The sequence below is a fragment of the Chiloscyllium punctatum genome, chromosome 47 (genome assembly GCF_047496795.1).
Source record: "Chiloscyllium punctatum isolate Juve2018m chromosome 47, sChiPun1.3, whole genome shotgun sequence".
NCBI lineage: Eukaryota > Metazoa > Chordata > Chondrichthyes > Orectolobiformes > Hemiscylliidae > Chiloscyllium > Chiloscyllium punctatum.
The window spans coordinates 1,931,144-2,003,009 of record NC_092785.1 but is presented as its reverse complement, the minus strand read 5'-3'; the positions used below and the strand labels follow the sequence as shown (position 1 = coordinate 2,003,009).

General features: G+C 51.1%; 1 protein-coding gene across 1 annotated transcript; it reads right to left on the bottom strand.

Annotated features, from left to right (window-relative positions):
* Positions 1–15,339: 15,339 nt before the first annotated feature.
* On the bottom strand, positions 15,340–50,139 carry pold4 (DNA polymerase delta 4, accessory subunit). Its single transcript, XM_072564582.1, has 4 exons — positions 50,008–50,139; positions 49,679–49,774; positions 46,252–46,363; positions 15,340–15,456 (listed from the first exon to the last, which is right to left on the bottom strand). The coding sequence occupies exons 1-4, from the start codon at positions 50,093–50,095 to the stop codon at positions 15,432–15,434; spliced, it is 321 nt and encodes a 106-aa protein (XP_072420683.1). The 5' UTR covers positions 50,096–50,139; the 3' UTR covers positions 15,340–15,431.
* Between the last annotated feature and the right edge of the window lie 21,727 nt (positions 50,140–71,866).

The window sequence follows — 71,866 nt, the reverse complement described above, 5'->3', positions numbered from 1 at the left end:
GGAAATACCAACTCACAGCCTCATCCCAGAGACTCCCACTTGCAATCTGTCTATATCTCTCTCCCTGTATCTCTCCTCTCTCTCTATGTCTCTCTTGCACCCTCCCTCTCTCCTTGTATCTCTCTCTCTCTCTTACTCCCACCATTCCTCCCTTTGTCTCCCTGTGTCCCTCTTGCACCTTCCCTCCCTCCCCCCTGTATCTCTCCCCTCCACACCCACCAAGGCTCCCACACTCTCTCGCTCGGGCTCATTTGTCAGGGATGGGCAGAGTTTCTAATGTTCTCTCATAAAGTATAGATCTGTCCATTTCTGTCAAACTGCTGAGCTGGAGGAGGAGAAAGAAAAACAGTCATGAATCATTGCTGAGTTGACACACAGTAGGAGATGTATTCACCTCCCTCGATTCCAGGATGGCCCACATTAAACTCACATCAGGCTGCGACTGAACACCTCCAGCTTAGAGCACCAACTGGCTCACCGTAACCTGCACTGGACATCCCCTCACTGTGTCCCTCACCTCCCTCAGTCCCTCACTGTGTCCCTCACCTCCCTCAGTCCCTCACTGTGTCCGTCACCTCCCTCAGACCCTCACTGTGTCCGTCACCTCCCTCAGACCCTCACTGTGTCCGTCACCTCCCTCAGACCCTCACTGTGTCCCTCACCTCCCTCAGTCCCTCACTGTGTCCATCACCTCCCTCAGACCCTCACTGTGTCCCTCACCTCCCTCAGACCCTCACTACCTCCATCACCTCCCTCAGACCCTCACTGTGTCCATCACCTCCCTCAGACCCTCACTACCTCCATCACCTCCCTCAGACCCTCACTGTGTCCCTCACCTCCCTCAGACCCTCACTGTGTCCATCACCTCCCTCAGACCCTCACTGTGTCCGTCACCTCCCTCAGACCCTCACTGTGTCCGTCACCTCCCTCAGACCCTCACTGTGTCCATCACCTCCCTCAGACCCTCACTGTGTCCGTCACCTCCCTCAGACCCTCACTGTGTCCGTCACCTCCCTCAGACCCTCACTACCTCCATCACCTCCCTCAGACCCTCACTGTGTCCGTCACCTCCCTCAGACCCTCACTGTGTCCGTCACCTCCCTCAGACCCTCACTGTGTCCATCACCTCCCTCAGACCCTCACTACCTCCATCACCTCCCTCAGACCCTCACTGTGTCCATCACCTCCCTCAGACCCTCACTGTGTCCATCACCTCCCTCAGACCCTCACTACCTCCATCACCTCCCTCAGACCCTCACTACCTCCATCACCTCCCTCAGTCCCTCACTGTGTCCATCACCTCCCTCAGACCCTCACTGTGTCCATCACCTCCCTCAGACCCTCACTACCTCCATCACCTCCCTCAGACCCTCACTGTGTCCCTCACCTCCCTCAGTCCCTCACTGTGTCCGTCACCTCCCTCAGACCCTCACTGTGTCCATCAACTCCCTCAGACCCTCACTGTGTCCATCACCTCCCTCAGACCCTCACTGTGTCCATCACCTCCCTCAGACCCTCACTACCTCCATCACCTCCCTCAGACCCTCACTACCTCCATCACCTCCCTCAGACCCTCACTGTGTCCATCACCTCCCTCAGTCCCTCACTGTGTCCATCACCTCCCTCAGACCCTCACTGTGTCCATCACCTCCCTCAGACCCTCACTGTGTCCGTCACCTCCCTCAGACCCTCACTGTGTCCGTCACCTCCCTCAGACCCTCACTACGTCCATCACCTCCCTCAGACCCTCACTACCTCCATCACCTCCCTCAGATCCTCACTGTGTCCATCACCTCCCTCAGACCCTCACTGTGTCCATCACCTCCCTCAGACCCTCACTACCTCCATCACCTCCCTCAGACCCTCACTACCTCCATCACCTCCCTCAGACCCTCACTGTGTCCATCACCTCCCTCAGACACTCACTACCTCTATCACCTCCCTCAGACCCTCACTGTGTCCGTCACCTCCCTCAGACCCTCACTACCTCCATCACCTCCCACAGACCCTCACTGTGTCCATCACCTCCCTCAGACCCTCACTGTGTCCATCACCTCCCTCAGACCCTCACTACCTCCATCATCTCCCTCAGACCCTCACTGTGTCCATCACCTCCCTCAGCCCCTCACTGTGTCCATCACCTCCCTCAGACCCTCACTGTGTCCGTCACCTCCCTCAGACCCTCACTGTGTCCATCACCTCCCTCAGACCCTCACTGTGTCCATCACCTCCCTCAGACCCTCACTGTGTCCGTCACCTCCCTCAGACCCTCACTACCTCCATCACCTCCCTCAGACCCTCACTCCCTCCATCACCTCCCTCAGACCCTCACTACCTCCATCACCTCCCTCAGACCCTCACTGTGTCCATCACCTCCCTCAGACCCTCACTACCTCCATCACCTCCCTCAGACCCTCACTACCTCCATCACCTCCCTCAGACCCTCACTGTGTCCATCACCTCCCTCAGACCCTCACTACCTCCATCACCTCCCTCAGACCCTCACTACCTCCATCACCTCCCTCAGACCCTCACTGTGTCCATCACCTCCCTCAGACCCTCACTACCTCCATCACCTCCCTCAGACCCTCACTGTGTCCATCACCCCCCTCAGACCCTCACTACCTCCATCACCTCCCTCAGACCCTCACTGTGTCCATCACCTCCCTCAGACCCTCACTACCTCCATCACCTCCCTCAGACCCTCAGTGTCCATCACCTCCCTCAGACCCTCACTGTGTCCCTCACCTCCCTCAGACCCTCACTGTGTCCATCACTTCCCTCAGCCCCTCACTACCTCCATCACCTCCCTCAGACCCTCACTGTGTCCATCACCCCCCTCAGACCCTCACTACCTCCATCACCTCCCTCAGACCCTCACTGTGTCCATCACCTCCCTCAGACCCTCACTACCTCCATCACCTCCCTCAGACCCTCACTGTGTCCATCACCTCCCTCAGACCCTCACTGTGTCCATCACCTCCCTCAGACCCTCACTACCTCCATCACCTCCCTCAGACCCTCAGTGTCCATCACCTCCCTCAGACCCTCACTGTGTCCATCACCTCCCTCAGACCCTCACTACCTCCATCACCTCCCTCAGACCCTCACTACCTCCATCACCTCCCTCAGACCCTCACTGTGTCCATCACCTCCCTCAGACCCTCACTGTGTCCATCACCTCCCTCAGACCCTCACTGTGTCCATCACCTCCCTCAGACCCTCACTACCTCCATCACCTCCCTCAGACCCTCACTACCTCCATCACCTCCCTCAGACCCTCACTGTGTCCATCACCTCCCTCAGACCCTCACTGTGTCCATCACCTCCCTCAGACCCTCACTGTGTCCATCACCTCCCTTAGTCCCTCACTACCTCCATCACCTCCCTCAGCCCCTCAACACCCCCATCACCCCTCACTACCTCCATCACCTCCCTCAGCCCCTCAACACCCCCATCACCCCTCACTACCTCCATCACCGCCTTCAACCCCCCACTCCCTACATCACCTCCCTCAGCCCCACTGCTCTTCTCTTTCTCTGTAATCTCCTCCAGCACTGTACCCCGCTCCCTATCTTTGTAACCTCCCCAAGCCCTTACACCTTACATCTCTGTAACCCCACCATCCCTACACCCTCATCTCCATACCCTGCCTTATCTCTGTAACCCCCTCCAGCCCCTACACCCCCTCCCTATCTCTGTAATCCCCTCCAGCCCCTACACCCCCTCCCTCTCTCTGTAACCCCCTCCAGCCCCTACACCCCTTCCCTATCTCTGTAATCCCCTCCAGCCCCTACCCCCCCTCCCTATCTCTGTAATCCCCTCCAGCCCCTACACCCCCTCCCTATCTCTGTAACCCCCATACCCCCTTCCTATCTCTGTAACCCCCTCCAGCCCCTACACCCCCCTCCCTATCTCTGTAACCCCCACCTGCCCCTACACCCCCTCCCTATCTCTGTAATCCCCTCCAGCCCCTACACCCCCTCCCTATCTCTGTAACCCCCTCCAGCCCCTACACCCCTTCCCTATCTCTGTAATCCCCTCCAGCCCCTACACCCCCTCCCTATCTCTGTAACCCCCATACCCCCTTCCTATCTCTGTAACCCCCTCCAGCCCCTACACCCCCTCCCTATCTCTGTAACCCCCTCAAGCCCCTACACCCCCTCCCTATCTCTGTAACCCCCTCCAGCCCCTACACCCTCACTCTGTCTCTTTAACTTCCTCCTAGTCTCCCAGATCCCCACACTCCACTAATCCCAGTCTCTTCAGCATTCCTCTCGTTCCATCATTGGTGACCTTGTGTTCAGCTGGCTGGGAGTGAACTCTGGAACTCATTCTCTCACCCTGTCTCTCTCTCTCTCTCTCTCTTCTCTCACCCTCTATCCCCCACCAACCTGCCTGCCCCTGTCTGTATGTGTCCTTGACTCTGTCTCTCTCTCTCTGTCGTTGGAATAGGCACCACTGGTCTGAACGCGATGATGTTGGGAAGGGGTTAATATGGATCGGAAGCTGCCTTTCCTCGGCATTCCTCAGTGCGTTGGCACCCGCGCCCAGCTCTGTGCTTGACCACGGGATTGTATTCAGAGTGGCGTCAGAACTGTCTGCCAGAGGCTCTCTGTGGGTACAAATCGCTGTCCTCTGACTCATGATTCATCTGCTTCGAGAAACCCAGTTGCATAAAGAATGGCCTTTGTGCTGCCGACCCTCCACTCAGCCAATTGGCTGTGGGATCTTGCTGTGCAGCTCTGTGGTTGGCTTCTTTGACAAAACCACCACAGAGGCTGCCCTTCTCATGACCAGCTCACCTCGTTGTCTGGGCAATTTCCTGCACGGGCAGTTCTCTCTCCCTCTCTCTTCTTTGCCACTTTCAATCTCTCGCTCTCTTTTCCCTCCTTCATTTCTTTCTCACCCTCCTTCCCTCCTTCAGTCAACCTCATCTCTTTGCTTTCCCAACCACTGCACCTCACCCCACCAGCTTTATCCCTCAATGTTGACCTCTATGTCTCAAATTCACTTTTCCTGCTCCTGCTCTCCATTTGTATCTCTCCATCATTCTCTCTCTCACTCCCTGTCTCTATGGGGGCACTATGGTGACTCAGTGGTTAGCACTGCTGCCTCACAGCACCAGGGACCCAGGTTCGAATACAGTCTCGCGTGACTGTCTGTGTGGAGTTTGCACATTCTCCCCGTGTCTGCGTGGGTTTCCTCTGGGTGCTCCAGTTTCCTTCCACCATCCAAAGGTGTGCAGATCAGGTGAATTGGCCTTGCTAAATTACCCATAATATTCAGGGATATATAGGTTAGGTGCATTAGTCAGGGTAAATATACGATAGTTGGGGAATGGGACTGGATGGGTTACTCTCGGGAAGTTTCGGTGTGGACTTGTTGGACCAAAGAGCCTGTTTCCAAGTTTTATTCTATTATCCACTCTCCACCTGAGTCCCCTCTCCCTCTCTCTGCCCATCTCTTTCTCTTTTTTTGTATCCTTTATTCACCGCTTTCTGTATCTCACTGCATGTCTCTCCCTTTTTTGCTTCATCTCTCTCTCTGCCTTCTTTCCATCCTTGCTTCTCATTCTGTACCCACGTCCTCCATCACTTTCCTACCCGCCTCTTTTCCTAGTTTCTCTCTCTCTTCCTCTGTCTCTCTCCATCTGTCTCTCTTTGTTTTGTTTCTGTTTTTCTTTCTTTATCCCCTTCTGTCTTCCCATCTTTGTTTCTCTCTGTCCCTTTCTCTTTCTGTCTCTCTCTCCCCATCTCTTTCTTTCCCCATCCCTTTCTCTCTCCCTGTCTCCCTCCAACATTCTCCTTTGTTGCATTTCCCACTTTCTCTGTCTGTTCTTCTTTTTCTCTCTTACTCTGTCACACTTCACCTCTCTCTCTCTCTTTCTCTCCCCCCATCTCTTTCCCGGTCACCTTCTGACTATCTTTATTTCTCCATTCCTGTCTCCTTCCCCACCAACTCCCCTCTTTCTCTCCCTCTCCTCTCTGCCTTTTGCTCTTCCTCACTCTTTCGGTCTCTCCTGTTTACATTTTATCTGTTCTTCCATTACTGTCCCTCCTATCTCTCTCTATCCATCTCTCTCTCTCTCTCTCTCTCTCTCACCTGTCTCTTGTTTTTCTCTCTCTCTTGCTCCTTGATGGATGTATCACTGCCTGGGGCCACTTGCATGCAACATGTGTGTCTCGCAACCCACACTTTACAGGAGACAAACTAGTCTCACCTCTTGAAAAGTTTGACAATAACAAAGATTCCAACCGCTGTCTATCTGGACTATGCGAACACACTTCTCACTGTTCCTGAGGAACATCTATTCATACACAAAACACCATGAAATTCGAGAAATTGCTGATGTCTTCTTTCAATGCACGAACAGAGAATAGAGGGGTTTCAGGGAGATAGAACACAGAGAAAAACTCTCTGGACACTAATCCTGGGATCAAGGCAGAACCGGCGAGTAGAGCTACAAGATTAAACACCTTGACATGCCATCTGATTTCACACCCAAACTACAGAAACAGACAGCAGGAGACCATTCAGCCCCAGCGTGCACATGCTGTGTCTTTCTGTAAGAATATCTCGATGCTCCTTCAGTGCAACTGAAATCTTTACCCTTCAGATGCTGACCCAACTCTGTTTTCACAGCCTCAAATGACCCTACCTTGACACTCTCAGGCAGCACGTCCCACACCCTAACCCCTCGAATGACCCTCCCTCCCCCATACTCTCAGGCAGCACGTCCCACACCCTAACCCCCCAAATGACCCTCCCTCCCCCCACACTCTCAGGCAGCACGTCCCACACCCTAACCCCCCGAATGACCCTGTCTCTCCCACACTCTCAGGCAGCACGTCCCACACCCTAACCCCTCGAATGACCCTCCCTCCCCCATACTCTCAGGCAGCACGTCCCACACCCTAACCCCCCGAATGACCCTCCCTCCCCCACACTCTCAGGCAGCACGTCCCATACCCTAACCCCCCGAATGACCCTCCCTCCCCCACACCCTCAGGCAGCACGTCCCACACCCTAACCCCCCGAATGACCCTCCCTCTCCCACACTCTCAGGCAGCATGTCCCACACCCTAACCCCCCGAATGACCCTGTCTCCCCCACACCCTCAGGCAGCACGTCCCACACCCTAACCCCTCGAATGACCCTGCCTCCCTCACACTCTCAGGCAGCACGTCCCACACCCTAACCCCCCGAATGACCCTCCCTCCCCCACACTCTCAGGCAGCACGTCCCACACCCTAACCCCTCGAATGACCCTCCCTCCCCCACACTCTCAGGCAGCACGTCCCACACCCTAACCCCCCGAATGACCCTCCCTCCCCCACACTCTCAGGCAGCACGTCCCACACCCTAACCCCCCGAATGACCCTGTCTCCCCCACACCCTCAGGCAGCACGTCCCACACCCTAACCCCCCGAATGACCCTCCCTCCCCCACACTCTCAGGCAGCACGTCCCACACCCTAACCCCCCGAATGAGCCTGTCTCCCCCACACCCTCAGGCAGCACGTCCCACACCCTAACCCCTCGAATGACCCTGCCTCCCTCACACTCTCAGGCAGCACGTCCCACACCCTAACCCCCCGAATGACCCTCCCTCCCCCACACTCTCAGGCAGCACGTCCCACACCCTAACCCCCCGAATGACCCTCCCTCCCCCACACCCTCAGGCAGCACGTCCCACACCCTAACCCCCCGAATGACCCTCCCTCCCCCACACTCTCAGGCAGCACGTCCCACACCCTAACCCCCCGAATGACCCTCCCTCCCCCATACCCTCAGGCAGCACGTCCCACACCCTCACCCCTCGAATGACCCTGTCTTCCCCACACTCTCAGGCAGCACGTCCCACACCCTAACCCCCCGAATGACCCTCCCTCCCCCACACCCTCAGGCAGCACGTCCCACACCCTAACCCCCCGAATGACCCTGTCTTCCCCACACTCTCAGGCAGCACGTCCCACACCCTAACCCCCCGAATGACCCTGTCTCCCCCACACTCTCAGGCAGCACGTCCCACACCCTAACCCCTCTAATGACCCTGCCTCCCTCACACTCTCAGGCAGCACGTCCCACACCCTAACCCCCCGAATGACCCTCCCTCACCCACACCCTCAGGCAGCACGTCCCACACCCTAACCCCCCGAATGACCCTCCCTCCCCCACACCCTCAGGCAGCACGTCCCACACCCTAACCCCCCGAATGACCCTGTCTCCCCCACACTCTCAGGCAGCACGTCCCACACCCTAACCCCTCGAATGACCCTGCCTCCCTCACACTCTCAGGCAGCACGTCCCACACCCTAACCCCTCGAATGACCCTCCCTCCCCCACACTCTCAGGCAGCACGTCCCACACCCTAACCCCCCGAATGACCCTCCCTCCCCCACACTCTCAGGCAGCACGTCCCACACCCTAACCCCCCGAATGACCCTGTCTCCCCCACACCCTCAGGCAGCACGTCCCACACCCTAACCCCTCGAATGACACTCCCTCCCCCACACTCTCAGGCAGCACGTCCCACACCCTAACCCCTCGAATGACCCTGTCTCCCCCACACCCTCAGGCAGCACGTCCCACACCCTAACCCCTCGAATGACACTCCCTCCCCCACACCCTCAGGCAGCACGTTCCACACCCTAACCCCTCGCTGTGTGAGAAAGTTTGTCCTCCTGTCACCGTCGCTTGTTTTCCCAATCGTCTTCAATCTGTGTCCCTCTGGGTCTCGATCCCTCCCTCAATGGGAGCTGTTTCTCCCTCTTCACTCTGTCCAGACTCCTCCTGGGCTTGAAAACCTCAATCAAACCCCCTCTTGGCTGCTCCTCATACATTAGGCTTTTCATTCCTGGGATCATTCTTGTGAACCTCCTCTGAACATACTCCAGGGCCAGTGCATCTTTCCTGAGATATGGGACACAAAATTGCACACAATACACCACATGTGGTCTGACCAGAGACTTAAAAGCCCCCCTGCTTTTATCCCTGTTTTTATATCAAGTCCTCTCAAAATAAATGCCATCATTGCATTTGCCTAGAATCCAGAGACATGTGGTCCCAGTAATGGAAAATGAGCTACCAGCTGATGAGCTGATACTGAGGCAGTCTGTGATGGAGTGACTCTCGGGGACAAGATGGTCAAAAGCGAAGAGTCATAACCCCTTTTGAAGACTTAATGACTCACATTGTCACTAACATTCGAGGCAGGTGAAAGATCATCACTGAGGAATCTGTGCATTACGCTTAACATGTTCTGTGTGACTATAGATTAACTGGTACTCGTATTTGCCTCATGTTAAGTTCCAAATGTTAGAATATTCCAAAGTCTTATTTATCTTTGAAACAAACCAGCAAAGGTGATTGGCAAAAATGTACAATCTTATTTGTACAACGGCTCTAGATTTATTTTTGACTCAGGAAACTTGGCTGAATTGTCCTTAATTTTGGTGTCTGAGACTGAAATAAATTAGCCAGGATATCAATCTGAAGAAGTTTACGTTTGTTCTGGACCACCTTCTTTTCCAATGCCCCACTGCACTGATCTCCAAGGTTTGCGCACTGTAGTGGATTCTGTACAAAGCTGCCAACGCCTTGACAGATGGAATTATATCTCTCTGCAGTGGAAGAGATGTTTCCAAACAGTGAAGCAATGGATTCAAAAGTGTTTGGGTCCATTCTCCAAGCTTGGCTTCCAGGTCAGTCAGGGAGAGAGTGCTAAATGAGCGTCTCAAAGAAGGAAAGAGATAAAGAGATGGAGGGAAAGTGATGAAGACAGAAGACAGATAGAGAGATGGGCAGAGAGATAGTGTGAAAGAGACAAGAAGAGAACGAGAGACAAAGGGAGAGAAAGAGATAGATAGAAAGTGACAGAACGAGAGACAGAGATGGAGAGACAGTGGGACAGAGAGAGGGAAATGGAGAGAGGGTGAGATGGAGAAAGAATAAAAGGTAGAGGGTGACAGGGACAGCAAGAGAAAGACAGCGAGAGCGAGAGACAGAGAGAGAATGATTTAAGGAGGGAATTCCAGAACTGGCAGCAACTGATGGCACAGTAAACAACACTGGAGTGTTAGGAATCAGGGAATGTTTAAAAGGTTGGAATTGTAGGAGTATAGAGATCTCAGAGACTAGAAGGAGGCTATAGAGATATGAAGAGGTGTACGGGCTGGAGAGGGTTACAGAGATAGGAAGGGGATGTAGGGACTGGAGGGGGTTACAGAGATAGGGAGGGGGTGTAGGGGCTGGAGGGGGTGACAGAGATAGGGAGGGGGTGTAGGGGCTGGAGGGGGTTACAGAGATAGGGAGGGGGGTGTAGGGGCTGGAGTGGGTTACAGAGATAGGGAGGGGGTGTAGGGGCTGGAGGGGGTTACAGAGATAGGGAGGGGGTGTAGGGGCTGGAGGAGGTTACAGAGATAGGGAGGGGGTGTAGGGGCTGGAGGGGGTTACAGAGATAGGGAGGGGATGTAGGGGCTGGAGAGGGTTACAGAGATAGGGAGGGGGTGTAGGGGCTGGAGGGGGTTACAGAGATAGGGAGGGGGTGTAGGGGCTGGAGGAGGTTACAGAGATAGGGAGGGGGTGTAGGGGCTGGAGGGGGTTACAGAGATAGGGAGGGGATGCAGGGGCTGGAGGGGGTTACAGAGATAGGGAGGGGATGTAGGGGCTGGAGGGGGTTACAGAGATAGGGAGGGGGTGTAGGGGCTGGAGGGGATTACAGAGATAGGGAGGGGATGTAGGGGCTGGAGGGGGTTACAGAGATAGGGAGGGGATGTAGGGGCTGGAGGGGGTTACAGAGATAGGGAGGGGATGTAGGGGCTGGAGGGGGTTACAGAGATAGGGAGGGGATGTAGGGGCTGGAGGGGGTTACAGAGATAGGGAGGGGGGTGTAGGGGCTGGAGGGGGTTACAGAGATAGGGAGGGGGTGTACGGGCTGGAGGGGGTTACAGAGATAGGGTGGGGGTGTAGGGGCTGGAGGGGATTACAGAGATAGGGAGGGGGTGTAGGGGCTGGAGGGGGTTACAGAGATAGGGAGGGGGTGTAGGGGCTGGAGGGGGTTACAGAGATAGGGAGGGGATGTAGGGGCTGGAGGGGGTTATAGAGATAGGGAGGGGGTGTAGGGGCTGGAGGAGGTTACAGAGATAGGGAGGGGGTGTAGGGGCTGGAGGGGATTACAGAGATAGGGAGGGGGTGTAGGGGCTGGAGGGGGTTACAGAGATAGGGAGGGGGAGTAGGGGCTGGAGGGGGTTACAGAGATAGGGAGGGGGTTACAGAGATAGGGAGGGGATGTAGGGGCTGGAGGGGGTTACAGAGATAGGGAGGGGGGTGTAGGGGCTGGAGGGGGTTACAGAGATAGGGAGGGGGTGTACGGGCTGGAGGGGGTTACAGAGATAGGGAGGGGGTGTACGGGCTGGAGGGGGTTACAGAGATAGGGAGGGGATGTAGGGGCTGGAGGGGGTTACAGAGATAGGGAGGGGATGTAGGGGCTGGTGGGGGTTACAGAGATAGGGAGGGGATGTAGGGGCTGGTGGGGGTTACAGAAATAGGGAGGGGGTGTAGGGGCCAGAGGGGGTTACAGAGATAGGGAGGGGGGTGTAGGGGCTGGAGAGGGTTACAGAAATAGGGAGGGATTGTAGGGGCTAGAGGGAGTGACAGAGATAGGGAGGGGTGTAGGGGCTGTAGGGGGTTACAGAGATAGGGAGGGGGGTGTAGGGGGTTACAGAGATAATGAGGGGGGGTGTAGGGGCTGGAGGGGGTTTCAGAGATAGGGAGAGGGGTTGTAGGGGCTGGAGGGGGTTCCAGAGGTAGGGAGGGGGTGTAGGGGCTGGAGGGGGTGACAGAGATAGGGAGGGGGTGCAGGGGCTGGAGTAGGTGGGTGTCCTGTTTAAAGAAGGAGTCTCTTTCTCCATCTGTCCGGAACTCTGTTTACAGAGGTAGTCTCTGTTTTCAGAGGGAGCCGATTAAAGTATCTGACCCTTTGTGTCCTGAGTGTGGCATTTCTCTTGATCTGTGAGGCGTGGGCTCCAAGGAGCTGCCCTATAAAGAGCCTTGGGCTGGGGTCTGTTAGAGTGACAGGGGGCGTTGGGGGGAAGGGCGTCTCTCAGCCGCTCATTCTGCAGCTGTCTGGTCTCATCCCATGTCAGGCATTCAACACGGGCATATCCAAACATGCTGCTGTACACACTGAGTTCATATCTGGTGGGGCCAACCCTAGGAACCACACCCAACAGAGGGTGGGGGGGAAGAGATGGAGAGAGAGAGAGAGAGAGAGAGAGAGAGAGAAGAAAAGATGGAGAAAAACAGAGAGGGGGGAGAGAGAGAGAGAGAGATGAACAGCGAAAGAGACAGAAAAACAGAGAGAGAGAGAGGGGAGAAGAGAGAGAGAGAGAGAGAGAAGAAAAGATGGAGAAAAACAGAGAGGGGGAGAGAGAGAGAGAGATGAACAGCGAAAGAGACAGAAAAACAGAGAGAGAGAGAGAGAGGGGAGAAGAGAGAGAGAGAGAGAGAGAGAGAAGAAAAGATGGAGAAAAACAGAGAGGGGGAGAGAGAGAGAGAGATGAACAGCGAAAGAGACAGAAAAACAGAGAGAGAGAGGGGAGAAGAGAGAGAGAGATGAACAGAGAAAGAGGAGAAAGAAAACAGAGATGCAGAGAAATGGAGGGAGAAAGACACAGAGGGATGAAGAGAGAAAGAGACAGAGATGGAGAGAGAAAGAGAGAGGTGAACAGAGAAAGAGGCAGAAAAAGAGAGACGGAGAGATGAACAGAGAGACCGAGAAAGAAAAACGGAGAGAGAGAGAGAGAGAGACAGAGAAATGGAGGGAGGGAGAAAGAGACAAAGAGACAGAAAAACAGTGAGGCACAAAAACAGAGAGACGGAGTGAGAGAGAGAGATGAACAGAGAGAGAGAGAGACAGGGAGATGGAAAGAGACACAAAGAGGGAAAAACAGAGAGAGAGAGAGACGGACAGAATGAGACAGAGGAAAATAGAGAGAGAGAGAGAGAGACGGACAGATACAGAATGAGACAGAGGAAAATAGAGAGAGAGATTGAGAGATGCAGAGGGGGAGAGACAGGCACAGAGGAAAAGAGACAGAACGATAGAGATATAGTGATAGAGAGAGAGTGAGAGAGACATAGAAAAACAAGATGAGCAGAGGAGGGAGATAGAGAGGGAGAGGAAGACTGAGAAAGTGACAGTGAGAGAGAGAGAGAGAGAGGAAGATAGTGAGAGGACAGAGAGAGAGAGAGAGAGACAGAGAAGGAGGCAGACAGATGGAATGAGAAAGAGATGGAGATCATGAGAGAGAGAGAATGAGAAAGAGAGTGGGAAAGAGAGAGGGAGTGAGTGGGAAAGAAAGAGGGAGATGGGATTAGGAGAGAGGGGAAGAAGGAGAAAGTGAGGCAGGAGAGAGAGAGAGAGAGGGAGGGAGACAACAGGAATCTTATACACAGAGACTTTATTGCTTCAATTTAAATAAATCTTTGTAAACAAGACAGCCATTTGGAGAGATTGATTCAACAGCTGACTTATCTGTTCCAGTCTGAGCAATGGTTCCTCTCTCTCTCTCTCTCTCCATCTCTTGCTCTGCATCTCTCTCTCTCTCTCTCTCTCTCTCCCTCCAGCATCATACCCTCCCCCCCCTCCTTCGTCTAAAAAACACTTGGTCTGCCCCTTTCCTTCGCACCTCCGCCTCCCCCCCCCCAATCAATGGATGAACCCATAGTCGTCGCCCGGCAACCGTCTCCGTATAAGGGAAGGGACAGCGGTGATAGGTCGGGATGGCGGAAAGGGGCGGGGTTGATTGACAACGGAGCACGTGCCCGCCCCGCCCCGCGTGCACGTGGCACTTGGGAGCCCTCGCGCACACTTGGCGGCTCGCGGGGGGGCCCTCGCGACGAAGTGGCGGTTGGGAACCCTGGTGATGTGGTGACAGTTGAGGCCCTCAGGAGCACGTGGCGCGTGTTGGCGCCCTGGTGAACACGTGGCACATGTTGGGGCCCTGGTGAACACGTGGCATATGTTGGGGCCCTGGCGAACACGTGGTACGTGTTGGGGCCCTGGTGAACACGTGGTACGTGTTGGGGCCTTGGTGAGCACGTGGCACATGTTGAAGGCCCTGGCGAACACGTGGTATGTGTTGAGGCCCTGGCGAACACGTGGCACATGTTGGGGCCCTGGCGAACACGTGGCTCGTGTTGGGGCCCTGGCGAACACGTGGCTCGTGTTGGGGCCCTGGCGAACACGTGGCACATGTTGGGGCCCTGGCGAACACGTGGCACATGTTGGGGCCCTGGCGAGCACGTGGCACATGTTGGGGCCCTGGGGCGTGGAGGAGGAGGAGGAGGGTGAGAAGCTCTGAGCCTGGATCGAGAAGGTTCCCCTGTAAAAAGGGGCCCAGTCTTCGATGCTGCTGCTGGTCGCCATTGTCTTTGGGCAAGTTTCTTCATGGCAAGGTAAGGGAGAACATGGGCCACATGGAGTTCAAGTGCCCCCACCACCAGTTATTGGGCTGTTGTGACCCTGTTATGACTCAGACTCTCCCTCTAGCTGATTAGATTTTTAGATTAGATTACTTACTTACAGTGTGGAAACAGGCCCTTCGGCCCAACAAGTCCACACCGCCCCGCCGAAGCGTAACCCACCCATACCCCTACATCTACATCTACATTTACCCCTTACCTAACACTACGGGCAATTTAGCATGGCCAATTCACCTGACCCGCACATCTTTGGAGTGTGGGAGGAAACCGGAGCACCCGGTGGAAACCCACGCAGACACGGGGAGAATGTGCAAACTCCACACAGTCAGTCGCCTGAGGCGGGAATTGAACCCGGGTCTCTGACGCTGTGAGGCAGCAGTGCTAACCACTGTGCCACCGTGCTGCTGATCCTGTCTCCATTTTTCCCTCTCCATCTTTCTCTGTTATTCTCTCTCTCTCTCTCCCTATGTTTCTCTCTCTGTCTCCATCTGTTACTCTCTCTTTCCATCTCTCTTGCGTTGCATGCCTCTCTCTATCTCTGAATCTCAGTCTCAGTCTTTCTGTCTCGCCATCTGTCACTCACTCTGTTCTTTCTGTCTGTCTGTCTCTCCACTCCACCACCCCCATCTGTTTCTCTCTCTCTCTGTCTCTCCATCACATTGTATGTCTTTCTCTTCTGTCTCTCTCTCCTGTCTCAAAGGGCGAATTCTGATTGCAACAATTCGGACACAGTTAACCTGATGTCCAATCAAGATTGGTACAGTGAGATTCCAGATTATCACTCTCCCTCAATGATACTTATTGGCATCCACACAGGTCAATTCAGTTTTTACTGAGTTCGTTATGTTTCCGATCTTTCATTTCCCAGCCCAGTGCACTTCGACAAGCCAACTCCTGCCATATTCCTTCCCTGTTTGAATGAAGGCAATTGTTGAGGCTCTGTCAGAGTTTATATTCTCGCCACAAGCTGAAAATAAAAAAAAACACAGTCATTGCCGAATTCATCAAACTCTCCCTCACCCCTTCCCTATCTCAGTAACCCCCTCCAGCCCCTACACCGCCTCCCTATCTCTGTAACCCCCTCCAGCCCCTACACCCCCTCCCTATCTCTGTAACCCCCTCCAGTCCCTACACCCCCTCCCTATCTCTGTAACCCCCTCCAGCCCCTACACCCCCTCCCTATCTCTGTAACCCCCTCCCTATCTCTGTAACCCCCTCCAGCCCCTACACCACCTCCCTATCTCTGTAACCCCCTCCCTATCTCAGTAACCCCCTCCAGCCCCTACATCCCGTCCCTAGCTTTGTACCCCCCTCCAGCCCCTGCACCCTCCCTATTTCTGTAACACCTTCCAGCCCCTACACCCCCTCCCTATCTTTGTAACCCCCTACACCCCCTCCCTATTTCTGTAACACCCTCCAGCTCCTACACCACCAACCCCCAAAAGGCCAGAAACGTCCTTCAGCCCTTACACCACTCCCAATCTCTGTAACCCCCTCCAGCCCTTATACCCCTTCCCCATCTCTATAACCTCTCTGCACCCCCTACACCCCCTCCCTATCTCTGTACCCTCTACACCCCCTCCCTATCTCTGTACCCTCCTCCAGCCCCTACATCTCCTCCCTATCTCTGTCACCCACTCCAGCCCCTACATCCCCTCCCTATCTCTGTAACCCCCTCCAGCCCCTCCCTATCTCTGTAACCCCCTCCAGCCCCTACACCCCCTCCCTATCTCTGTAACCCCCTCCAGCCCCTACACCCCCTCCCTATCTCTGTAACCCCCTCCAGCCCCTACACCCCCTCCCTATCTCAGTAACCCCCTCCAGCCCCTACATCCCCTCCATCCCCTCCATTTCTCTGTCACCCCCTCCAGCCCCTCCCTATCGCTGTAACCCCCTCCAGCCCCTACATCCCCTCCATCCCCTCCATTTCTCTGTCACCCACTCCAGCCCCTCCCTATCTCTGTAACCCCCTCCAGCCCCTACACCCCCTCCCTATCTCTGTCACCCCCTCCAGCCCCTCCCTATCTCTGTAACCCCCTCCAGCCCCTACACCCCCTCCCTATCTCTGTCACCCCTTCCGGCCCCTCCCTATCTCTGTAACTCCCTCCAGCCCCTACACCCCCTCCCTATCTCTGTCACCCCTTCCGGCCCCTCCCTATCTCTGTAACCCCCTCCAGCCCCTACACCCCCTACACCCCCTCCCTATCTCTGTAACCCCCTCCAGCCCCTACACCCCCTCCCTATCTCTGTCACCCCCTCCAGCCCCTCCCTATCTCTGTAATCCCCTCCAGCCCCTACACCCCCTCCCTATCTCTGTAACCCCCTCCAGCCCCTCCAGCCCCTCCCTATCTCTGTCACCCACTCCAGCCCCTCCCTATCTCTGTAACCCCCTCCAGCCCCGACACCCCCTCCCTATCTCTGTAACCCCCTCCATCCCCTCCATCCCCTCCCTATCTCTGTCACCCACTCCAGCCCCTCCCTATCTCTGTAACCCCCTCCAGCCCCTACACCCCCTCCCTATCTCTGTAACTCCCTCCAGCCCCTCCCTATCTCTGTAACCCCCTCCAGCCCCTACACCCCCTCCCTATCTCTGTAACTCCCTCCAGCCCCTCCCTATCTCTGTAACCCCCTCCAGCCCCTACACCCCCTCCCTATCTCTGTAACTCCCTCCAGCCCCTCCCTATCTCTGTAACCCCCTCCAGTGTTTGAGTGTTGGTGTGTGTATATCTCTTTTTTTGTAATGAGACTGTTGCCAGGGAACCAACCCCCCCCTCCTTTCCCTCACACCTTACCCTGGGGACAGACTCTCGTGCCCTCCCTTCCTGCAGAGGCAGAATTGCTGAGGGAATGGTGTGGAATTCCCTGCCCAGGGCTCAGTGCGTGGGAGGCAGGGATGATGACAGTAAGCTGGCCCAGGGGCTGGGATTGTTGTGTATAACGGTCGGGCACGGTGCCTGTAGGCTGTGGTCTCACTCTCGGGACTGCGTCACTCTACTTTTCAAGGTGAGGAAATGAGCCAAAGATCAGGCCTCGCCTCTTGCCCCTGGCTGTTAGCTCTAGATTGTGTTTAAAAACTGGCACTTACTGCTCATCCCTGATTGAACTGAATTGCACAGACAGAGCAGCAGGAGGCCATTCAATCACATTGGAGTACAATGGGATCTTGATCAGATGGGCCAATGGGTAAGGAGTGGCAGATGGAGTTTAGTTTCAGTAAATGCGAGTGCTGCATTTTGGGAAAGGCAAATCAGATCAGGAGGTATACACTTAATGGTAAGGCCCTGGGAAGTGTTGCTGAACAAAGAGACCTTGGTGTGCAGGTTCATGGTTCCTTGAAAGTGGAGTCGTAGTGATAGTGAAGAAGGTGTTTGGTATGCTTGCTTTTGTTGGTCAGTGCATTGAGTATTGGAGTTGGGAGGTCCTGTTATGGCTGTACAGGACATTGGTTCGGCTATTTCTGGAATATTGTTTCAGTCCTGGTCTCCCTGCTATTGGAAGGATTTTGTGAAACTTTAAAGGGTTCAGAAAAGATTTACAAGGATGTTGCCAGGGTTGGAGGGTTTGAGCTACAGGGAGAGGATGAATAGGCTAAGACTGTTTTCCCCGGAGCACCGAAGGCTGAGGGGTGATCTTATACAGATTTATAAAATCATGAGGGGGCATGGATAGGGTGAATAGTGAAGGTCTTTTCCCCAGGATAGGTAAGTCCAAAACTAGAGGGCATAGGTTTAGGGTGAAAGGGGAAAGATATAAAAGAGACCTAAGGGGCAACTTTTTCACCCAGAGGGTGGTACGTGTATGGAATGAGCTGCCAGAGGATGTGGTGGAGGCTGGTACAACTGCAACATTTAAGAGGCATTTGGATGGGTATATGAATAGGAAGGGTTTGGAGGGATATGGGCCGGGTGCTGGCAGGTGGGACTAGATTGGGTTGGGATATCTGGGTCAGCATGGACGGGTTGGACCGAAGGGCCTGTTTCCATGCTGTGCATCTCTATGACTCTATATGATTCAGAGGAATATGGGCCAAATGCTGGCAGATGGGTCTAGATTAATTTAGGCTGTCTGGTTGGCATGGAAGAGTTGGACTGAACTGTTTCCTTTCTGCAATGCCTGAATTGAACCTGCCTTCCCCCACATTTCCAGCCCCTAATCACTTGCCGGGTATTTTACTGGGTTTTCCTCCGTCCCCCTTGCTTCATTAGTACATCCCTTTAAAGCTGAGACCCTCTCATTCTTGTTCCTTTCCCCATTGGGAACAGAATCTCCCTGTCTACTTTGTCTGGCCCCTGCAAATGATTTTGAAAAGGTCTGTCAGATCTCCATCTCAATCTCCTCCTCTCCCAAAGAGAACAGTCCCCAACGTCTTCAATCTGTCTCCGTCACTGATGTTTGGATCCAGTCTTGTAAATCGCTCCAGCACTCTCTCTCACATGCATTCCGAACATCCTTATGAAGTGGTGCCCACAACTGTACTCAATACTCCAGCATCGCCTCCTTGCTTTTGGACTCTTTGCTCCTATTAATAAATCGGAGGGAACTGTGTGCTTTATTTCCTGCTCTGTCCACCTGTCCTGTTACCTTCAGTGATTTGCGAATATACACACCCAGATCCCTCTGCTTGTGCAACACCTTTAAAATTGCTTCCCCCATTCTATATTGCTTTTCAATGTTGCTCTGATCAAACTGCAGTACCTCACAATTCTCTGCATTAAATTCTCTGCACTCCACCATTGTCCTTTTGGAGTTCCACACTATCCTCATCACAGGTACTGTTCTACCACGTTTAGTACCATCTGCTTAACTTTGAAATTGTCCCCTGCACGCCAATATCATACCATGTTGTCACTGTCCCTTGCATACTCTGACCTGTAACATCCTTCTCAAGTTTATTGTGTTTACTTTTGAATTACATAGAACATCAAACAATACAGCACAGAACAGGCCCTTTGGCCCACGATGTTGTGTCGAACATTTGTCCTAGCTTAAGCACCTATCCATGTACCTATCCAATTGCCGCTTAAAGGTCACCAATGATTCTGACTCTGCCACTCCCACGGGCAGCGCATTCCATGCCTCCACCACTCTCTGGGTAAAGAACCTACCCCTGACATCCCCCCCATACCTTCTACCCTTCACCTTAAATTTATGTCCCCTTGTAACACTCTGTTGTACCCGGGGAAAAAGTCTCTGACTGTCTACTCTATCTATTCCCCTGATCATCTTATTAACCTCTATCAAGTCACCCCTCATCCTTCGCCGTTCCAATGAGAAAAGGCCTAGCACTCTCAACCTGTCCTCATACGACCTATTCTCCATTCCAGGCAACATCCTGGTAAATCTCCTCTGCACCCTCTCCAAAGCTTCCACATCTTTCCTAAAATGAGGTGACCAGAACTGCATACAGTACTCCAACTGTGGCCTAACCAAAGTCCTGTACAGCTGCAACATCACCTCATGACTCTTGAATTCAATCCCTCTGCTAATGAACAATAATACACCATAGGCCTTCTTACAAGCTCTATCCACCTGAGTGGCAACTTTCAATGATCTATGAACATAGACCCCAAGAGCCCTCTGCTCCTCCACCTTACTAAGAACCCTACCGTTAACCCTGTATTCCGCATTCTTATTTGTCCTTCCAAAATGGACAACCTCACACTTGACAGGGTTGAACTCCATCTGCCACTCCTCAGCCCAGCTCTGCATCATATCGAAGCCCCTTCAGGGTGAAGTTTTTATACCTGAGGTTCTGGATTATGTACACTATTCTTTCTCTGATATTGATGTGGAGGAGGGTGGGTGCGATTCACAGACTCCAAAAACAGGTGTTTCTTACACTAAAGCTTCATAAAATAGTGGCTCAGCCTCCATTGGAAGAGTGCACCCAGTTTTGGACCCTGCAATTTAGGACGGACGTGAGAAGATTCCAGAGGCTGTGGGAAAGATTCAGAAGAATGCTTTCAGGGATGAGGAACCTTAGTGACATGGATATATCAGAAAAGCCGGGACTGTTCCCCTCTGAAGAGACAGCCGAGAGGGGATTTGATCAAGGTGTTCAAACTCACGAGGGGTCTGGTCAGAGTGGAGAGGGAGAAACAGCTCCCATTGAGGGAGGGATCGAGACCCAGAGGGACACAGTTTGAAGGCAATTAGTAAAAGAAGTGACAGTGACTGGAAGAGAAACATTCTCACACAGCGAGGGGTTAGGGTGTGGAAGAGGCAGGGTCAATGAAGGATGTCAAAAAAGAATTGGGTGAAGATCTGAAGGAGAGACATTACCAGAGATGAGGGATTAGATAGGGCAGAGGAGATTGGGAGCAGCTGAATTTATTGAGAGACAGCACTGACAGAACAGGCTGAATGGCCTCCTTCTGTTCTGCTATTTTATTATAAGTTTAGGAATGTTTGATACGGACTGTGTAGTTGGAGCATTACTCTGCATCTAAAACTGTGCGCTGCCTGTCCAGGGAGTGTTTGATGATTCTGTTAATCACTTTGGAAACCACGGATAAATATCATTTCCCCTCCCTAGTCACTAATGACACCAATCTATACAAAACCACAAAACCAGTGCTGCTTTGTACCCAATGATGAACTCATGAGAAAGGTTTTTGTGCGCACATCACGTGAAGTGCGTAGGTAGAACGGAATCTAAAGGAGCAGACAGCACCTGGTAAATTTAGGAAAACTACCAGTGTACAGCACTGCCAATCCCCTCACACACACTGAAATCACTATTAAAGGGGTGTTCCCTCACACCCGGCCCCTCACACACACTGAAATCACTATTAAAGGGGTGTTCCCTCACACCCGGCCCCTCACACACACTGAAATCACTATTAAAGAGGTGTTCCCTCACACCCGGCCCCTTGCACACACTGAAATCACTATTAAAGGGGTGTTCACTCACACCCGGCCCCTCACACACACTGAAATCACTATTAAAGGGGTGTTCCCTCACACCCGGCCCCTCACACACTGAAATCACTACTAAAGGGGTGTTCCCTCACACCCGGCCTCACACACACTGAAATCAGTAATAAAGGGGTGTTCTCTCACACCCGGCCCCTCACACACACTGAAATCACTATTAAAGGGATGTTCCCTCACACCCGGCCTCACACACACTGAAATCACTATTAAAGGGGTGTTCCCTCACACCCGGCCCCTCACACACACTGAAATCAGTAATAAATGGGTGTTCCCTCACACCCGGCCCCTCACACACACTGAAATCACTATTAAAGGGGTGTTCCCTCATACCCGGCCTCACACACTAAAATCACTATTAAAGAGGTGTTCCCTCACACCCGGCCTCACACACACTGAAATCACTATTAAAGGGATGTTCCCTCACACACACTGAAATCACTATTAAAGGGGTGTTCCCTCACACCCGGCCCCTCACACACACTGAAATCACTATTAAAGGGGTGTTCCCTCACACCCGGCCCCTCACACACACTGAAATCACTATTAAAGGGGTGTTCCCTCACACACACTGAAATCACTATTAAAGGGGTGTTCCCTCACACCCGGCCTCACACACACTGAAATTACTATTAAAGGGGTGTTCTCTCACACCCGGCCTCACACACACTGAAATCACTATTAAAGGGGTGTTCCCTCACACCCAGCCTCACACACACTGAAATCAGTAATAAATGGGTGTTCCCTCATACCCGGCCCCTCACACACACTGAAATCACTATTAAAGGGGTGTTCCCTCACACCCGGCCCCTCACACACACTGAAATCACTATTAAAGGGGTGTTCCCTCACACCCGGCCCCTCACACACACTGAAATCACTATTAAAGGGGTGTTCCCTCACACCCGGCCTCACACACACTGAAATCACTATTAAAGGGATGTTCCCTCACACACACTGAAATCACTATTAAAGGGGTGTTCCCTCACACCCGGCCTCACACACACTGAAATCACTATTAAAGGGGTGTTCCCTCACACCCGGCCTCACACACACTGAAATCAGTAATAAATGGGTGTTCCCTCACACCCGGCCCCTCACACACACTGAAATCACTATTAAAGGGATGTTCCCTCACACCCGGCCCCTCACACACACTGAAATCACTATTAAAGGGGTGTTCCCTCACACCCGGCCCCTCACACACACTGAAATCACTATTAAAGGGGTGTTCCCTCACACCCGGCACCTCAGACACACTGAAATCAGTAATAAATGGGTGTTCCCTCACACCCGGCCCCTCACACACACTGAAATCACTATTAAAGGGGTGTTCCCTCACACCCGGCACCTCACACACACTGAAATCAGTAATAAATGGGTGTTCCCTCACACCCGGCCCCTCACACACACTGAAATCACTATTAAAGGGGTGTTCCCTCACACCCGGCCTCACACACACTGAAATCACTATTAAAGGGGTGTTCCCTCACACCCGGCCCCTCACACACACTGAAATCACTATTAAAGGGGTGTTCCCTCACACCCGGCCCCTCACACACACTGAAATCACTATTAAAGGGGTGTTCCCTCACACCCGGCCCCTCACACACACTGAAATCACTATTAAAGGGGTGTTCCCTCACACCCGGCCCCTCACACACACTGAAATCACTATTAAAGAGGTGTTCCCTCACACCCGGCCCCTCGCACACACTGAAATCACTATTAAAGGGGTGTTCACTCACACCCGGCCCCTCACACACACTGAAATCACTATTAAAGGGGTGTTCCCTCACACCCGGCCCCTCACACACTAAAATCACTACTAAAGGGGTGTTCCCTCACACCCGGCCTCACACACACTGAAATCAGTAATAAAGGGGTGTTCTCTCACACCCGGCCCCTCACACACACTGAAATCACTATTAAAGGGATGTTCCCTCACACCCGGCCTCACACACACTGAAATCACTATTAAAGGGGTGTTCCCTCACACCCGGCCCCTCACACACACTGAAATCACTATTAAAGGGGTGTTCCCTCACACCCGGCCCCTCACACACACTGAAATCACTATTAAAGGGGTGTTCACTCACACAAACTGAAATCACTATTAAAGGGGTGTTCCCTCACACCCGTCCTCTCACACACTGAAATCACTATTAAAGGGGTGTTCCCTCACACCCGGCCCCTCACACACACTGAAATCACTATTAAAGGGGTGTTCCCTCACACCCGGCCCCTCTCACACACACTGAAATCACTATTAAAGGGGTGTTCCCTCACACCCGTCCTCTCACACACTGAAATCACTATTAAAGGGGTGTTCCCTCACACCCGGCCCCTCACACACACTGAAATCACTATTAAAGAGGTGTTCCCTCACACCCGGCCCCTCACACACACTGAAATCACTATTAAAGAGGTGTTCCCTCACACCCGGCCCCTCACACACACTGAAATCACTATTAAAGGGGTGTTCCCTCACACCCGGCCCCTCACACACACTGAAATCACTATTAAAGGGGTGTTCCCTCACACCCGTCCTCTCACACACTGAAATCACTATTAAAGGGGTGTTCCGTCACACCCGGCCTCACACACCCACTGAAATCATTATTAAAGGGGTGTTCCCTCACACCCTAACCCCTCACACACACTGAAATCACTATTAAAGGGGTGTTCCCTCACACCCTAACCCCTCACACACACTGAAATCACTATTAAAGGGGTGTTCCCTCACACCCGGCCCCTCACACACACTGAAATCATTATTAAAGGGGTGTTCCCTCACACCCTAACCCCTCACACACACTGAAATCACTATTAAAGGGGTGTTCCCTCACACCCTAACCCCTCACACACACTGAAATCACTATTAAAGGGGTGTTCCCTCACACCTGGTCCCTCTCACACACACTGAAATCACTATTAAAGGGGTGTTCCCTCACACCCTAACCCCTCACACACACTGAAATCACTATTAAAGGGGTGTTCCCTCACACCCTAACCCCTCACACACACTGAAATCACTATTAAAGGGGTGTTCCGTCACACCCGGCCTCTCACACACTGAAATCAGTAATAAAGGGGTGTTCTTTCACACCCGGCCCCTCACACACACTGAAATCACTATTAAAGGGATGTTCCCTCACACCCGGCCTCACACACACTGAAATCACTATTAAAGGGGTGTTCACTCACACCCGGCCCCTCACACACTGAAATCACTATTAAAGGGGTGTTCCCTCACACACATTGTAATCCCTATTAACAGAGTGTTCCTTCACAACCTTGCTCTCACAGATACCCAAATCATGATTAAAGGAGTATTCCTGACATGGTTTAGTTTTCATACTCTACTGATAGGTGCAATTAATTTTGGGAAGTTCAGACAGGGGAACAATGAGTTGCTTTGGGAGGTTGGGATTTTTTTGGAGTGATTCGGGGTGGGGTGAGATCATGTTGCTGGGGGCAGTGGTTGGCGTTTCATCGAAGGTCCCGAGTTTGGGGACGAGTTTCGTCTTTGAGCCTCTGACCTGGGGCCAGTGAGCCTGTGAATGATTCCTGAGAAAGATTACTTGGCGTGAAATCGTTTGTCTTCATGGTGTCTGAGTTCAGGTTTCTTGGGCAGGTTCTTCAAATCTGACTCAAAGCTGGGTGCTGATTCTGTCTGTGCTGCGCTGATTGTTTCGCGTTTAACCCTCTCCAGCCTGAGTCTTTCCTGCCTTCTAACTCCCTGCCTGCACTTTGAAATCAAATGAGGCGATAATAACTGAGACAAGGTGTTCGAGGAAAGACTGTTGGAGGGAGAGATAGGGGGAGAAAGAATAACAGAGACCGTTGGAGAGACAGAAATAGAGAATCAGAGAGAGGGATGCAAAGCAAGACAGGAGGTTGTGGCAGGGAATATGACTGGGAGAATTTGCTTGGATGGCATGGTGGCTCAGTGGTTAGCGCTGCTGTCTCACAGCGCCAGGGACCCGGGTTCAATTCCCACCTCGGGCAACTGTCTGTGTGGAGTTTGCACATTCTCCACATGTCTGCGTGGGTTTCTTCTGGGTGCTCCGGTTTCCTCCCACAATCCAAAAATGTGCAGATTAGGGTGAATTGGCCACGCTAAATTGCCCATAGTGTAAGGTGTAGGGGAATGGGTCTGGGTGGGTTGCTCTTTGGAGGGTCGGTGTGAACTTGTTGGGCCAAAGGGCCTGTTTCCACACTGTAGGGAATCTAATCTAATCTAAAAAAGAAGACAGACAGAGAGAGGGTGTGCAAGTGAAAGGCAGAGAGAGAGAGAATGAGAGAAAAGAAGAACAAAAGAGAGGGAGACAGAGACAGAGGCAGCAAGAAGTGGAGACAGAGAAAGAAAGTATGAGAGAAAGAGGCCAAGAGAATGAAAAACAGGGAAAGAAAGCGTGAGAGAGGCAGAGAGAGAGAAGGAACAACAGAGTGACAGAAGCAGAGGGAGAAAAGCAGAGAAAGCAAGAGACAGAGAAGAAATAGCAGAGAGAGTTTGAGAGAGACAGAAAAATGGTGACAGAGAATGGGGTGAGGAAAGAGAGAGAGAGTCAAAGAGGACTGAGCTGAGGAGAAATGTGTCTTTACCCAGAGAGTGAAAATCTGTGGAATTCACAGCACAGAAAGTGTTTGAGGACAAAACATAGTCGATTCTGCTATAATGTGTGTTTATTCAACGCAAATTGGCTTTAACACGATTGAAGAATTTAGGTTGTTATTTGCAGAACGCAAACTTTCCTTAAGTATTGGCTATAACATGTTTCTGGCTCCATTAGTTTATATGGCATGGCTATTGTGCAATGTGTGAGAGAGGAAATGACAGAAAGAAAGAGGGACAAAGGCAGACAACAAGGCAGACACAGAATGAGAGAGAGAGAAAGAGAGACACGGAATGAGGGAGAAAGAAAGAGAGAGAAAGAGTGTCGAGAGAGAGTGAGAGAGAACGAGAGAGAGGCAAGAAACTTTCTTTACCTGTCTCCACTTCTTTCTGTCTCTTTCTCTGTCTCCCTCTCTCTTATTCTTATTTTCTCTCTCCCTCTCTCTGTCTATTGCTGTCTCTGCCTTTCACTTGCGCGCTCTCTCTCTCTGTCTGTATTCTTTACCAAACTCTTCCAAGTCATATTCCCTGCCACATCCTCCTGTCTTGCTTCGCATCCCTCTCTCTGATTCTCTGTTTCTGTCTCTCCAACAGACACACGCACAGGATAGAAATGGTCTGTGGAGGATACGGCTAAGAGAATGAGAGAGGAGGAAAAATAGAAAGCAAGGACTTCGAATGGAGGCTGAAGGTGGTGAGAGGGTAAGGGAACAGGCATTTGGCAGAGGGTGATAACAGGTGGAAAGAGGGGTGTGGGAAATAAACTGGCATCATTTCACAGGATAGTTGGGTGTAGGAGGCAGAGTCTCTGTGTGGTCAACCCTAGCACTGAGAGAACCTGCCGGGGTTGGTATTGGTGGACAATGCTACCACATATTCAGTAAAAACTGAACATCGCTGGGTAAGTGGGACCCTAGATGCCTCTTGAACTAACAGAAATTGTCAATAAAATTAAATGCACCACAAAAGCGTTCAAAAGGATGACCGTGTACATCCACACCAATATTGAACATAGAACTTACAGCGTTACAGCACAGTACAGGCCCTTTGGCCCTCGATGTTGCAGTGACCTGTGAAATTAATCTGATGCCCATCTAACCTACACTGTTCCACTATTATCCAGATGTATGTCCAACGCCCATTTAAATGCCCTTAACGTCTGCGAGTCTACTACTTTTGCAGGCAGGCCGTTCCACACCCCTACTGCCAACTGAGTAAAGAAACTACCCCGATATCTGTCCTAAATCCATCACCCCTCAATTTAAAGCTATGCCCCCTTGTGTTAGCCTTCACCATCCGAGGAAAAAGGCTCTCACTGTCCACCCTGTCTAACCCTCTTTTACAATTCACAATATATTCACAATTTAAGTCAAGTACTGCCCTCCGTTTTTGTGGCAGGTGTTTTTTAAGGCTTCGTGTCAGTTTTGAGGTGTGTGGCAGTTCATAATGTACAGGATTTTCAGATGATATTACTGAAAATTGCACTATGTATTTTTTTGAATATGAGCAACCGGCACAATTAGAAACATGGCGATAGTTTGCGTAGGGAATATTGTGAATGGTTGTCATTTACAGGTGGCTTTACGATGCGATAGGTGTTTTCTTGTGCAACCCCACATTATTGAAAAATCATGCTTTAGAAACAGCGCTGAAATGCTGGCGGTGTAATAGCGATACAGCCAAAACACATTTTAAAAGTTCACGCTTTAGGAACAGTGTCCCCAATTGTCAATTGAAACACACATTATAGCCAAACGACCTGTATTCACAGTCTATATTCGTGACGTGGATGAGGAAAGTGAAAATACTATTACCAAGTTTGCAGGTGGCACAAAGATATTTGGGGTGACAAGTGGTGAGATTGTCAGAGTCCACAGATGGCTATAAACAGGTTCATTATACTGACAAAAACTTGGCAGGTGGACTATGATGTGAGGAAATGTGAGGTGATGCACTTTGGCTGGAAGAACAGAGGAGCTGAAGATTGTTTAATTGGAGAAAGAGTGCCAAAAGCTACAGAACAGAGGGATTGGAGAGTCCGCGTTCATAAATCACAAAACAATGCCAGCACCTGAGTTCATTCGGTAATTGGGAAAGCAAACAGAAGGTCAGTCTTTATTTCAAAGTTAAAAATCACAAAACACCAGGTTATGGTCTAACAGGTTTAATTGGGAGCAGGAGTGTTCAGAGCGTTGACAACCACCTGATGAAGGAGTAGTGCTCCAAAAGCAAGTGCTTCCAATTAAACCTGGTGGACCATAACCTGGTGTTGTGTGATTTTTAACTTTGTCCACCCCAGTCCAACACCGGCATCTCCAAATCATTTATTTCAAAGGGAATGGAGTATAAAAATGGGGAGGCTTTGCTAAAACGATAGAAGGCCCAAGTCAGAATACAAGTGGGATTCTTTCCTTATTATTGAAGGAAATCGAAGGGGCATTGGAGGCAGTTCAGAGGAGCTCACTCAGCTGATTCTGGGAATGGAGGGACTGTCTGATAAAGAGAGGTTGAGGAGATTGGGCCTGTACTCACTGGAATTTAGAACAATGAGAGGTGACCTTATTGAAACAGACAGGATTCTTGACGGGGAGAGTAATGGACCAGAGGCTATCATCCCAGAGTCAGGGTTGCTTACTGAAGACAGAGACGAGGTGGTATCCACTGATCTACACTCAGACCTGTTAAACAACAGTTCAATTTTAAAATTCTCAAAAATCTTCCGAACCACCGCCAGTCTCTACACCCCCCTCACATGTAACGGGTCACCTCCTCCAGCTCCTACGCCCCCTCCCTATCTCCATCACCTCCTCCAGCCCCTACACCCCTCCCTATCTCCATCACCCCCTCCAGCCCCTACACCCCCTCCCTATCTCCATCACCTCCTCCAGCTCCTACGCCCCCTCCCTATCTCCATCACCTCCTCCAGCTCCTACGCCCCCTCCCTATCTCCATCACCCCCTCCAGCCCCTACACCCCTCCCTATCTGCATCACCTCCTCCAGCCCCTACACCCCCTCCCTATCTCCATCACCCCCTCCAGCCCCTACACCCCCTCCCTATCTCCATCACCTCCTCCAGCTCCTACGCCCCTCCCTATCTCCATCACCTCCTCCAGCCCCTACACCCCCTCCCTATCTCCATCACCCCCTCCAGCCCCTACACCCCCTCCCTATCTCCATCACCTCCTCCAGCTCCTACGCCCCTCCCTATCTCCATCACCCCCTCCAGCCCCTACACCCCCTCCCTATCTCCATCACCTCCTCCAGCCCCTACACCCCCTCCCTATCTCCATCACCTCCTCCAGCTCCTACGCCCCTCCCTATCTCCATCACCTCCTCCAGCCCCTACACCCCCTCCCTATCTCCATCACCTCCTCCAGCCCCTACACCCCCTCCCTATCTCCATCACCTCCTCCAGCCCCTACACCCCTCCCTATCTCTGTAACCCCCTCCAGCCCCTACACCCCCTCCCTATCTCCATCACCTCCTCCAGCCCCTACACCCCCTCCCTATCTCCATCACCTCCTCCAGCCCCTACACCCCCTCCCTATCTCCATCACCTCCTCCAGCCCCTACACCCCTCCCTATCTCTGTAACCTCCTCCAGCCCCTACACCCCCTCCCTATCTCCATCACCTCCTCCAGCCCCTACACCCCTCCCTGTCTCCATCACCTCCTCCAGCCCCTACACCCCCTCCCTATCTCTGTCACCCCCTCCAGCCCCTCCCTATCTCTGTAATCCCCTCCAGCCCCTACACCCCCTCCCTATCTCTGTAACCCCCTCCAGCCCCTCCAGCCCCTCCCTATCTCTGTCACCCACTCCAGCCCCTCCCTATCTCTGTAACCCCCTCCAGTCCCTACACCCCCTCCCTATCTCTGTAACCCCCTCCAGCCCCTACACCCCCTCCCTATCTCTGTAACCCCCTCCAGCCCCTACACCCCCTCCCTATCTCTGTAACCCCCTCCAGCCCCTACACCCCCTCCCTATCTCCATCACCTCCTCCAGCCCCTACACCCCTCCCTATCTCCATCACCTCCTCCAGCCCCTACACCCCCTCCCTATCTCTGTAACCCCCTCCAGCCCCTACACCCCCTCCCTATCTCTGTAACCCCCTCCAGCCCCTACACCCCTCCCTATCTCCATCACCTCCTCCAGCCCCTGCACCCCCTCCCTATCTCCATCACCTCCTCCAGCCCCTACACCCCCTCACTATCTCCATCACCTCCTCCAGCCCCTACACCCCCTCCCTATCTCCATCACCTCCTCCAGCCCCTACACCCCTCCCTATCTTCATCACCTCCTCCAGCCCCTACACCCCCTCCCTATCTTCATCACCTCCTCCAGCCCCTACACCCCCTCCCTATCTCCATCACCTCCTCCAGCCCCTACACCCCCTCCCTATCTCTGTAACCTCCTCCAGCCCCTACACCCCTCCCTATCTCCATCACCTCCTCCAGCCCCTACACCCCCTCCCTATCTCCATCACCTCCTCCAGCCCCTACACCCCCTCCCTATCTCTGTAACCTCCTCCAGCCCCTACACCCCTCCCTATCTCTGTAACCCCCTCCAGTCCCTACACCCCCTCCCTATCTCTGTAACCTCCTCCAGCCCCTACACCCCCTCCCTATCTTCATCACCTCCTCCAGCCCCTACACCCCCTCCCTATCTCCATCACCTCCTCCAGCCCCTACACCCCCTCCCTATCTCCATCACCTCCTCCAGCCCCTACACCCCCTCCCTATCTTCATCACCTCCTCCAGCCCCTACACCCCCTCCCTATCTCCATCACCTCCTCCAGCCCCTACACCCCCTCCCTATCTCCATCACCTCCTCCAGCCCCTACACCCCCTCCCTATCTCCATCACCTCCTCCAGCCCCTACACCCCCTCCCTATCTCTGTCACCCCCTCCAGCCCCTACACCCCCTCCCTATCTCCATCACCTCCTCCAGCCCCTACACCCCTCCCTATCTCCATCACTTCCTCCAGCCCCTACACCCCCTCCCTATCTGCATCATCTCCTGTAGCTCCTGCATCCCCTCCCTGTCTCTGAAACCTCCACCAATCCTTACACCCTCCTACTTTCCAAGATCTCTGCTCTTGAACAACTTCCAATTCATTTCGCTCCATCATTGGAGGCAATTGCTTCTGCTGCCTGTGCTCTGAGCTCTGGACTTGTGTCCCTAACCCTCTCCTTCCCTCCCTTCCCTTAAGTCACTAATCCGCCCTTTCTGTCCTCTGCTTGAATATTTCATTATGTTCCCTTTTGTTTTGTTTAGTTGCTGTGGAGTATTTGGAGAGTTGATTCTGTGAAACACAGTTTCCATCGGCCTACACCTGAGGAGACCCATGCCCCCACTCAGATTCCCCACAAAATCATTCATTGTCTCTGCTATCCTTAACCTCTAGCTTCAGAGCATTTAATTACAGATAAGCCGAGAGAGAGCGAGAGAAAGAGAGAGAGAGAGTGCATGAGACAGAGAAAGACACTGAGAGACAGAGAGAGAAAAACAGAGAGAGAGAGAGACACACACGTACACACAGAAAAAGACACAGAGAGAGGCAGATACAGAGAGAGAGCGAGACACACACACACACACAGACATAGAGGGACAGAGGGTGAGAAAGATAGTGAGAGAGACAGACAGAAGATGAGAGAGAGAGAGGCAGAGTGAGAAAGAGAGAGACATAGAGAGTGGGACAGCATGATGGAGTGAGAGAAACTGAGTGAGATATACAAAGAGAAGGAAAGAGTGTGATTGGGGTAGAGAGACAGAGGGTGCATGTGAGAGAGATAGAGAGGACAGAAAAGAGAGAAAGACAGAGGGAGGAAGTGAGAGACAATGTGTGTGTGAGAGAGAGAGACAGACAGAGAGAAAAAGATAGAACAAAAGTAATAGAGAGAGAGGAAAACAAAGATAAGTGAGTCAAAAAGAGAGACTGAAAAGGAGAGAAAAACATAGAGAGACAGTGAAGTGTATAGTTAAGGGAGAGAGTGAGAGACAGAAAGTCATGCTGTAAAAGAGGACATGATTTGGAGATGCCGGTGAAGGACTGGGGTGTATAAAGTTAAAAATCACACAACACCATGTTATAGTCCAACAGGTTTAATTGGAAGCACACTAGCTTTCGGAGCGACGCTTCTGCATCTGGTGATTCAATCACCTGATGAAGGAGCGTCGCTCTGAAAGCTAGTGCTTCCAATTAAACCTGTTGGACTATAACCTGGTGTTGTGTGATTTTTAACTTTGTAAAAGAGGAGACAGAGTTGGAGACACTGAGTGAGCGGAATCAGAAATGGGAGAGAAAGAGACAGAGAGAGAAGGAGAGAGTCTGAGGGGAAAAAAATAGAGGCAGTGAGAGTGAATAGGAGGTGAGAGAAAGGGAAAGAAAAAAAGCAGAGTGACAGAAAGGGCCTGAATTGGCAAGAAACTGTGAGAGTTATGGCATGCAGGGAGCATGGGTGGAGATTGGGTAAGTCAGGTCTCTGCGAACTGGGTGTTTGGGTGGGGGGGGGTCACTTCATGCCCTGCTCCCTCTCCCCACTGCCCTCTTCCCCCGTTTGAAGAAAAGAGAGACCCATCAAGATGGCCAACACCAGAGGCACCGGAGAGAAAATGGTTAAAGGTGGTGGGCTAGAGGTGGGGTTATTACAGAGCTATCTGTTTTCAAGGACCCTTTGTCAAACCTCAAAGGTGCTTTGAGGTGATTAAGATGTTATCGGGTGTCTGGGTGGCTCCACTCACTTATCTTCCAACTTGCCATCAAAGACTTTCTGACAAAGTTTAAGTGCACTTAAGAATACATTAGTAGAACAGAGGGTAATTATCCCTTTGCAAGGGAAAGGTGTAGCTCAGTGTGGATCTGTGGATAATGGACCTTTACATAGTTTCACCTCTCTCTGCAATTCTCTCTTTTGGTATTATGCAGCCAATATTGAGTGAGAGACGTGATTGAAATAATAAAAAAGGGGAGCTTAGAGTCACACCTCATTCTCAATGTGCACTCTCACAGACAGTAAATCTCCCCCATAGGCAAGCAGCTCTGCCAGACATCAACAACAGGAGCAGAGTGACAGGAGAGAGGGGGTTAGAGAGGCCTCCCAGATACAGGGGTGTCAGAGAGAGAGGGGTTTAGAGAGAGATACCCAGATGCAGGAGTGTGAGTGAGAGAGAGAGAGAGAGAGTTAGATAGAACTCCCCAGATACAGGGGTGTCAGAGAGAGAGGGGATTAGAGAGAACTCCCCAGATATAGGGGTGTCAGAGAGAGAGAGGGTTAGATAGAACTCCCCAGATACAGGGGTGTGAGTGAGAGAGAGAGAGAGGGTTAGATAGAACTCCCCAGATACAGGGGTGTCAGAGAGAGAGAGGGTTAGATAGAACTCTCCAGATACAGGAGTGTGAGTGTGTGTGTGAGAGAGAGAGAGGGTTAGATAGAACTCTCCAGATACAGGAGTGTGAGTGTGTGAGAGAGAGAGAGAGAGGGTTAGATAGAACTCTCCAGATACAGGAGTGTGAGTGTGTGTGAGAGAGAGAGAGGGTTAGATAGAACTCTCCAGATACAGGAGTGTGAGTGTGTGTGTGAGAGAGAGAGAGGGTTAGATAGAACTCTCCAGATACAGGAGTGTGTGTGTGAGAGAGAGAGAGGGTTAGATAGAACTCTCCAGATACAGGAGTGTGAGTGTGTGTGAGAGAGAGAGAGGGTTAGATAGAACTCTCCAGATACAGGAGTGTGAGTGTGTGAGAGAGAGAGAGAGAGAGAGAGGGTTAGAGAGACCTCTCCAGAAACATGAGTGAGAGAAAAGGAGGGTTGGAGAGACTTCCCAGATACAGGGGTGTCAGAGAGAGAGAGGGTTAGATAGAACTCTCCAGATACAGGGGTGTGAGCGAGAGAGAGAGGGGGTTAGATAGAACTCTCCAGATACAGGGGTGTCAGAGAGAGAGAGGGTTAGATAGAACTCTCCAGATACAGGAGTGTGAGCGAGTGAGAGAGGGGGTTAGATAGAACTCTCCAGATACAGGGGTGTCAGAGAGAGAGAGGGGGTTAGATAGAAGTCTCCAGATACAGGGGTGTGAGCGAGTGAGAGAGGGGGTTAGATAGAACTCTCCAGATATAGGAGTGTGAGTGAGAGAGAGAGAGGGTTAGATAGAACTCTCCAGATACAGGAGAGTGAGTGAGAGAGAGAGAGGGTTAGATAGAACTCCCCAGATACAGGAGTGTCAGAGAGAGAGAGGGTTAGATAGAACTCTCCAGATACAGGGGTGTGAGTGAGAGAGAGAGAGGGTTAGATAGAACTCTCCAGATACAGGGGTGTGAGCGAGTGAGAGAGGGGGTTAGATAGAACTCTCCAGATACAGGGGTGTGAGTGAGAGAGAGAGAGGGTTAGATAGAACTCTCCAGATACAGGAGTGTGAGCGAGAGAGAGAGGGGGTTAGATAGAACTCTCCAGATACAGGAGTGTGAGTGTGTGAGAGAGAGAGAGAGAGAGAGGGTTAGATAGAACTCCCCAGATACAGGGGTGTGAGTGAGAGAGAGAGAGAGGGTTAGATAGAACTCTCCAGATACAGGAGTGTGAGTGTGTGTGAGAGAGAGAGAGGGTTAGATAGAACTCTCCAGATACAGGAGTGTGAGTGTGTGTGTGAGAGAGAGAGAGGGTTAGATAGAACTCTCCAGATACAGGAGTGTGTGTGTGAGAGAGAGAGAGGGTTAGATAGAACTCTCCAGATACAGGAGTGTGAGTGTGTGAGAGAGAGAGAGAGAGGGTTAGATAGAACTCTCCAGATACAGGAGTGTGAGTGTGTGAGAGAGAGAGAGAGAGAGAGAGGGTTAGAGAGACCTCTCCAGAAACATGAGTGAGAGAAAAGGAGGGTTGGAGAGACTTCCCAGATACAGGGGTGTCAGAGAGAGAGAGGGTTAGATAGAACTCTCCAGATACAGGGGTGTGAGCGAGAGAGAGAGGGGGTTAGATAGAACTCTCCAGATACAGGGGTGTGAGTGAGAGAGAGAGAGGGTTAGATAGAACTCTCCAGATACAGGAGTGTGAGCGAGAGAGAGAGGGGGTTAGATAGAACTCTCCAGATACAGGAGTGTGAGTGTGTGAGAGAGAGAGAGAGAGAGAGGGTTAGATAGAACTCCCCAGATACAGGGGTGTGAGTGAGAGAGAGAGAGAGGGTTAGATAGAACTCTCCAGATACAGGGGTGTGAGCGAGTGAGAGAGGGGGTTAGATAGAACTCTCCAGATACAGGGGTGTCAGAGAGAGAGAGGGTTAGATAGAACTCTCCAGATACAGGGGTGTGAGCGAGTGAGAGAGGGGGTTAGATAGAACTCCCCAGATACAGGAGTGTCAGAGAGAGAGAGGGTTAGATAGAACTCCCCAGATACAGGGGTGTGAGCGAGTGAGAGAGGGGGTTAGATAGAACTCTCCAGATACAGGGGTGTCAGAGAGAGAGAGGGTTAGATAGAACTCTCCAGATACAGGGGTGTGAGCGAGTGAGAGAGGGGGTTAGATAGAACTCCCCAGATACAGGAGTGTCAGAGAGAGAGAGGGTTAGATAGAACTCCCCAGATACAGGGGTGTGAGCGAGTGAGAGAGGGGGTTAGATAGAACTCTCCAGATACAGGGGTGTCAGAGAGAGAGAGAGGGTTAGATAGAACTCTCCAGATACAGGGGTGTGAGCGAGTGAGAGAGGGGGTTAGATAGAACTCTCCAGATACAGGAGTGTGAGCGAGTGAGAGGGGGTTAGATAGAACTCTCCAGATACAGGGGTGTCAGAGAGAGAGAGGGTTAGATAGAACTCTCCAGATACAGGAGTGTGAGTGTGTGAGAGAGGGTTAGATAGAACTCCCCAGATACAGGGGTGTCAGAGAGAGAGAGGGTTAGATAGAACTCTCCAGATACAGGAGTGTGAGTGTGTGAGAGAGAGAGAGAGAGAGAGGGTTAGATAGAACTCTCCAGATACAGGAGTGTGAGTGAGAGAGAGAGAGAGGGTTAGATAGAACTCTCCAGATACAGGAGTGTGAGTGTGTGTGTGAGAGAGAGAGAGGGTTAGATAGAACTCTCCAGATACAGGAGTGTGAGTGTGTGAGAGAGAGAGAGAGAGAGAGAGAGGGTTAGAGAGACCTCTCCAGAAACATGAGTGAGAAAAGGAGGGTTGGAGAGACTTCCCAGATACAGGGGTGTCAGAGAGAGAGAGAGGGTTAGATAGAACTCTCCAGATACAGGGGTGTGAGCGAGAGAGAGAGGGGGTTAGATAGAACTCTCCAGATACAGGGGTGTCAGAGAGAGAGAGGGTTAGATAGAACTCCCCAGATACAGGAGTATGAGTGTGTGAGAGAGAGAGAGAGGGTTAGAGAGACCTCTCCAGAAACATGAGTGAGAGAAAAGGAGGGTTAGAGAGACTTCCCAGATACAGGAGTGTCAGAGAGAGAGAGGGGGGGTTAGATAGAACTCCCCAGATACAGGGGTGTGAGCGAGAGAGAGAGAGAGAGAGGGTTAGAGAGAACTCCCCAGATACAGGAGTGTGTGTATGTGTGTGAGAGAGAGAGAGAGGGTTAGAGAGAACTCCCCAGATACAGGAGTGTGTGAGTGAGAGAGAGAGGGTTAGAGAGACATACTCAGATGCAGGAGTGAGTGCGAGAGAGAGAGTTAGAGAGACCTCTCCAGATACAGACGGAGAGAACGAGAGAGAGTATTAAATAGACTCCCCTGCCCTGCCCCCAAGGTACAGAAGAGGGTGAGAGCATAACTGTTTGAGAGACTTCCCCAGATACAGGACAATGTGTGAGAGAGAGAGGTTAAGAAAGAACTCCTCAGACACAGATGTGGGAGAGAAAGGGGATTAGAGAGACCTTCCCAGATATAGAAGAGAAGGACAGGGGATTAGAGAGACCTTCTGAGATGCAAGGGAATTTGTGTGAGAGAGAAAGGGTTAGAAAGACCTCCCCAGATACAGAAGTCTGGAAAAGAGGAGTGGGAGGTAGGGATGTTAGAGAGACCTCCCCATTGAAGCAGTAAGCGAGAGAGAGAGAGAGAGAGAGAACGAGAGAGGATTGGAGAGACCTCCATAGATATAGAAATAAGTGAGAGAGAGAGGGGTGGGGTTAGAGAGACCACCCCAGAGACAGTAATGTGTGAGAGAGAGGGTTAGAGAGACCACCCAAGATACAAGAGTATATGAGAGAGGGACAGAGTTAGACAGACCTCCCCAGGTACACGAGTGTGATTAGGGAGAACTCCCAAGATACAGGAGTGTGAGGGAGAGAGAGAGAGAGAGAGAGAGACTGTTCAAGAGGCCACTTAAGATACAGGAGAGTGAGGAACAGAGGGTTAGAGAGACCTCCCCAGATACAGGATTGTGTGAGAGAAAGGGGATTAGAGAAACTTCCCGGATACAAAAGAATGTGTGAGAGAGGGAGAATTAGAGAGACCTCTGTAGATACAGGAGTGAGAAAGTGGGGGGGGGGGGGGGGGGGGGATTAGAGAGACCTCCCTAGATGCAAGAGAATGTGAGAGAGAAAGGATTAGAAAGACCTCTTCAGATAAAGGAGTGTAGGACAGAGGGGGTTAGAGAGACCTCCCCATGTGTGTGTGAGAGAGAGGGATTAGAGAGACCACCCTAGATACAGTAGTGTACGTGAGAGAGAAAAGCTGAGAGAGACTACTCCTAATACAGGAGAGTGTGAGAGAGAGGGTAACAGAGACCTCCTAAGATGCAGGAGTGTATGTGTGTGTGTGTGAGAGAGAAAGGGGGAGGGGATGAAGAGATCTCCCCAGATACAGGAGTCCATGAGATAGGGGAGAGTGTGTGTGTGTATGTGTGTATGTGTGTGTGTGGCATAGAGAGATCTCCCCAGTCACAGGAGTCCATGAGATAGATAGGGGAGAGTGTGTGTGTGTGTATGTATGCATGCATGTATGTATGTATGTAAGGGTTCGACAGACCTCCCCAGATACAGGAGTGTGTCAGATAGGGTGAGAGACTTCCTCACATACAGGAGCGTCTGACAGAGAGGGCTACAGAGATCTTCCCAGATACAAGATTGTGAGACAGAGTGTGTTGGAAAGACTTCCCAGATACGTGAGTGTGTGAGATAGAGTGTTAGAGAGACCTCCTGAGATTCAAGAGGTTTGCAGAGACCCCTTCCCAGATCAAGGAATGAGAGAGAAAGGAAGGGGTTACAGAAACCACTGCAGATGCAGGAAAGTGTGAGAAAGAGAGAAGATTAGAGATACCTCCCCAGACACAGGAGTGTGTGTGTGTATATGTGAGCGAGAGAGGGTTTAGAGTGACATCCCAAGGTATAGTAGTTCATCTTAAAGATAGGGTTAGAGAGAGCTCTCCACATAAGGTAGTGAGACTCTGCTACCTCACACATAATCAGACTGAATGTCTGACTCACTGCCTCCTCAAAACTGTTTGGATTCCATAGTCCAATACCTGGTTTAGAGGAGATCTGGTTTCATATCAGGTAATACAGCTTTGAGTCCCACAAAGGTCACCTTTCCCCTTCTCCTAATCCTATCCCTCCATACCAACGATATATTGGCACTGAGGATTAGGACTGGGTGTATGCTGTTCAGTCCCTTAAACCTGTTTTGTCATTCGAGACCATGGCTGATGTAACCTGAACCCCACTTTCCAGTGGCTCTCCCCTCCCTTCCCAATCAAAACTCGGTCTAACTCATAAATATGTTCACTGTCACTGCCACCGCCACCCAGCCCCTCCGATAAAAAAAGCACTGCTGTCTGAAGGAGAGAGAATTCCAAACACTTCCCACTAGAGAGTGAGGTGGAAACTGGAGACTGTAAGGATCATGAAGTTAGCATTACCAAGGGGGGAAGAGTAGGCAGAGAGCAGATGAATGCAAACGAACTGGCGGCCTGAAGTGCATATGATTTAATTCAAGGAGTATAGTGGGTAAGGCAGATGAACTTAGGGCTTGGATTGGTGCCTGCGAGTATGCGATCACAAAGATTTGGTTGAAGGAAGAGCATGATTGGCAACTAAATGTTCCAGGATATAGACGCTTCAGGAACAGGGAGGGAAGTAAAAGTGGGGGAGGAGTTGCATTGCTGGTCAGGGATGCTATTACGGCTGTGCTAAAGGAGGGCACTATGGGGGGGCTTCAGCAGTGAGGCATTATGGATGGAGCTGAGAAATAGGAAAGGTGCAGTTACATTGTTGGGGCTGTATTACAGGCCTCCCAACAGTGAGCGTGAGGTAGAAGAACAAATAGGTAAACAGATTATGGAAAGCTGTAGAGGCAACAGGATGGTGGTGATGGGAGATTTTAATTTTCCCAACATTGACTGGGATACACTTAGCGTCAGATGTCTAGATGGGGCAGAATTTGTAAGAATTTGTAAGAAGCGTCCAGGTGAGTTTTCTAGAGCAGTATGTCAATAGTCTAACAAGGGAAGGAGCCATATTGGACCTGGTGCTGGGGAACGAGCCAGGACAGGTGGGAGAAGTTGCAGTGGGGGATTTCTTTGGGAATAGTGACCACAATTCTGTAAGTTTAAGAATACTCGTAGATAAAGATGAAAGTGGTCCTAAGGAAAGAGTACTAAACTGGGCCAAGGCCAATTATATGTCAGAATTAGGCAGGAGCTGGGAAATGTGGATTGGACACAGCTATTTGAAGGGAAGTCCATATTTGATATGTCAGAGGTTTGCAAAGATAGGGTAAAGATAGTGCAGGATAGGCATGTCCCTTTGAAAGCAAAGGATAGGAAAGGCAAGATTCGTGAACCGTGGATGACAGGATAAATCATACGACTAGCCAAGAGGAAAAGGGAAGCGTACATAAAGTCCAGGCAGCTAAGAACAGAACGGGCCCTGGAGGAATATTAGGAGAGTAGGACCATTCTTAAACGAGGAATGAAGTGGGCTAAAAGGGGTCATGAAATAACTTTAGCGAGCAGAATTAAGGAGAATCCAAGGCCTTAAATTCTTATATAAGAAGCAAGAGGGTAACCAGAGAAAGGGTTAGTCCGCTAAAGGATAAGGAAGGAAGGCTGTGTGTCGAACCTGAGAAAATAGGTGAGATTCTCAATGATTACTTTGTATCAGTGTTCACTGAGGAATGGGAGGTGATAAATACTGAGATTAGAGTTGGTTTACTCAGCATCACGTTGACATAAGAAGGGAAGATGTGTTGGGTAGGCTAAAGAATATTAAGGTGGACAAATCCCCAGGACTGGCTGGGATCTGTCCCAGGTTGCTGAGGGAGGCGAGAGAGGAAATAGCTGGGGCCTTGACAAATATATTTGTAGCATCCTTAAACACAAGTGAGGTGTCGGAGGAGTGAAAGGTTGCTCATGTTGTCCCCCTGTACAAGAAGGGTAGTAGCGATGTTCCTGGTAACTACAGACCAGTGAGCCTGACATCAATGGGGGGAAAGTTGTTGGAGAAAGTACTGAGGGATAAAATCTATATTTGGAAAAGAATGGGCTTATCAGTGATAGGCAACATGGTTTTGTGGGGGGGGGGAGGGGGGGGGGGGAAGATCGTGCCTTACCAACTTAGTAGAGTTCTTTGAGGAAGTGACCAAGTTGATAGATGAAGATATCATTTACATGCACTTTAGTAAGGCGTTTGATAAGGTTCCCAATGTTAAACTAATGGAGAAGGTGAAGCCACATGGTGTGCAGGGTGTTCTAGTGAGGTGGATAAAGAACTGGTTGAGCAACAGGAGACAGAGAGGAGTAGTTAAAGGGAGTTTCTCAAAGTGGAGAAAGGTGACCAGTGGTGTTCCACAGGGGTCAGTGCTGGGGCCACTGCTGTTTGTAAGAGGGCATTGGTGGTATGATCAGCAAGTTTGCAGATGACATGGAGACTGGTGGAGTAGCAGAAAGCATAGGGGACTGTTAAAGAATACAGGAGAATATAGATAGACTGGAAAGTTGGGCGGAGAAGTGTAGATGGAGTTCAATCCAGGCAAATGTGAGGTGATGCATTTTGGGAAGTCTAATTCTAGAGCGAACTATACTGTGAACGGAAGAGCCTTGGGAAAAGTTGATGGGTAGAGAGATCTGGGAGTTCAGGTCCATTGTACCCTGAAGGTTACTGCACAGGTGGATAGAGTAGTCAAGAAGGCATATAGTAAGCTTGCCTTCATCGGACGGGGCATTGAGTATAAGAGCTGGCAAGTCATGTTAAAATTGTACAAGACTTTGATTCAGCCGCATTTAGAATACTGTGTACAGTTCTGGTCGCCACATTACCAAAAGGATGTGGACGCCTTGGAGAGGGTGCAGAGAAGGTGTACGAGGATGTTGCCTGGTATAGAAGGTGCTGGCTATGAAGAGAGGTTGAGTAGGTTAGGATTATTTTCATTAGGATAAAGGAGATTGAGGGGGGACCTGATTGAGGCTTACAAAATCATGAAGGGTATAGACAGGGTGGATAGAGAGAAGCTTTTTCCCAGGGTGAGGGATTCAATAACGAGAGGTCATGCACTCAAGGTGAGAGTTGAAAAGTTTAAGGGGGATACACGTGGTAAGTACTTCACACACAGAGGGTGGTGGGCATCTGGAACGCGTTGCCAGCAGAGGTGGTAGAGGCAGGCATGGTGGATTCATTTAAAGTGCATCTGGTCAGATCATGAGGTGGTGGGGACCAGAGGGATACAGACGCTTAGGAACTGGGTGATAGGTTTAGACAGTGGATTTGGATCAGCTCAGGCTTGGGGGGCCGAAGGGCCTGTTCCCGGGCTGTACGTTTTCCTTGTTCTTTGTTCTCTGTGAGAAGAAATTCCACCTCTTCTCCATCTAAAACAGGAAACCCTTGACCTTTAAGCTATGCCTCCTTGTTCTAGACTCTCCCACAAGGGTAACCCCTCTTAGCATTCATCCTTTCTGTCCTCCTCCTCAGAATCTTACCTGTTCAATAAGGTCACCTCTCATTTCTCTGAAACTCCATTGAGGCCTGGCCCAACCTACTCCAACCTCTCCCCATTAGACAGAACCCCCTTCATGACAGACATCAGCTGAGTGAACCTTCCTCTGACCTGCTTCCCACATTGGTGTGTGTCTCGTTCAGTAAGGAGACCGGATTTGTGCACGTGTGGAGTCTCTCCAACACCCTGTACTGTTGGAGCAAGACATCCTGACTTGGATCCTCCATCACCTGTTTTGGTATGCCTACCAAGTTTCCCAAACTAAACTCATCACATTTACCTGCATTTGCCCCATATCCCTCTGAACCTTTCCTCTTCATGTACATGCCCAAATGTCTTTTAAATATTGTATTGCCTCTACCACTTCCACTGGCAGTTCATTCCACATATGAACCACCCTCTGTGTAGAAAAATTGCCCCTCAGATCCCTTTAAACCTTTATCCTCTCACTGTAAAAATACGCTCCCTAGTTTTGAACTCCCCTACCTGAGGGAAAAGACTTTTGCCAGTCACATTATCTGGGCCATTAATGATTTTAAAAATCTTTGTAAGGTCACCCCTCAACCCAATGTGATGAGGTTTTCTGCCGCTATCATTCTTGCAGTGAGTTCTAGGTTTGCACCATCCTCACATTTCCTCTAAGCCTCCAGGCCCTGACTTTCAATCACTACCCACAGTTATTGATCTCTCCTTCAAAACAAAATGATTCTTCCTGTATCTCTATCTATGCCCCTCATAATTTTATAATTTGGAGGTGCCAGTATTGGACTGGGATGGACAAAATTAAAAATCACATACCACCAGGGTTATAGTCCAAAAGTTTATTTGGAAGCACTAGCTTTTGGAGCACTGCTCCTTCATCAGGTGGTTGTGGTGATAAGGCAGAATTTACAGCAAAAGTTTACAGTGTGATGCAGCTGAAATTCTGTACTCATGTGACTTGGCCAACATTGTCTACCTCATACGCTGCAGGTAAGGATGCTCTGAGGCATGGTATGTTAGCAAGATCAAGCAGAGGCTACGGCAACAGGTGAATGGACACCGCACAACAATCACCAGGCAGGAGTATTCCCTCCCAGTCGGAGAACACTTCAGCAGTTCAGGACATTCGACCTTAGACCTTCTGATGACCATCCTCCAAGGTGGACTTCGGGACAGGTAACAAACCAAAGTGGTTGAGCAGAGGCTGATAGTCAAGTTTGATACCAATGGGGATGGAACCCCCGGGACCTTGGGTTCATGTCACACCAGAGGTGACCCAACTGCACACACACTCACACACACAGAGCCATACACTCACAGAGACCCTCTCTCATACACAAGCTGTCTCTCATACAGTCACACACTCACAACCGCGCACACACCCTCTCACAGACTTAGACCCCTTTACACTCACACTCACACACATAGACATATACACACTCTCTCACGGACACTCATACCCCCCCTCCACACACACACGCACACACACATGCACATATAAGTTTGTGGGGTGAATTTGTACTTGTAGAATTATATTTTATTTTGCTCAAAAACTGCATGAATCTATGTAAGATCCCTTTATTAGAAATGGAATCAGTCTGACCATTGGGGCACAGACAGCCTCACACAGGGAACCTCACACCTTCAATACATTATCTGAGGTGAGGTGGCACCTATTGTTAAAGTTCACTTGAGAATGTAACTTTTAAAAAAATGTGGGATTACATATGAAAGAACTTTAACCAACATGGTCATTCTAAAAGATGATTTGGTGGTGCCGGTGTTGGACTGGGATGGACAAAGTTAAAAACCAGAGCTGAAAATGTGTTGCTGGAAAAGCGCAGCAGGTCAGGCAGGATCCAAGGAGCAGGAGAATCGACGTTTCGGGCATGAGCCCTCCCTCAGGAGTCTATAAACGTCGATTCTCCTGCTCTTTGGATGCTGCCTGACCTGCTGTGCTTTTCCAGCAGCACATTTTCAGCTCTGATCTCCAGCATCTGCAGTCCTCACTTTTTCCTAGAAAGTTAAAAACCACATAATACCAGTGGATGGCACAGTGGCTCAGTGGTTAGCACGGCTGCCTCACACTGCCAGAGGCCCAGGTTCAATTCCCGCCTCTGGTGACTATCTGTGTGGCGTTTGCACATTCTCCCTGTGTCTGTGTGGGTTTCCTCTGGGTGCTCTGGTTTCCTCCCACTGTCCAAAAATGTGCAGGTTAGGGTGGACTGGCCATGTTAAATTGCCCTTAGTGTCAGGTGTAGGGGAATGGGTCTGGGTGGGTTGCGCTTCGGAGGGTTGGTGTGGATTTGTTGCACCGAAGGGCCTGTTTCCACACTGTAATCAATCTAATCTATATATTGAAAAAGATTGTTTTTTAAGTCTTTCATCTTTTAGAAAGTTAAAAGTCACACAATACCAGGTTATAGTCCAACAGGTTTACTTGGAAGCACTAGCTTTTGGAGCGCTGCTCCTGATGAAGCTAGTGTGCTTCTAAGTAAACCTGTTGGACTATAACCTGGTATTGTGTGACTTTTAACTTTCTAAAAGCTGGGAGACTTAACAAACAATCCAGGTCTTTTTCAATATATAATTTCAGCTGCATCACACTGTAAACTTTTGCTATAAATTCTGTGTCTTATACTCCACAACCACCTGACTTTATATACACCAAACATGGCCTTCTTTAATCTCTTCTGCTCCAAGGAAAATAACCCCAGTCAGACCAATCTCTTTTCATAACTGAAACTGTCCACCTCAGGCAACATCCTGATAAATCTCTCCATCCTCTCCAGTTTCATCACCTTGCTCCGAGATTCCAGAACAAAAAGCAAAGAACAATACAACATAGGAACAGGTTCTTAAGCCCTCCCAGCCTGCACTGCCACATTTTGCACATTGTCTTTACTTACAGGATCTATATCCCTCTGTCCTCTTCCTATTCATGTACTTGTCCAGCTGCGTCTTGAATGCTGCTATTGTGTCCACTTCCACCAACACTTCTGACAGCGCTTTCCAGGCATTCACCACCCTTTGTGTGGAAAACTTACCTTGCACATCTCTGTTAAACTTCCCCTCCCCTCACACCTTGAACCTGTCTCCCCTAGTAATGACCCCTCCACCCTTGGTAAAAGCATACTTTCCGCTGTATTCACAATTTTATAAATGTCTATTGGGGTCGCCCTCAAACTCTTGTGTTCTAGACAAAACAACCCCAGTCTATCCAACCTTTCTTCATAGCTAAAAGTCCCCCATACCAGGCAACACCCTGGTAAATGTTTTCTATACCATCTACAAAGCATCCATATCCTTCTGGTAGTATGGTGATCAGAACTGTAGGAGGAAGTGAGGACTGCAGATGTTGGAGATCAGAGTCAAAGATTGTGATGCTGGAAAAGCACTGCTGGTTAGGCAGCATCTGCGGAGCAGGGGATTCGATGTTTTGAGCATAACCTCTTCATCAGGAATTCCTGATGACCAGAACTGTACACAATATTCCAAGTGTAGCTGAACTAAAGCTGCATGATAATTTGGCTATCCTTATATTCAATGTCCCTTCCAAAAGCCTTTTTTTACTACCTTATCTACTTGTGCTGCCACCTTCAGTGATCTGTGCACCTGCACACCCAGATCCCTCTGCATATCAGCACTCCTAAGGGGTTTGCCATTCACTGTATAATTTCCACCTGTACTTGACCTTCCAAAACGCAGCACCTCACATTTGTTTGGATTACACTCCATCTGCCATCTTTCTGACCATGCCTCCAACTGATTTTGTTTCCTCCTGTATCCTCTGACAATCCTACTCACTATCCACAACTCCACCAGTGTTTGTATCGTCTGCAAACTTACTAATTAGAGCAGCTACGTTTTCCTCCAAATCATTTATGTACATCATGAACAGCAGAGGTCCCAGCTTTGATCTCCATGGGACACCCCTAGTCACAATCCTCCATTTCAAAAAGCACCCTTCAACTGCGACCTTCTCTCACCTATGACTAAGCCAGTTCTGTATCCATCTTGCCAGCTCACCCCTGCAAATAAAACTCTAACTTGTTGCGGTTCATGTCCCAGATACCCGGATCTGTCTGTATCGCAGTGTCCTGCCCTCACCTTTCAGTTTAAGAATACTCTGTTCTTGTTTGCATTCCACGTGCTAAACTGTAGCTGCCTCCTGGCTGCCCACTTCAGTCATTACCAGTTTTTATGTGTGGCTCAGCCACCAATGACTATGGTTGGTGTCGAAATATTTTACACTCCCCTCCCTCCCTCCCTCTGTGCTCCCACCACAGAAAGCCCGTTGGACGCACAGTTATGAATTGAAGCAACTAACCTCTCTTGATATTTGACATCCGTCTTATGATGATGGAGTAGTTCCCTGATGTTCTGTGGAGGCCGGAGACCCATCCGGTTGGCTCGTTCCCACCTCTCGATCCGAGTGATACCTGTGCAGGTGGGGATGATGGTAGAGTGGAAACGGGCAAAGTGTTGGACAGTCGTTCACAAGGCTTGACCATGTGGAATGTGCAACATTTTCGTGTACTGGTGTCCAGTGAAAAGGAGACGCCATTGAGAGAAACATCGGGCTAAATTTCAATAAAGTGATTGGAAGTGGTTAGAAGGTGTTTCAAAGAGACATAGATTGGTTGAAGGGCAGAGTGATGCTCTTTGCTCTGAATGTCTGAGCTGGCCCTCTAAGGGAGCAATTTATTGGGTGACTGTTGATTTCTGTTCCATCCAATCCCCTTTTCAGATCATGACCTAATTCTATTTACAGCCTCGATTGACCCTCCCTCCCCCACATTCTCAGGTAGCACCTTCCAAACCCTAACCCCCTGAATGACCCTGTCACCCCCACACCCTCAGGCAGCACGTCCCACACCCTAACCCCCTCGAATGACCCTCCCTCCCCCACATTCTCAGGTAGCACCTTCCAAACCCTAACCCCCTGAATGACCCTGTCACCCCCACACCCTCAGGCAGCACGTCCCACACCCTAACCCCCCGAATGACCCTCCCTCCCCCACACCCTCAGGCAGCACGTCCCACACCCTAACCCCTTGAATGACCCTCCCTCCCCCACACCCTCAGGCAGCACGTCCCACACCCTAACCCCCCGAATGACCCTGTCACCCCCACACCCTCAGGCAGCACGTCCCACACCCTAACCCCTTGAATGACCCTCCCTCCCCCACACCCTCAGGCAGCACGTCCCACACCCTAACCCCCCGAATGACCCTCCCTCCCCCACACCCTCAGGCAGCACGTCCCACACCCTAACCCCCCGAATGACCCTGTCTCCCCCACACTCTCAGGCAGCACGTCCCACACCCTAACCCCTCGAATGACCCTGTCACCCCCACACCCTCAGGCAGCACGTCCCACACCCTAACCCCTTGAATGACCCTCCCTCCCCCACACCCTCAGGCAGCACGTTCCACACCCTAACCCCTCGAATGACCCTGTCACCCCCACACCCTCAGGCAGCACGTCCCACACCCTAACCCCTTGAATGACCCTCCCTCCCCCACACCCTCAGGCAGCACATCCCACACCCTAACCCCTCGAATGACCCTCCCTCCCCCACACCCTCAGGCAGCACGTCCCACACCCTAACCCCTCGAATGACCCTGTCTCCGCCACACCCTCAGGCAGCACGTCCCACACCCTAAACCCCCGAATGACCCTCCCTCCCTCACACTCTCAGGCAGCACGTTCCACACCCTAACCCCTGGAACGACCGTCCCTCCCCCACACCCTCAGGCAGCACGTTCCACACCCTAACCCCTCGAATGACCCTGACTCCCCACACTCTCAGGCAGCACGTCCCACACCCTAACCCCTTGAATGACCCTGTCTCCCTCAGACTCTCAGGCAGCAAGTTCGAGATCCTAATCAGTCACAGTGAATAGTTAGCGAGTTTTGGGAAGATTGTGAATATTGATGGAGCTGGAAGAGGTTACAGAGATAGAGGTGAAGAGTTTAGAAGTTCTGAATAATATCTGTTGATTATTTTGCACTTGAATTCAGTGTCATCGTGAACTCCTTCTGCTCTCAGTCTAGCGTTCCCTCACATCTGACAGTTACTGGGGATGTGAGACACCTGAGAATGTGTGGCATTTGGCAATTATTGGGATCTATGTGCATATGGGTTGGCCAAAAGCATGGAACAAAATATTGTTCTGCATTCAGAGGCAAGTGATTGAGATGGGACTGAAGCGAGAGGGAATTCTTCAAGAGAGACTCCAGAGGGACCATGCTGCTGGCTCTGTCTTGAACCTTGTGTTGAGTTGCCTGAACACCAAGTGAGTCATACAGAGCTTGGGGAAGAGCAGGCCATGGTGGTGGTGGTAGTGGTGGTAGATGGTGGGGAGTTGATTGGGACTGATCAGAAGGCTCTTTCCACGTGGTTCCAAGGGGCAGAATGGCCTTGGCCAACTGCGATTGCTGAAAGAGATCAGGTCAAAACAATGACTGCAGATCCTGGAAACCAAAACGTAGATTCGAGTGCTGCTGGAAAAGCACAGCAGGTCAGGCAACATCCAAGGAGCAGGAAAATCGACGTTTCAGGCAAAAGCCCTTCGTCAGGAATAGAGACAGGGTGCCTGCAGGGTGGAGAGATAAATGACAGGGGGGTGGGGGTGGGGAGAAAGTAGCAAAGAGTACAGTGGATGAATGGGGTGGGGATGGAGGTGATAGGTCAGGGGGGAGGGTGGGGGAAGGCAGCAATGAGTACAATGGGTGAGTGGGGGTGGGGATGGAGGTGATAGGTCAGAGGGGAGGGTGGGGGAAGGTAGCAAAGAGTACAGTGGGTGAATGGGGGTGAGGATGGAGGTGATAGGTCAGAGGGGAGGGTGGGGGAAGGTAGCAAAGAGTACAGTGGGTGAATGGGGGTGAGGATGGAGGTGATAGGTCAGAGGGGAGGGTGGGGGAAGGTAGCAAAGAGTACAGTGGGTGAGTGGGGGTGAGGATGGAGGTGATAGGTCAGGGGGGAGGGTGGGGGAAGGTAGCAAAGAGTACAGTGGGTGAATGGGGGTAGGGATGGAGGTGATAGGTCAGAGGGGAGGGTGGGGGAAGGTAGCAAAGAGTACAGTGGGTGAGTGGGGGTGGGGATGGAGGTGATAGGTCAGAGGGGAGGGTGGGGGAAGGTAGCAATGAGTACAATGGGTGAGTGGGGGTGGGGATGGAGGTGATAGGTCAGAGGGGAGGGTGGGGGAAGGTAGTAAAGAGTACAGTGGGTGAGTGGGGGTGGGGATGGAGGTGATAGGTCAGAGGGGAGGGTGGGGGAAGGTAGTAAAGAGTACAGTGGGTGAGTGGGGGTGGGGATGGAGGTGATAGGTCAGAGGGGAGGGTGGGGGAAGGTAGCAATGAGTACAGTGGGTGAGTGGGGGTGGGGATGGAGGTGATAGGTCAGAGGGGAGGGTGGGGGAAGGTAGCAAAGAGTACAGTGGGTGAATGGGGGTGGGGATGGAGGTGATAGGTCAGAGGGGAGGGTGGGGGAAGGTAGCAATGAGTACAATGGGTGAATGGGGGTGGGGATGGAGGTGATAGGTCAGAGGGGAGGGTGGAGTGGATAGATGGAAAGGAAGATAGGCAGGTAGGACAGGTCACGAGGGTGGTGCTGAGCTGTAAGGCTGGAGCTGGGTGAGGTGGGGGGGGGGGGGGGGGGAAATGAGGAACCTGGTGAAATCCACATTGATGCCCTGGGGTTGGAGTGTTCCGAGGCGGAAGCTAAAAGAGATTGTCAGGCTGTAACTTACCACAACATGGACCGTACTCCCAATGTAAATCAAAGGCCTTAAGTATCTCGAGGTGGTCCCCGTTCGGGCACAGAGTTGCTGCTCTGTCTGTGAGGCCTGTGAAGGAGGAGGAGGAGGAGGGGGAGGTTAGTGGCAGGGTAGGAATGCAGCAAGAGTGAATGGTCAGGCCAAGGAGCCGGTCACCGACTTAATCCGTCCACAGTTCACATTCCAGCTTCCTGCTCCACACCCAATGCCACCCCCTTTCCCCCCATTGCCCTGATGTTTTCCACTGTCTCTCTCACACCCCTCGACCTTCCACCCTGTGAGCCTCTCCTTCTCCTACTCACCCGTGTTACTTGTCTCTGTCTTTTGTGTTGGGGCCGCCCTCTGCCCCCCCTTGACCACAGGGTACGTGCGTGTGACCTGTGACTGCATTCTGTCGTCCCTACTCCAAACAGAGTGTCCGGGGGGGGGGGGGGGGGGGGGGTGGGGAGGGAACAGGTGAGAGAGGGATCGCTGTGAGAAGGTCAGGGGTGGGGGGAGCGGTGTGGCAGAGGGAGAGGGGCACAGGAAGAGAGTTTAGAGGGATGGAAAGAGATCTGGACAGAGGGAACGCCAGGTACAGAGAGAGATACAGGATGTTGTGATGGATGGAGGGGCAGTCAGACAGAGAGAGGAGAGCGGTGAGGAGCAGTTTCTGGTGATCTGAGCACAGCTGGACTTCCTGCTTCCTGAATCTGCTGTCAAAATACGGAAGTAATCTCCTCTACAGAGAGGGGAGGAGCTCGGCAAAGAGTGAGTGAGTGAGAGAGAGAGAGACAGACAGACACATAGAGAGAAAGGAAAGGAGAGACAGACAAAGAGAGATAGACTGAGAGACATAGTCTGCCTCACACTCTCTGTCACTGTGTCTGTCTGTATTACCCTCTCTGTCACTGTGTGCCTGTCTCACACTCTCTGTCACTCTGTGTGTCACTATTGCAGTCTCTGTCACTGTGTGTGTCTGTATTACCCTCTCTGTCACTGTGTGTGTCTGTCTCACACTCTCTGTCACTGCGTGTGTCTGTCATACACTCTCTGTCACTGTGTGTGTCTGCATTATCCTCTCTGTCACTGCGTATGTCTGTATTACCCTCTCTGTCACTGCGTATGTCTGTATTACCCTCTCTGTCACTCTGTGTGTCTGTATTACACTCTCTGTCACTCTGTGTGTCACTATTGCAGTCTCTGTCACTGTGTGTGTCTGTCTTACACTATCTGTCACTGTGTGTGTCTGTATTACCCTCTCTGTCACTGTGTGTGTCTGTCTCACACTCTCTGTCACTGTGTGTGTCACTATTGCAGTCCCTGTCACTGCATGCGTCTGTCTCTCTCTCTCTCTGTCACTGTGTGTGTCTGTCTCACACTCTGTCACTGCGTGTGTCTGTCTCACACTCTCTGTCTCTGTGTGTGCCACTATTGCAGTCTCTGTCACTGTGTGTGTCTGTCTTACACTATCTGTCACTGCGTGTGTCTGTATTACCCTCTCTGTCACTGTGTGTGTCTGTCTCACACTCTCTGTCACTGTGTGTGTCACTATTGCAGTCCCTGTCACTGCGTGCGTCTGTCTCTCTCTCTCTCTCTGTCACTGTGTGTGTCTGTCTCACACTCTCACTGTGTGTGTCTGTCTCACACTCTGTCACTGCGTGTGTCTGTCTCACACTCTCTGTCACTGTGTGTGTCACTATTGCAGTCCCTGTCACTGCGTGCGTCTGTCTCTCTCTCTCTCTGTCACTGTGTGTGTCTGTCTCACACTCTCACTGTGTGTGTCTGTCTCACACTCTGTCACTGCGTGTGTCTGTCTCACACTCTCTGTCTCTGTGTGTGCCACTATTGCAGTCTCTGTCACTGTGTGTGTCTGTCTCACAATCTCTGTCAGTGTGTGTGTCTGTATTACCCTCTCTGTCACTGTGTGTGCCTGTCTCACACTCTCTGACACTGTGTGTGCCTGTCTCACACTCTCTGTCACTGTGTGTCTGTCTCACACTCTCTGTCTCTGTGTGTGCCACTATTGCAGTCTCTGTCACTGTGTGTGTCTGTCTCACAATCTCTGTCACTGTGTGTGTCTGTATTACCCTCTCTGTCACTGTGTGTGCCTGTCTCACACTCTCTGTCACTGTGTGTGTCACTATTGCAGTCCCTGTCACTGCGTGCATCTGTCTCACTCTCTCTGTCACTGCGTGCGTCTGTCTCACTCTTTCTGTCACTGTGTGTGTCTGTCTCACACTCTCACTGTGTGTGTCTGTCTCACACTCTATCACTGTGTGTGTCTGTCTCACACTCTCTGGCTCTGTGTGTGTCTGTATTACACTCTCTGTCACTGTGTGTGTCACTATTACAGTCTCTGTCACTGTGTGTGTCTTTCTCTCACTCTCACTGTGTGTGTCTGTCTCGCACTCTCACTGTGTGTGTCTGTATTACCCTCTCTGTCACTGTGTGTGTCTGTATTACCCTCTCTGTCACTGTGTGTGTCTGTCTTACACTCTCTGTCACTCTGTGTCTGTCTCACACTCTGTCACTGCGTGTGTCTGTCTCACACTCTGTCGCTATGTGTGTCTGTATTACACTCTCACTGTGTGTGTCTGTCTCACTATCTCTGTCACTGTGTGTGTCTGTATTACACTCTCTGTCACTGTGTGTGTCTGTCTCACACTCTGTCACTGTGTGTGTTTGTATTACACTCTCTGTCACTGTGTGTGTCTGTCTCACACACTCTGTCACTGTATGTGTCTGTCTCACACACTCTGTCACTGTGTGTGTCTGTCTCACACTCTCTATCACTGCGTGTGTCTGTATTACACTCTCTGTCACTGTGTGTGTCTGTCTCACACACTCTGTCACTGTATGTGTCTGTCTCACACACTCTGTCACTGTGTGTGTCTGTCTCACACTCTCTATCACTGCGTGTGTCTGTATTACACTCTCTGTCACTGTGTGTGTCTGTCTCACACTCTCTATCACTGCGTGTGTCTGTATTACACTCTCTGTCACTGTGTGTGTCTGTATTACACTCTCTGTCACTGCGTGTGTCTGTATTACCCTCTCTGTCACTGTGTGTGTCTGTCACACTCTCTGTCACTGTGTGTGTCTGTCTTACACTCTCTGTCACTCTGTGTCTGTCTCACACTCTGTCACTGTGTGTGTCTGTATTACACTCTCTGTCACTGTGTGTGTCTGTCTCACACTCTCTGTCACTGTGTGTGTGTCTGTCTTACACTCTCTGTCACTGTGTGTGTCTGTCTTGCACTCTCTGTCACTGTGTGTGTCTGTATTACACACTCTGTCACTGTGTGTGTCTGTATTACACTCTCTGTCACTGTGTGTGTCTGTCTCACACTCTCTGTCACTGTGTGTGTCTGTATTACACTCTCTGTCACTGTGTGTGTCTGTCTTGCACTCTCTGTCACTCTGTGTCTGTCTCACACTCTGTCACTGTGTGTGTCTGTATTACACTCTCTGTCACTGTGTGTGTCTGTCTCACACTCTCTGTCACTGTGTGTGTCTGTATTACACTCTCTGTCACTGTGTGTTTCTGTCTCACACTCTCTGTCACTGTGTGTGTCTGTATTACACTGTCTGTCACTGTGTGTGTCTGTCTCACACTCTCTGTCACTGTGTGTGTCTGTATTACATTCTCTGTCACTGTGTGTGTCTGTCTCACACTCTCTGTCACTGTGTGTGTCTGTATTACACTCTCTGTCACTGCGTGTGTCTGTCTCACACTCTCTCTCACTGTGTGTGTCTGTATTACCCTCTCTGTCACTGTGTGTGTCTGTTTTACACTCTCTGTCACTCTGTGTCTGTATTACACTCTCTGTCACTGTGTGTGTCTGTCTCACACTCTCTGTCACTGTGTGTGTCTGTATCACACTGTCTGTCACTGTGTGTGTCTGTATCACACTCTCTGTCACTGTTTGTGTCTGTCTCACACTCTCTGTCACCGTGTGTGTCTGTCTTACACTCTGTCACTGTGTGTGTCTGTATTACACTCTGTCACTGTGTGTGTCTGCATTACACTCTCTGTCACTGTGTGTGTCTGTCTCACACTCTCTGTCACTGTGTGTGTCTGTCTTACACTCTCTGTCACTGTGTGTGTCTGTCTCACACTATCTGTCACTGTGTGTGTCTGTATTACACACTCTGTCACTGTGTGTGTCTGTCTCACATTCTCTGTCACTGTGTGTGTCTGTCTTACACTCTCTGTCACTGCGTGTGTCTGTCACACTCTCTGTCACTGCGTGTGTCTGTGTTACACTCTCTGTCACTGTGTGTGTCTGTCTCACACTCTCTGTCACTGTGTGTGTCTGTATCACACTCTGTCACTGTTTGTGTCTGTCTCACACTCTCTGTCACTGTGTGTGTCAGTCTTACACTCTCTATCACTGTGTGTGTCTGTATTACCCTCACTGTCACTGCGTGTGTCTGTCTTACACTCTCTATCACTGTGTGTGTCTGGCTCACACTCTCTGTCACTGTGTGTGTCTGTCTCACACTCTCTATCACTGTGTGTGTCTGTATTACACACTCTGTCACTGTGTGTGTCTGTATTACACACTCTATCACTGTGTGTGTCTGTCTCACATTCTCTGTCACTGTGTGTGTCTGTCTCACACTCTCTGTCACTGTGTGTGTCTGTCTTACACTCTCTGTCACTGTGTGTGTCTGTATTACACTCTCTGTCTGTCTCACACTCTCTGTCACTGTGTGTGTCTGTCTCACACTCTCTCTCACTGTGTGTGTCTGTATTACACACTCTGTCACTGTGTGTGTCTGTATTACACACTCTGTCACTGTGTGTGTCTGTCTCACACTCTCTGTCACTGTGTGTGTCTGTCTTACACTCTCTGTCACTGTGTGTGTCTGTATTACCCTCTCTATCACTGTGTGTGTCTGTCTCACACTCTCTGTCACTGTGTGTGTCTGTCTTACACTCTCTGTCACTCTGTGTCTGTCTTACACTCTCTGTCACTGTGTGTGTCTGTATTACACACTCTGTCACTGTGTATATCTGTATTACACACTCTGTCCCTGTGTGTGTCTGTATTACACACTCTCTCACTGTGTGTGTCTATCTCATACTCTCTGTCACTGCGTGTGTCTGTCACACTCTCTGTCACTGCGTGTGTCTGTATTACACTCTCTGTCACTGTGTGTGTCTGTCACACTCTCTGTCACTGTGTGTGTCTGTATTACACTCTCTGTCACTGTGTGTGTCTGTCTCACACTCTCTGTCACTGTGTGTGTCTGTCTTACACTCTCTGTCACTGCGTGCGTCTGTCTCTCTCTCTGTCACTGTGTGTGTCTGTCTCACACTCTCAGTGTGTGTCTGTCTCACACTCTGTCACTGCGTGTGTCTGTCTCACACTCTGTCGCTATGTGTGTCTGTATTACACTCTCATTGTGTGTGTCTGTCTCACTATCTCTGTCACTGTGTGTGTCTGTCTCGCACTCTCACTGTGTGTGTCTGTATTACCCTCTCTGTCACTGTGTGTGTCTGTATTACACAGTCTGTCACTGTGTGTGTCTGTCTTACACTCTCTGTCACTGTGTGTGTCTGTATCACACTCTGTCACTGTGTGTGTCTGTCTTACACTCTCTGTCACTGCGTGTGTCTGTCTTACACTCTCTGTCACTGTGTGTCTGTCTCACACTCTCTGTCACTGCGTGTGTCTGTCTTACACTCTCTGTCACTGTGTGTGTCTGTCTTACACTCTCTGTCACTGCGTGCGTCTGTCTCTCTCTCTGTCACTGTGTGTGTCTGTCTCACACCCTCACTGTGTGTGTCTGACTCACACTCACTGTGTGTGTCTGACTCACACTCTCACTGTGTGTGTCTGACTCACACTCTCACTGTGTGTGTCTGTCTCACACTCTCAGTGTGTGTCTGTCTCACACTCTGTCACTGTGTGTGTCTGTCTCACACTCTCACTGTGTGTGTCTGTCTCACACTCTCTGTCACTGTGTGTGTCTGTATTACACTCTCTGTCACTGTGTGTGTCTGTCTTACACTCTCTGTCACTGCGTGTGTCTGTATTACCCTCTCTGTCACTGTGTGTGTCTGTATTACACTCTCTGTCACTGTGAGTGTCTGTCTCACACTCTCTGTCACTGTGTGTGTCTGTATTACACTGTCTGTCACTGTGTGTCTGTCTCACACTCTCTGTCACTGTGTGTGTCTGTCACACTCTCTGTCACTGTGTGTCTGTCTCATACTCTCTGTCACTGTGTGTGTCTGTATTACACTCTCTGTCACTGTGTGTGTCTGTCTCACACTCTCTGTCACTGTGTGTGTCTGTATTACCCTCTCTGTCACTGTGTGTGTCTGTCTCACACTCTCTGTCACTGTGTGTGTCTGTCTTACACTCTCTGTCACTGTGTGTGTCTGTCTCACACTCTCTGTCACTGCGTGTGTCTGTATTACACTCTCTGTCACTGCGTGTGTTGGTCTTACACACTCTGTCACTGTGTGTGTCTGTATTACCCTCTCTGTCACTGTGTGTGTCTGTCACACTCTCTGTCACTGTGTGTGTCTGTCTTATACTCTCTGTCACTCTGTGTCTGTCTCACACTCTGTCACTGTGTGTGTCTGTATTACACTCTCTGTCACTGTGTGTGTCTGTCTCACTCTCTCTGTCACTGGTTGTGTCTGTCTCACACTCTCTGTCACTGCGTGTGTCTGTCTTACACTCTCTGTCACTGTGTGTGTCTGTATTACCCTCTCTGTCACTGTGTGTGTCTGTATTACACTCTCTGTCACTGTGTGTGTCTGTCACACTCTCTGTCACTGTGTGTGTCTGTCTTATACTCACTGTCACTCTGTGTCTGTCTCACACTCTGTCACTGTGTGTGTCTGTATCACACTGTCTGTCACTGTGTGTGTCTGTATCACACTCTCTGTCACTGTTTGTGTCTGTCTCACACTCTCTGTCACTGTGTGTCTGTCTCACACTCTCTGTCACTGCGTGTGTCTGTATTACCCTCTCTGTCACTGCGTGTGTCTGTATTACCCTCTCTGTCACTGTGTGTGTCTGTCTTACACTCTCTGTCACTGTGTGTGTCTGTATTACACTCTCTGTCACTGTGTGTGTCTGTCTCACACTCTCTGTCACTGCGTGTGTCTGTCTTACACTCTCTGTCACTGTGTGTGTCTGTATTACCCTCTCTGTCACTGTGTGTGTCTGTCTTATACTCTCTGTCACTCTGTGTCTGTCTCACACTCTGTCACTGTGTGTGTCTGTCACACTCTCTGTCACTGTGTGTGTCTGTCTTATACTCTCTGTCACTCTGTGTCTGTCTCATCACTCTGTCACTGTGTGTGTCTGTCACACTCTCTGTCACTGTGTGTGTCTGTCTTATACTCTCTGTCACTCTGTGTCTGTCTCACACTCTGTCACTGTGTGTGTCTGTATTACACTCTCTGTCACTGTGTGTGTCTGTCTCACTCTCTCAGTCACTGTGTGTGTCTGTATCACACACTCTGTCACTGTGTGTGTCTGTCTCACACTCTCTGTCACTGTGTGTGTCTGTCTTACACTCTGTCACTGTGTGTGTCTGTATTACACTCTCTGTCACTGTGTGTGTCTGTCTCACACTCTCTGTCACTGTCACTGTGTGTGTCTGTCTCACACTCTCTGTCACTGTGTGAGTCTGTCTTACACTCTCTGTCACTGTGTGTGTCTGTATTACCCTCTCTGTCACTGTGTGTGTCTGTCTCACACTCTCTGTCACTGTGTGTGTCTGTATTACCCTCTCTGTCACTGTGTGTGTCTGTCTTACACTCTCTGTCACTCTGTCTGTCTCACACTCTCTGTCACTGTGTGTGTCTGTCTCGCACTCTCACTGTGTGTGTCTGTATTACACTCTCTGTCACTGCGTGTGTCTGTCACACTCTCTGTCACTGCGTGTGTCTGTATTACACTCTGTCACTGTGTGTGTCTGTCTCACACTCTCTGTCACTGTGTGTGTCTGTCTTACACTCTCTGTCACTGCGTGTGTCTGTATTACACTCTCTGTCACTGCGTGTGTCTGTATTACACACTCTGTAACTGTGTATGTCTGTCTCACACTCTCTGTCACTGTCACTGTGTGTGTCTGTCTTACACTCTCTGTCACTGTGTGTGTCTGTCACACTCTCTGTCACTGCGTGTGTCTGTATTACACTCTCTGTCACTGTGTGTGTCTGTCTCACACTCTCTGTCACTGTCACTGTGTGTGTCTGTCTTACACTCTCTGTCACTGTGTGTGTCTGTCTTACACTCTCTGTCTGTCTCACACTCTCTGTCACTGTGTGTGTCTGTCTTACACTCTCTGTCACTGCGTGTGTCTGTATTACACTCTCTGTCACTGTGTGTGTCTGTCTTACACTCTCTGTCACTGCGTGTGTCTGTCACACTCTCTGTCACTGCGTGTGTCTGTATTACACTCTCTGTCACTGTGTGTGTCTGTCTCACACTCTCTGTCACTGTCACTGTGTGTGAATGTCTCACACTCTCTGTCACTGTGTGTGTCTGTCTCACACTCTCTGTCACTGTGTGTGTCTGTCTCACACTCTCTGTTACTGCGTGTGTCTGTATTACACTCTCTGTCACTGTGTGTGTCTGTCTTACACTCTCTGTCACTGCGTGTGTCTGTCACACTCTCTGTCACTGCGTGTGTCTGTATTACACTCTCTGTCACTGTGTGTGTCTGTCTCACACTCTCTGTCACTGTCACTGTGTGTGAATGTCTCACACTCTCTGTCACTGCGTGTGTCTGTCTCACACTCTCTGTCACTGTGTGTGTCTGTATTACACTCTCTGTCACTGTGTGTGTCTCTCACACTCTCTGTCACTGTGTGTGTCTGTCTTACACTCTCTGTCTGTCTCACACTCTCTGTCACTGTGTGTGTCTGTCTCACACTCTCTGTCACTGTGTGTGTCTGTCTTACACTCTCTGTCTGTCTCACACTCTCTGTCACTGTGTGTGTCTGTCTCACACTCTCTGTCACTGTGTGTGTCTGTCTTACACTCTCTGTCTGTCTCACACTCTCTGTCACTGTGTGTGTCTGTCTTACACTCTCTGTCACTGTGTGTGTCTGTCTCACACTCTCTGTCACTGTGTGTGTCTGTCTTACACTCTCTGTCTGTCTCACACTCTCTGTCACTGTGTGTGTCTGTCTTACACTCTCTGTCTGTCTCACACTCTCTGTCACTGTGTGTGTCTGTCTCACACTCTCTGTCACTGTGTGTGTCTGTATTACACTCTCTGTCACTGCGTGTGTCTGTCACACTCTCTGTCACTGCGTGTGTCTGTATTACACTCTCTGTCACTGTGTGTGTCTGTCTTACACTCTCTGTCACTGCGTGTGTCTGTATTACACTCTCTCACTGTGTGTGTCTGTCTTACACTCTCTGTCACTGCGTGTGTCTGTCACACTCTCTGTCACTGCGTGTGTCTGTATTACACTCTCTGTCACTGTGTGTGTCTGTCTCACACTCTCTGTCACTGTCACTGTGTGTGTCTGTCTCACACTCTCTGTCACTGTGTGTGTCTGTCTTACACTCTCTGTCACTGTGTGTGTCTGTCTCACACTCTCTGTCTGTCTCACACTCTCTGTCACTGTGTGTGTCTGTATTACACACTCTGTCACTGTGTATGTCTGTATTACACACTCTGTCACTGTGTGTGTCTGTCTCACACTCTCTGTCACTGTGTGTGTCTGTCTTACACTCTCTGTCACTGTCTGTGTCTGTCTCACACTCTCTGTCACTGTGTGTGTCTGTATCACACTCTGTCACTGTTTGTGTCTGTCTCACACTCTCTGTCACTGTGTGTGTCTGTCTTACACTCTCTGTCACTGTGTGTGTCTGTATTACCCTCCCTGTCAGTGTGTGTGTCTGTATTACCCTCTCTGTCACTGTGTGTGTCTGTTTTACACTCTCTGTCACTGTGTGTGTCTGTCTCACACTCTCTGTCACTGTGTGTGTCTGTATTACCCTCTCTGTCACTGTGTGTGTCTGTCTCACACTCTCTGTCACTGTGTGTGTCTGTCTCACACTCTCTGTCACTGTGTGTGTCTGTCTTACACTCTCTGTCACTCTGTGTCTGTCTCACACTCTCTGTCACTGTGTGTGTCTGTATTACACACTCTGTCACTGTGTATGTCTGTATTACACACTCTGTCCCTGTGTGTGTCTGTATTACACACTCTGTCACTGTGTGTGTCTGTCTCACACTCTCTGTCACTGTGTGTGTCTGTCTTACACTCTCTGTCACTGCGTGTGTCTGTCACACTCTCTGTCACTGTGTGTGTCTGTATTACACTCTCTGTCACTGTGTGTGTCTGTCACACTCTCTGTCACTGCATGTGTCTGCCTCACACTCTCTGTCACTGCGTGTGTCTGTATCCCAATCTCTGTCACTGTGTGTGTCTGGCTATCACATTGCGTGTGTCTGTCTTACTCACTTGAGCAATCTCTCACTGTCTCTGTCCCTGTGTCTGTCAATGTCTCGTCTCTCTGCCTGTCTCTCTGTCTCACCTCTGACTTTCTCAATCCCCCCTCTCTCTCTCTATCCCTCTGTCTCTGTCACTGCCAGTCTCTGTCTCTCCATCTCTCTGTCACTGTGTGTGTCTGTCTCACACTCTCTGTGTCTGTCTTTCTGTCAATGTCTTTCTCCATGACACTGTATCTCCCGATCTCTCCCTGTCTCATGCTCTGTCTCTGTCTCTCCCTGTCTATCTCTAACTCTGTCTCTGTCTCTCCCACCCGTCTCACCCTCTCCCTGTCTGTCTGTTACTGTCTCATTGTATCATTGTCTTTCTCTCTCTCTCTCTCTCTCTCTCTCTCTCTCTCTCTCTCAAATACACACACACACACTCACACACACGTTTGTGGTTTTTGTGAAGTGTGAATTGTGTTGTGTTATTTTTGGGTGGATTCTCGCCATGAGTCCAAGCACGTTTTCTCACTGTATAATAACAACATTCACTCCGTACCCTGCATATTGTGCCTCACTCTCTCTTTTTACCGATTCTATCCCCACTCCATTCCAGGGGTATCTCACCACCGCCAGGATATCCTTGAATTCTCTAGCCTCCCATCTGCCTTTGTCTACTGGGACAGGCACTGTCGGGCCAGGAGCTGGTCTCTACCCTTGCTGACACTAACCCCAGACCTGGTGGTATTGTCCCCGGGCAGTGACCCAGGCACTGTCGGACCAGGAGCTGGTCTCTACCCTTGCTGACACTAACCCCAGACCTGGTGACATTGTCCCCGGGCAGTGACCCAGGCACTGTCGGACCAGGAGCTGGTCTCTACCCTTGCTGACACTAACCCCAGACCTGGTGGTATTGTCCCCGGGCAGTGACCCAGGCACTGTCGGACCAGGAGCTGGTCTCTACCCTTGCTGACACTAACCCCAGACCTGGTGGTATTGTCCCCGGGCAGTGACCCAGGCACTGTCGGACCAGGAGCTGGTCTCTACCCTTGCTGACACTAACCCCAGACCTGGTGACATTGTCCCCGGGCAGTGACCCAGGCACTGTCGGACCAGGAGCTGGTCTCTACCCTTGCTGACACTAACCCCAGACCTGGTGGTATTGTCCCCGGGCAGTGACCCAGGCACTGTCGGACCAGGAGCTGGTCTCTACCCTTGCTGACACTAACCCCAGACCTGGTGGTATTGTCCCCGGGCAGTGACCCAGGCACTGTCGGACCAGGAGCTGGTCTCTACCCTTGCTGACACTAACCCCAGACCTGGTGGTATTGTCCCCGGGCAGTGACCCAGGCACTGTCGGACCAGGAGCTGGTCTCTACCCTTGCTGACACTAACCCCAGACCTGGTGGTATTGTCCCCGGGCAGTGACCCAGGCACGTCGCTCGTCGACGAGTGAATACCCCTATCCAGCGAAACCACAGCCGGATGATGTTAAGGGAACGACAAAATATAATGTAAAGTCAGAACTCAGCAAGGGAAGGGATGAGCTGGGTTAATCAACCATTGAACAGAATTTACCACTCATCACCTGTTGTGTTGAGCGTGCACTTTATTATTTTAACACCTATTACCCTCCACCAATTATATAAGTGAGCTAGAGCTGGTCTCTACTCTTGCTGACATTAACCCCAGACCTGGTGACATTGTCCCCGGGCAGTGACCCAGGCACTGTCGGACCAGGAGCTGGTCTCTACCCTTGCTGACATTAACCCCAGACCTGGTGACATTGTCCCCGGGCAGTGACCCAGGCACTGTCGGACCAGGAGCTGGTCTCTACCCTTGCTGACATTAACCCCAGACCTGGTGACATTGTCCCCGGGCAGTGACCCAGGCACTGTCGGACCAGGAGCTGGTCTCTACCCTTGCTGACATTAACCCCAGACCTGGTGACATTGTCCCCGGGCAGTGACCCAGGCACTGTCGGACCAGGAGCTGGTCTCTACCCTTGCTGACATTAACCCCAGACCTGGTGACATTGTCCCCCGGCAGTGACCCAGGCACTGTCGGACCAGGAGCTGGTCTCTACCCTTGCTGACATTAACCCCAGACCTGGTGGTATTGTCCCCCGGCAGTGACCCTGAGCTCCTGCTGGACGGGGCAGCACAGAGCTGGGGTGTTGTCTTCTTCTAGGATTAGCAGAGAAGGGCATGACATGTCACTCCATGATCTGAGTTTATTCCTTGGTGCCAGTGCTGTAGGCCTGGAGTATAGGGACGCAGAAGTTATGCTGTACTTCTGCAAAACCTGGCTATACCCCACTTGAAGTACTGTGAGCAGATCTGGGCACATTTTAAGAAGAATAGATTGGCCTTGGAAGGTATACAACATCGATTTACCAAGAATGACACCAGGACTTCAGAGGTTATGTAATGAGGATAAGGTTATGGCCTGTTCTCTCCATAATTTAGAAGGTTAAGCAGTAATCTGATCAAAGTTTTCAAGCTATTAATGGGAAAAGACAGGGTAGATAAACATCAATTATTTCCACTGACCATTCAGGAAAGATGTGAGGAAGCATTTCTCCACAAAATGGAGAAAGTGAGGACTGCAGATGCTGGAGACCAGAGTTGAAAAGTGTGGTGCTGGAAAAGCGCAGCAGGTCAGGCAGCATCCGAGGAGCAGAAGAATCGACGTTTCGGGCATAAGCCTTTCATCAGGAATACAGGCAGAGAGCCTGAAGGATGGAGAGGTAAGTGAGAAAAGGCTCTCTGCCTTTATTCTTGATGAAGCGCTTTTGCCCGAAACGTCGATTTTCCTGCTCCTCGGATGCTGCCTGAACTGCTGTGCTCTTCCAGCACCACTAATCCAGAATCTGGTTTCCAGCATCTGCAGTCATTGTTTTTACCTGATTATTCATTCCTGTCTGAAGCTGATCTTAAAGATGAACAGGTCTCTCAATCGTGGCTTACAAAGAACTCAGGGATAGTATTAGATCTGAAGAGGAGACATCTAAAGTTGGCAGAAAATAAACAGCAAGCTTGAGGATTGGGACCATTTTAGAATTCAGCAAAAGAGGAACAAGTTTGAACAAGGGGGAGGGAGTAGAGTGTAAAATTGCAGGAAACATAAATACTGACTGTAAAAACCTCTATTGATACATGAAGGGAAATGGATTAATCTTTAGAATAAAAGACACAAATGATGTCCCAGCAATGTTAGAAGGCAGAATTGAGAGAAATCAATGTTAATGAGAAAATGATGCTGAGAAATTGATGGGGTTAAAGGTTGACAGACTCCCAGGACCTGAGAAACCATATCCCAGAGTACTAAAAGAAGTGGAGAAAGTGAGGACTGCAGATGCTGGAGATCAGAGCTGAAAATGTGTTGCTGGAAAAGCGCAGCAGGTCAGGCAGCATCCAAGGAGCAGGAGAATCGACATTTTGGGCATGAGCCCTTCTTCAGGAAGTGGCCCAGAAATTTAAAGATGGCAGCTTGCCTCAAACTTTAGGTAAATTAGATGTGAGCGATAAATGCTGGGATGTGGCCACAGAGCTACTCAATAACTTATCTGTTGCATTTTGATACTCAGTCTGCTTTGAACTGTCTCTTAATCTGCACCTATTCAATAGTGTTCCCATCCCAGGAACAGTGGTTACAGAGTGGGTGAGCTCAGGGTCAGATAGAATCGAGGGAACTTTACTCTGTATCTAACTCTATCCTGGGAGGGTTTGATGGACCCACTGTCTCTCTGCATTGTTTTCTCTCTCTCTCTCTCTCTCTCTCTCTCTTGCTGCCGCGTGGAGACACTTGTTGAGAGGAAAGTTGAGCTGAAAGGCTGTCGACAGATGAGAAATTGAAACATTGTCGTAAGAAAGGAGATTAAAAGAAAACCAAGGGAATGGGAGGGGGGCCCGCGCTAGTTAAAAAAAAACACTTCTCATATTACAGGAGCTTGGAGGCTGCTGGTGACAGGGATTTTTGCTGATTTGTGTGTGTGTTGCCCCAGGCTGGATGGAGGGACAGTGAGAGGGGCTGTGAGGGAAGCAGCTAAGGGCAGAGGAGAGTGGGGCGAGACCTCCATGCAGATAGCAAGTGGAATAACAGTTTGACAGAGGATGGGGGGAAGCAGCGAGGGAGGAGGTTGATAGCAGTGGTATTGAGAGAGTGAGCGAGGTACTCAGGGAGTGTTCATAGAATCCCTACAGTGTGCAAGCAGGTCATGGAGTCCACACTGACCCTCCGAAGAGCATCCCATCCAGACCCACTTCATCCTTGGCTAATTTCCCATGGCTGATCCATCTAACCTGCACACCCTGGGACTGAGGGAGCACCCAGAGGAAGCCCATGCCGACACGAAGAGAAACTTGCAAACTCTACCCAGACAGTTGCCTGAGGGTGGAATTGAACCCGGGTCCCTGGTGCTGTTAGTAGTGCTGATCACTTAGCCACCATAGAAGGCAGGAGAATGGGGCTGAGATACATATCAACCATGATTAAATGATGCAGAGACTTGATGGGCTGAATGGCCTAATCTGCTCCTATCTCTTATGATCTGATGCGTATTTTCTCTGAGGGTGATGGCTCTGTGTAACTCTCTCTGAAACAGATTGGGGGATGTAGAGTGCATGAATATTTCTGAGGTTGTGGGGCACAGATTCTGGATGAATGACAGGGAGAGTGGAGAGGTGATCAGGCAGGAATGTTGGTTTGAGGTTAGGGGCAGCAAGGTGGCTCAGTGGTTAGCGCTGCTGCCTCACAGCGCCAGGGACCCAGGTTCAATTCCCACCTCGGGCAACTGTCTGTGTGGAGTTTGCACATTCTCCCCCGTGTCTGCGTGGGTTTCCTCCCACAGTCCAAAGATGTGCAGGTCAGGTGAAATGGCCATGCTAATTTGCCCGTAGTGTTAAGTACATTAGTCTGGGGTAAATATAGGGGAGTGGATTACTCTGCGGAGGGTCAGACCAGTTGGGCCAAATGGCCTGTTTCTATACTGTAGGGCATCTAATCTAATCAGGGTGTTGTTGGATGGTGTAGCAGGCCTGTGGGGCTGAATGGCCTTGGATTTCTCCTTATGCATTGGTATGGGTGTGACCTTTCCCCGTCATCAGGCCTAAAGTGTATTTGTAACCCGCTCCTGCAACCCCAAGTGTGTGTGTGTTGGTGGTGTCAGGGAGCAGGCAAACTCCTGCTGTTCCAAGAATGGCTGCAGAAGGTGAACACCATTGTTGTGGTTTGATTTATCTCCCGTCTCCCTCTCTCTCTCCTCCTCAATCTCTCTGTCTCAATCTGTCTTTTGCCCTCTGGGAGGAACACAGCACCCTTTGATGTCCAACACTATCTCCATGTCTCCCTCAGGGTGTTCACTGTGTGAAAAATGAGAGACAGACAGACAGAGGGAGCAACAGAGACAGACAGTGAGCGAGAGAGACAGAGAGAAGAGAGAACCACACAGACTCAAGAAAGAGAGCAGGAGATGGAGGGATGGAGAGTGAGAGACATAAAGGGAGGGAGAGAAAACAGGACAGAGAGAGAGTGTGTGAGATATAGAGGGAGGAGCAACCAGGTGTGTGACAGAGGGAGTAAGAAATATTGATGTGAAGAGAGCAGGAATGTGAGCACGAGAGAGAAAATGGTAATGTTAGCAGTACTGCTGAGGGCCACATTTAATGGGGTGTGGATCCTGCTACCAGGGACAGCAAATGTAAACTAGCACACCCTGCAAGCACAGCAAGCTGCATTCACATTGTGGTCTCGATGCAGAGCAGAGAGAAAGACCAATCTCAAAGTGACTTACTAGGGACCGAAACCAGACCCAAATTTGACTCTGAGAATGGGATGACATGTTGAAATCATGTTGACAGGAAACCAAGTCAGAGAGTTTGTTTTTACAGAGATAGGGAGGGGGTGTAGGGGCTGGAGGGGGTTACAGAGATAGGGAGGGGGGTGTAGGGGCTGGAGGGGGTTACAGAGTTAGGGAGGGGGTGTAGGGGCTGGAGGGGGTTACAGAGATAGGGAGGGGGGTGTAGGGGCTGGAGGGGGTTACAGAGATAGGGAGGGGGTGTAGGGGCTGGAGGGGGTGACAGAGATAGGGAGGGGGTGTAGGGGCTGGAGGGGGTTACAGAGATAGGGAGGGGGTGTAGGGGCTGGAGGGGGTTACAGAGATAGGGAGGGGGTGTAGGGGCTGGAGGGGGTTACAGAGTTAGGGAGGGGGGTGTAGGGGCTGGAGGGGGTTACAGAGTTAGGGAGGGGGTGTAGGGGCTGGAGGGGGTTACAGAGATAGGGAGGGGGGTGTAGGGGCTGGAGGGGGTTACAGAGTTAGGGAGGGGGTGTAGGGGCTGGAGGGGGTTACAGAGATAGGGAGGGGGTGTAGGGGCTGGAGGGGGTTACAGAGATAGGGAGGGGGTGTAGGGGCTGGAGGGGGTTACAGAGATAGGGAGGGGGTGTAGGGGCTGGAGGGGGTTACAGAGATAGGGAGGGGGTGTAGGGGCTGTAGGGGGTTACAGAGATAGGGAGAGACTGTAGGGGCTGGAGGGGGTTACAGAGATAGGGAGGGGGTGTAGGGGCTGGAGGGGGTTACAGAGATAGGGAGGGGGGTGTAGGGGCTGGAGGGGGTTACAGAGATAGGGAGGAGTGTAGGGGCGGGAGGGGGTTACAGAGATAGGGAGGGGGGTGTAGGAGCTGGAGGGGGTTACAGAGATAGGGAGGGGGTGTAGGGGCTGGAGGGGGTTACAGAGTTAGGGAGGGTGTGTAGGGGCGGGAGGGGGTGTAGGGGCTGGAGGGGGTGTAGGGGCTGGAGGGGATAACAGAGAAAGGCAGTGGATGCAGCGGCTGGAGGGGGTTACAGCGATAGGGAGGGGATATAGGGGGTTACAGAGATAGGGAGGGGGTGTAGGGGCTGGAGGGGATTACAGAGATAAGGAGGGGATGTAGGGGCTAGAGGGGGTTACAGAGATAGGGTGGGGGTGTAGGGGCTAGAAGAGGTTACAGAGATAGGGAGGGGGTGTAGGGGTTGGAGGGGGTTACAGAGATAGGGAGGGGGTGTAGGGGCTGGAGGGGGTTACAGAGATAGGGAGGGGGGTGTAGGGGCTGGAGGGGGTTACAGAGATAGGGAGGGGGGTGTAGGGGCTGGAGAGGGTTACAGAGATAGGGAGGGGGTGTAGGGGCTAGAAGAGGTTACAGAGATAGGGAGGGGGTGTAGGGGTTGGAGGGGGTTACAGAGATAGGGAGGGTGTGTAGGGGCTGGAGGGGGTTACAGAGATAGGGAGGGGGTGTAGGGGCTGGAGGGGGTTACAGAGATAGGGAGGGGGTGTAGGGGCTGTAGGGGGTTACAGAGATAGGGAGGGGGGTGTAGGGGCTGGAGGGGGTTACAGAGATAGGGAGGGGGGTGTAGGGGCTGGAGGGGGTTACAGAGATAGGGAGGAGTGTAGGGGCGGGAGGGGGTTACAGAGATAGGGAGGGGGGTGTAGGGGTTGGAGGGGGTTACAGAGATAGGGAGTGGGTGCAGCGGCTGGAGGGGGTTACAGCGATAGGGAGGGGGTGTAGGGGCTAGAAGAGGTTACAGAGATAGGGAGGGGGTGTAGGGGCTGGAGGGGGTGTAGGGGCTGGAGGGGGTTACAGAGATAGGGAGTGGATGCAGCGGCTGGAGGGGGTTACAGAGATAGGGAGGGGATATAGGGGGTTACAGAGATAGGGAGGGGGTGTAGGGGCTGGAGGAGGTTAAAGAGATAGGGAGGGGGTGTAGGGGTGAAGGGGGTTACAGAGATAGAGAGAGGGTGTAGGGGCTGGAGGGGGTTACAGAGATAGGGAGGGGGTGTAGGGGCTGGATGGGGGTTACAGAGATAGGGAGGGGGTGTAGGGGCTGGAGGGGGTTACAGAGATAGGGAGGGGGTGTAGGGGCTGGAGGAGGTTACAGAGATAGGGAGGGAGTGTAGGGGCTGGAGGGGGTGTAGGGGCTGGAGGGGGTGTAGGGGCTGGAGGGGGTTACAGAGATAGGGAAGGGGTGTAGGGGCTGGAGGGGGTTACAGAGATAGGGAGGGTGTGTAGGGGCTGGAGGGGGTTACAGAGATAGGGAGGGTATGTAGGGACTGGGGGGGTTACAGAGATAGGGAAGGGGTGTAGTGGCTGGAGGGGGTTACAGAGATAGGGAGGGGGTGTAGGGGCTGGAGGGGGTTACAGAGATAGGGAGGGGGTGTAGGGGGTGACAGAGATAGGGAAGGGGTGTAGGGGCTGGAGGAGGTTACAGAGATAGGGAGGGTGTGTAGGGGCTGGAGGGGGTTACAGAGATAGGGAGGGTGTGTAGGGGCTCGAGGGGGTTACAGAGATAGGGAGGGGGTGTAGGGGCTGGAGGAGGTTACAGAGATAGGGAGGGTGTGTAGTGGCTGGAGGGGGTGACAGAGATAGGGAGGGGGTGTAGGGGCTGGAGGGGGTTACAGGGATAGGGAGGGGGTGTAGGGGCTGGAGGGGGTTACAGAGATAGGGAGGGAGTGTAGGGGCTGGAGGGGGTGACAGGGATAGGGAGGGGGTGTAGGGGCTGGAGGGGGTTACAGAGATAGGGAGGGGCTGGAGGGGTTACAGAGATAGGGAGGGGATGTAGGGGCTGGAGGGGGTTACAGAGATAGGGAGGGGCTGGAGGGGTTACAGAGATAGGGAAGGGGTGTAGGGGCTGGAGGGGGGTTACAGAGATAGGGAGGGGGTGTAGGGGCTAGAGGGGGTTACAGAGATAGGGAGGGGGTGTAGGGGCTGGAGGGGGTTACAGAGATAGGGAGGGGGTGTAGGGGCTGGAGGGGGTGACAGAGATAGGGAGGGGGTGCAGGGGCTGGAGGGGGTGACAGAGATAGGGAGGGGGTGCAGGGGCTGGAGGGGGTGACAGAGATAGGGAGGGGCTGGAGGGGGTTACAGAGATAGGGAGGAGGTGTAGGGGCTGGAGGGGGTTACAGAGATAGGGAGGGGGTGTAGGGGCTGGAGGGGGTTACAGAGATAGGGAGGGGGAGTAGGGGCTGGAGAGGGTTACAGAGATAGGGAGGGGGTGTAGGGGCTCGGGTTGATGGTATTGATTCAGGGCGGATTGAAGCATGTTTGAATGTTGTGTTTCCGAATGTTAGGCTGGAAATGGTGTTCAGCGGTATGTTCCAGTTCAGTGAGAGGGGAGATCACATCAGGGAAAGGAGCAGAATGAGGCCATTCGGCTCTGTCATTCAATCATACTTGATATGTTTCTGGACCACCTTCTCATGTCCTCTCCCTGTAACCCTTATCAATAAGAACTACGTATCTCAGTCTTGAACAGACTCAATGACTTGGCCTCCACAGCCTTGTGCAGCAATGGATGAGTTCCACAGAGTCACCACTCTTTGGCTAAAAAAATGTATCCTCATCTCAGTTGGAAAGGATCATCCCTTACATCTGACGCTGAGTCCTGAGGTCATTGTCCCTCCTACTAGTTCAAACATCATTTCTGTGTCCTCTCAATACTGTGTAAGTTTCAATCACATCCTCCTTCACCCTTCTAAACTGTTGAGTACAGACCCAGAGTCCTCAACTGTTCCTCATTTAACAAACCCTTTATCCCCGGCATCATTCCTGTAACCCCCTACCGGACCCCTCAAACGCCAGCACGAATTCCTTAGGTACAGGGACCAAAACTGCACATAGTTTTCCAAATGCAGTCTGACCAGAGCTATAAACACCCTGATCAGTGCTTTTCTGCTCTTGTATACTAATCATGCAAGAATGAATGCGAACATTGCATTTGCCTTCCTAACTGCCAACTGAACCTGCACGTTAAGCTCAAAAGATTCCTGAATTAGGATTCCATGGTCCCCTTTGTGCTTCAGATTTTCCTTTTTGGAAAATAGTCCAACCCTCTTTTACTTCCTGCCAAAGTGCACCCCGTCACACTTTCCCCACATTGTTTTCCATCTGCCATGTTCTTTGCCCACTCTCCCAGCCTGTCCAAGAGCTCTGCATCCTTCCTGCTCCTTTAACACTCCCTCTCCCTCCACCTGGATTTGTGACATCTGCGAGGCTAGTAGTTGCTGGGACTGGTTTAGGGAGAGCAGGGGTTCAGATGTGTTGCGCTAAGTGATCGCTTCCTTCTGTAGAGGAGTGACACAGTTCTGACATTTCTGCCACCATTGTAGGCACCTGTATTCCAGGAACACAGGGAGCCGGTGATGTCCCTGTGTGAAACGTGCTGCACCTCTGTCCCGGTTTAAGAGCTGGGGCAGTAAAACTAAATACAAATCGAAAGAGCTGCGGATGCTGGAAATCAGAAACAAAAACAGAAATTGCTGGAAAAACTCAGTAGTTCTGAGGAAGGGTCACTGGATTCTGAGATGTTAACTTTGATTTGTCTCCACAGATGCTGCCAGGCCTGCTGAATTTACCAGCAATTTCTGTTTTTTGTTTCTGACAGTTATGCTAAACCTGTGTAAAACAGTGGCTTGGCCTCTGCTGGAGGGTTGTGTCCAGTTCGATGACCTGCACTTAGGAACATAGAACATTCCAGCGCAGTACAGGCCCTTCGGCCCTCGATCTTGCGCCAACCTGTCACACCAATCTGAAGCCCATCTAACCTGTTCCATGTACGTCCACATGCTTGTCCAATGATGACTTAAATGTACTTAAAGTTGGCGAATCTACTACTGTTGTAGGCAAAGCATTTCATACCCTCACTACCTCTGACATCTGTCCTATATCTATCACCCCTCAATTTAAAGCTATGCCCCCTCGTGCTCACTGTCCCCATACTTGGAAAAAGGCTCTCCCTGTCCACCCTATCTAACCCTCTGATTATCTTATATGTCTCTATTAAGTCACCTCTCAACCTTCTTCTCTTGAATGAAAACAGCCTCAAATCCCTCAGCCTTTCCTTGTAAGACCTTCCCTCCATATCAGGCAACATCCCAGTAAATCTCCTCTGAACCCTTTCCAAAGCTTCCACATCCTTCTTATAATGCGGTGACCAGAACTGTACACAATACTCCAAGTGCGGCCGCACCAGAGTTTTGTACAGCTGCAGCATAACCTCATGGTTCCGGAACTCAATCCCTCTATTAATAAAAGCTCAAACACTGTATGCCTTCTAAACAACCCTGTCAAGGGAGGATGTGAGGGGAGTCCAGAGGCTGTGGGAAAGATTCAGGAGAATGGTTCCAGGGATAAGGAACTTCAGTGATGTGGACAGACTGGAAAAGCTGGGACGGTTCACCTCATAGAAGAGAAGGTTTAATAATCACTGTGCTTTTCACTCACGTGGTAAAGGAATGTTTGTGTGAAGAGGGGGAGGAGAGGTGGCTTAGGATCCAAGCACATTCTGACACACGATTAGGAGGATTAGGGTTAGATTCTCTCATTGAATGTTGAGAGACATCGAGATGTGAGAGCTCAGGATCAGCACATACAAAGAGAGGAAACTCTGGGTGTGTTGAAAGCTGCCTGAAGGAACCTCATTGCAAACACCCAGCATATTGTTCATTAGCTCATTACTGAGAGTTTACAGAGAAGGAACTGACAGGGCCGTCAGTGTATTTGGGAGCAGTACCCCAGTGAGAAGCAGTGTTTTTAGGACTGTACCCCGGTGAGAGTCAGCCGGCCGTCACCCGAGAGTGCCTCTGTGCGGTCACTCTTCAGTTGGTGAGTGGACAATTCCTCACCATTGACTCACTTCACCAAAGCAAGAGATAATCAGTGCTAAGACCACCATATGAACAGAAATAGACAACACTAGCAGCATTTTGCAGTTCGTTAACA

Bases quoted from the DNA above. Each gene is read 5' to 3' on its own strand.
- pold4 (XM_072564582.1), bottom strand. From the start codon at position 50,095: ATGCAGTCACAGGTCACACGCACGTACCCTGTGGTCAAGGGGGGGCAG. The intron at 46,364-49,678 runs GTAAGTTACAGC...CCACCTGCACAG, and splicing joins GGAGTACGGTCCATGTTGTG to GTATCACTCGGATCGAGAGG. The intron at 15,457-46,251 runs GTTAGTTGCTTC...TTTTATTTTCAG, and splicing joins GATGTCAAATATCAAGAGAG to CTTGTGGCGAGAATATAAAC.